Raw genomic sequence first — 72089 nt, forward strand, 5'->3', positions numbered from 1 at the left:
CCAGTTAGAAGCTTTGTTCATTAATGTTATTAGTCTTTTATGATGGTCATATTTGTACTGGTGTCGCTGAAACACCCAAATATGCAGATGTTTAAAAGTAACATATTATGCTATTTATGACAACAATCAGCATCAAATATGAGTACTGAGGACTCTGAATTACTGTCTTAACATTAAATGACATTACCTGTAAATATTCTCTGAGTCTCTTTCGAAACTTTACTCTGGGTCCAATTTTTGGGATCAAGGTGTCCATGCCGTCTGACTGCTCAAGGCCGAGAAACGACTCCTTGTCAATGCCATGTTCTGCAATATATTTTTCATAGAGAAATGATCAACCATTTCAAAATACTGTGCTGTTAAGTCTGTATCCATTTCTTAGTAAATGTATTATTTTTCATGGATGCAATGAGGGGTCAAACTTTACCTTTAAATGTCTGAATCAACTCGCTGAGGTCCCATTCTGTTAATTTATCCTGAACAAAATTGTGTGCCTCTCTCTAGTGTGACATATAAACATAAACAGGTTACTTCTAACATTGGAAATAATAAAGTTACTGATTAAGAATTAGTGATCGCTGTGGTGCAGCAGGAAGAGCAGTTATCTACTAACTGGAAAGTCCTTCACACATGGGGGCAAGAAGCCCCATGCGTGTCTTTTGAGGTTCAATCTTTAGAGCAGTTTAATGCTATCATTGGACTGGCAGCTGCCAGAGATACATTTAATAGGTTGAAACAAGAACATTACAAAATAAGTGTTAACAAAATAAAATAATTGTTCTGAAAAAATTGTTATGTTTCACATAAATAACTGGACACATAAAATTTGTGCTTGTACTTCATCAATTGATATATAAGTGTAAGAACTCCTACAAGCAAAGCACATTACCTGAATGTATTCTTTGAGTCTCCTTTTAAATTTAACTCTTGGTCCAATTTTAGAAATCAACCCATCAAGCCTGCTTGAATCTCCAAGACTGAGAAAAGTCTCCTTGTCTACACCTTCCTCTGAAACAGAAACAAAATGTTGCTTTTTAAAAACCTGGCACAGGGAAAAAATATAATTTATGAAAAAAGTTTGCCAAAAGTTACATAATATATAAATATTTAAACCCTGCCGTTTTTAACTGCAAATTTACACATTTCACAATCATTCATTAGCTGGGAAGGAGGGGTTGTCGATGGGGTCCTGCCACGCCCCTGTTTCCGGGGCTTTGCCGGAGGTTTTGGGTGGGGGAGTAGTGCTGTTCGGTGGACCTGGGTCTAGGCTGGCCTGGCAGGGGAGGGAGTGCTGCTGGCCCTGGGTGGTGCTGGATCGGCTGCATGTGTGGGGTGGTGGGGGGACATTGGGAGGGGTGGGTGGTAGTTGTGGGGCCCTGATCGGGGCCTTCCTGTCCCCTGCTCCCCTGGGGTATCTCACATGGGACACATTGAGAAGGAAAGATGAGGGCGCGCAGGAGAAAAGGAATGAAATTGCGAATGCAATGTAAGAGTAGAGGGGGGTAAGGGGAGGAATCGGAGGGAGGGAGGGGTGTTTGTGGGGGTATGTTGGTGGGAGGGGGAGTGATGGGGTGGGTGTGGGTATGTCAAAGTGTGCTTGTGTATAAGGAAGTCTGTGAATGTGGTTAAAGGGGTGTAGGGAGGTGTGTGTGTGTAGAGTGAGGTATGTGTGTAGGGAAGAATGGCATGATCACCTTTCTCTAAACACGTTCCACGCTGCATGTTCTGCATGTGACACAGTCACCGAGTCGTCACGCAGGTTTATTCACTAACAGCAGCTAGTTTTCTCTGTTTGTTTCTCATTTTTATTTAACTTTTTAGATTCATAGTTTAGTTACTATGAATCTAAAATTGACTTGTATGTGTATGTTATGTGTTGATACTGACGTGTGCGTATGTGTTTGTACGTTATGTGTGTACGTGTGTGTGTGTATGAGTATATATATATATATATATATATATATATATATATATATGTATATATATATATATGTGTGTGTGTGTGTGTGTGTGTGTATATATATATATATATATATATGTATGTATATATATAATATATATATATATATATATATATATATATATATATATATATATATATATATATATATATATATATATATATATATATACATATATATATATATATATATATATATATATATATATATATATATATATATATATATATATATATATATATATACACATCTGTAGGTTGTTTTTTTTGGGTTCTTATTTTTTCCCTCTCTATCTTTTTCACTTTTCCTGTAAAGTGTTTTCTCTTCTTTCTCTTTCTGTCTTTCTTCTGTCCTCTCCGGTCCGGTCCAACAGTACAAACTATACAATGCAAACAATAACGCAAAATAAATATAGAAATAAAATAAAAATTCAGAAAGTCAAGGGGATCATTATATCTATAAAGCTTCCTTTGGCAAAGTAAATTTGCTCAGCAGAACACAGCATCCAGATGATCATTCTGCTTGCCTAAATGCTGGACAAGACAAAAAATAAACAAAAACAAAAAAAACCCTGCCGTTAGCTACTATAGATACTCTACAAAGTATCCAAGTTCACATACAAATGTGAACTCATTTAGAAATACACACATGAATACTCACAAAAGGTAAAGAGTTGAAGATGGAAATAAATAAAGGAACCTTTCTGAGCATGAAAAGATCACATCTGTGAGGTCTCATGGAAAAATATCTTTGTGCAAAATATAAATTTTAGAGCAGTTTTATGTGTGCATGTGTAAAGTTATTTTACATTCAAAATTGTTTGATATTTAGAGGTGGATTTAAACATGCATTTACAAGTACTCAAAGTTGGTTGCAAAATCTCTCACACATTTGTGTTTTTTTTCTTGTTTGTTTACTCTCCATAATTATCTGTCAACTTTTCTCATGCATGCAGTCAAATCAGATTTAAATGTTTGAGATCAGGATGCTCACATCGTACCTTTAAATTTCTGAACGTACTCACTGAAGCCCCATTCTGTTAATTTGTCACAGATGAAGTCGCTTGTCTCCATGACAGTTAAATCTGAAAATAGTAACCATCTGTTTATTACCAAAGTTTACCAATTTCAGCTTGCAAGTGTCATACATCAGACATACTCAGACATCTTAGAAATGTTCTACTGAGATTTTCAGAACCACAACATGAAAATAAACTTACCACTTAAAATCAGAGGTCTCACTGAACACAGGAATGTCAAGTAACAGAGTAAATACACACACTGCTCAAAGCAAGGAAACTGAAAGTATGATTGAGGCAAAGAGGCTGGGAAGAAACGTTAAACTACCAACCAAAGGGAGGGGCAGAACTACAACACAGAATTGCAATAAAAGATGAAAGTAAAACAAGTCAAAGCACATGAACAGATTTCTTTTGACATTAGAAACAAGAATAAATAAAAGCATCATCGCAAAGAAAAACAAAGAAATAAGGAAAACAACCAGACCACATACCAGGAAAATACTATTACAAACCATAATAAGGTACAGCTAAGTGTGAAATATTAAAAGCAGGAAAAACAATTATATTCTCACATGAATTTAACTTTGACTGAAACGTTTTCTTTTCCAAGATGCTACTTTGAGCTCGGTTGTAATTGGTACAATTCTCGACTTGTTTCATGCCCTGGGCATGTCCCGTTTTGGTTACCCCACCTATGTTTACGATAACAAATAGCAAGAATGCATGTGTGGGCAAATTTCCGACACACCGTATGAGTCTTGCATGCCAGGACTGGAATAGCTACCCACTCCCCTACTTTGACTACAAAGTAAGTTGTATTTAGTTTATACGAATCATACCCTGCAGCATTTTTACATACCTATACGTTAACACACAAGAATCAAATAAAAAGGCTCATTATAAGTTCTTTCCAACAAACTTTATGGTATTAAGTCTTTGTATTATAACATAGATGGTATTATGGGGTGGGAAGGGACTAAACAAACAAAAAAAAAACGACAAAAAAAAAAACAAAAAAAAAAAAAAACCAAGCCTGTAGCACTTCATGGAAGGACCTGACAGTCCACTACCACCTTCCTACGATGTCCTCTACTGTTTGATTTTGTGCTTGCGTTGTTCTCACACATATGTGAGTCGCTTTGGATAAAAGCGTCTGCTAAATGACTGTAGAATAGAATAGAATATAAAGTGTGCAAATAACTTGAGGAAATGTATTCATTTGAATGAGGTGTGTGGGAATGCATCTGACACATGCAAACCAGTGGATTCTGAGGACATGCAGTACAAAACACTGTTGTAGGGCATATCTAATTACAATACATTTCCTATTCAAATTTGCAGAATGGGTGCTCCCATTGCAAGTCACACACAGAGGTTGTGTTTGAAATTTCTCCTACTCAAGTTTTGAGAACCACAACATGCATTTAAACTTTCTAATTCAAATTTGAAGTGCTTTAGGACCCAGACATGTAGTGTAAAACAGTCTTAAGTACACACTGCCCATAGCCAGCGAAAAAGTACAATTGAGACAAAGTGGCTGGAAGAAATGATAAACTTACAACATAAGAGGGGGACAGAAATAACACAGAAAATTTAATAAAAAGAGGTCAAAGCACCTGGACAGATTTATCTTCATGTTCAAAACAAAAACACTATGGAAGCCGAGAGTGATCATGTGTGACTATTGTTCAGTTTTTGATTGTTATCTTGAGGGAACAAGGTAATTTTCTTATTATCGTGAGATAAGTAGGTTTGCTTTCTCATGATATGTGTATGTATGTGCCCACAAGCTCATATCAAAAACTGCCTCTGAACTGATTTTTCGTGAGAAAAGTTTGCTGCTAAGAGGTGGGCATAAATAAGTATGAACACATGTCGAGGAAAATTCCAATGTGGGACTTCATGTAACCACTCCCATCTGTTCTGCTCTTATTTAGGCTGCTCTTTGTCTTCCCATTAAAGCTTCATGCCTCTCAGCTGACTTCAAACCTCCCGAACCAAATTTCTTCTTTGACAAGAAAATCACTTTCATTCATTCTTTAAGTAAATACACTGCACAATATTTGTACAGTCCTCCTGGAAGGCATCATGTGACTTCACATTACATCTTCAAGTAAACACTATCAAATGTGTCATTGTTCTGCTTTGCAACTCTGACCTTTGTTACGGTGCTTAGTTTTGAGATAAAAACTACCGACCTATCCCTGCTGTTCCTGCATGTTTTCATTTAATTTGTTAAGCAACAGAAGTCAGTATGTGTGCCTGGAGTTTTGCCACTTTTATCTGATGGATATCAGGTGACATTAAAGCAAGTCAAAACTCAAACATTTTTTTAAATGTAATTTCAGAAAAAAATATCATAAAGATATTCTTTATGATCTTGAAGATGAAGATATCAAATCTTTAATCCCAATAGTAGGACCAAGAGCCAGATTCAAGAAGAACATGAAACTGTTGAAGGTAATAACGTGAAACATTAAATTATTTATGCATATTTTACATTTGACTTATAAATCTCATATGTGTAGATTCCTGCAACTTCTGGAAAATTTCTGGTTGAATTTTGATGGCATTAAATATGACAATATCTGACTGGCAAACAGAATATAGTGCATAGAAGTTTCTTCTTCACTGTTTTCTTTTACTATTTTCCTGAGAGCAGGGAGAACAAAACGCAAATGAGGACACAGGGGATTTTTCTGTTCCAGTAAGTTTAACATCTTTTCACAATAATGAAACATATTTGATTTATAATATGATATAATTACAAAATTCTTCATTATAATTCAAGTGTTTGTTAAAAATATATCATGGGCTAAGAAAGTATTTTATCTCCAGCATCCTCAGGTTCATGATGAAGCAACTGACATGGCTGAGGTAAAGATTGATTAATAGATATTAAATGAATAAACAGGCCTCATTTTTCAAACACATATTCACAACATATACACATATTTTGCTGAGGAACAATCTTACTCGACTGTTGTTGATAGAGCAACAAGGATGGTGAATATGGTCACTTTTAAGTTAGTCCCCCCCATCCGGTCCACATTAACTGGATTAACTTAGATATGTAAATAGGATCAGAACATAAACTCAACTGTGTAGGTAGCATGTTGTGCATATTAAAACAAAAAAAAAAAAAGATTGAATGATGAAATATTCAAGAGTCAGATATTTATGTTGATCTATAGGCTGGACCATCCACGAGGAATAATGGTAAGATCCCAAATATATGATTTCTTATACATAATCTTATTTCACTCATAACCTTAAAATTGATAATACAACTGTTTATCTTTGGACAAGAAAAAAGAAAGCGGGATTGTCAGGAAGACACCAGCAGATGGCAATCGCCAATGAAGTGACAGTGTGAGGCATCAGGTATTTCTTTGACTTTTTTTTAAGATTTAAATTTATAAATAGTAGAGACTTCAGTCTCTTCAACTTGACCACAGAAGAAAGAAGAAGAGAAAAAGCTGTTTGGATGACAATGTCTTATTCCAGCATCAGTCAACAGCTTGCATGTTTGTTACACCTAACATTCCAATGGAACCTCTTTGAAAAGCTGGATTATGTCGATACACAAAATTATCTTGTCTACAAATGTGGTTTTTTAATTTTACTTTTATATTCACAGATGCACTGATACTGTCTAATGTAAAGACTATAATGGAGGATGTTTACATAAGACTATATGAAAAGAACACAAAGCTCAACAGTTTCCTGCTGCATTTCTGTCCAAACGGCCCGGTTCCACACATGTTTAACAGAGTAGATCACTTTGTTTTTTTTAAAAAAAAAAAAAAAAAAAAAAACCCACAAACAGTGAGAGATTTAATTTATACTCATTTCAGCAGGACTGTGCAGAAGCCTGTTGGTGTGTTCAGACTCAAAACGCTGAACGGTCGATGCTGGTCACTAAACTGCCACTTTTGTGTCTGACACCCATAACGCTCCCAACGCTCCTGCCACGTCTGTCTCTTGTCTGGAGCGAGCGGCAAACATGGCGGAAAAGAGGGGGAAAGGCTGAGCTTTTCTTCCGGTCAGTTTGACTGATGGCGGATTCAGTAGAGAGATGGCATGGTTTTATTTATTAAATAAAGCTAGAGAACGTTGTCGTGGGGCAGTAATAGTGTTAATGCAACAAGAGCCGCACTCAGAGACCCCCCCCCCCCCCAAACAAAGCATTGCTAGGTGTTACAAACCCCAGCTCGCCAGTGAAAAGGGGAAAAGGTTTGTAAACATTAAACCCACAAATAAGTTCCTTTCAGAGTAAAAAAGGTTTTTATTTGCAGGCAACACTTTTGATGCCCATGACAAACAGGCAGGAAGAAGAAACAAAGGATGTAACAGGCTTTGGGTCACACCCTGAACAACACTAAGGGTGACAAACCAACCACAACTAAACCACTGCTTTTAAAACAGCTTACAAATCACCCCTACTGGGCTCACAAATACAAAGATCCATACTACAGCACAAAACCACAGTCCCAGGCTGACAACCTAGCCAAAGTGAGGCAAACTGAGCCATCCACACTCAGCTGCCCTGAATGATTGCCAGCCTGCTCCTTAAATAGGGCTGACGAGCTGGCCCAGCTGAAGGTGATGATGATGAGGAGGATCCTGGAAGGAGCAGTGCAGCCAGGTGTTGGTTGGAAACAAAGCCGTCAGCCAAGTCTAGTGGAGATCACAGTCAGATATGCACAAGCACTGGGACATAACACTCCCCCCCTTAAGACACAAACCCCTTGTAAGGGTTTGTGGAATACCACAAATATGTCACAGAGAAAACATGCAAAAATGTACAAATACTCACTGAATCCACCTTTTCCCCATGGTTTTATGATCTGGAGAGGGCATCGGCTACGAAGTTGGCAGCACCCTTTGTGTTTTATCTCCAGCTGGAATTCCTGAACAACTAGAGCCCACCTTATGAGTCTTTGATTGTACATACGGTGGAGAAGCACAAGAGGATTGTGATCGGTGTACACAGTAATTGGCAAAGAGGCAGATCCAAGGTACACCTCAAAGTGCTGCAGAGCAAGTAACAAAGCCAGTGTTTCTTTCTCAATGGTTGAGTAGTTGAGTTGGTGCTTGTTGAACTTGCACAAAAAATAGCAAACGGGGTGATCAAATCCATTGTCATCTTCCTGTATGAGAACAGCACCAGCACCGACAGCACTAGCATCAACTTCGAGTTTGAAGGGTTTTGCCAGATCAGGAGCGGTGAGAACAGGTGCACTACATAACAGTGACTTCACATTTTCAAATGCACGCTGACACTGATGACCAAGAAAAGGTTGCCTTTGGACTAAGCAAACGGGTTAAAGGTTCTACAACGGTGGAGAAGTTACGACAAAAGTTTCTGTAGTAACCAGCCATACCGAGAAATCGCCGTAGCTCTTTTCTGGTCAATGGGACTGGAAAAGCAGCGATAGCAGCAATTTTTGCATCCACGGGTCGAATCTGTCGAACTCAGCCGGACTAAATCCTAAGGATTCCTGAGTAGCTTCACGAGCTGCGACCACCACAAAAGGGATGCCTTCATCCCAATCCTTTTCGTTCTCCACACAGTACTTCCGAAGCATAGACTTTAATGTCTGATGCCAGCGTTCTAAGGCACCTTGTGACTCAGGGTGATAAGCACTTGATACTGCATGTTGAATGTGCAACTCAGGCAACACCTGTTTAAACAGTTTGGAAGTGAAATTTGAACCTCAATCAGACTGGAGAACACGTGGTAAGTCAAATGTAGAAAAAAAAAAACTTAGTTAAAGCTTTTGTTATGGTGCTTGCAGTGATTCTACGCAACGGAATTGCTTCTGGGTACCTGGTAGCGGCACACAATGTGAGTAAGAACTGGTTACCAGCTTTAGTTCGAGGCAAAGGGCCAACACAGTCTATTATCATCCGTTCAAATGGCTCTCCCAGCACAAGGATGGGTTGAAGTGGAGCATGGGGAATAGACTGGGTTTACCAGTTATTTGGCAAGTATGGCAGCCACGGCAATATCTAGCTACATCAGATTTTAAACCAGGCCAGTAAAAATGCTTCAGAATGAGGTTGTATGTTTTGGTTACACCCAAATGTCCTGACCACTGACTTTCATGTGCTAATGATATAATATGTTGTCAAAATGGTTTTGGTATTACAATTTGTTCAACAACATTCCAGTCAGCATGAGGAATTACCTTTGGACACCACCTGCGCATCAACATTCCATCAGCTAGATAGAAAGCTATGGTTTCTAGCTTGGCTTTTTCAGTACTTACCACACTGGAGTAACACTTCCTTTTGCTCTGCACACACACGATCACGAGACACAGGAAGAGCAATGGAGGGCTGCAGTGTATCCTGAGCTTTTCCATCAGGCACTGCAGCTTTCTCCACCCCTACCTCTGTCTCTCCTCCACCTGCTAGAATGGGCACAAACAAACTGTCAGATAAGTTGGAATCAAAGATCTCATTCTGTTGTTTACGTTTCTGAGCACGAGTGAGAACACAGGAAGGTGAAGACTTAGCTTTAGTTGGATTCTTTCCTGGTTGGATGCTCTTGGGACTGTTCAAGATTTCCAAGGCTGGAGTGACTTTCCCACTGGCTATATCATTTCCCAACAGGGTAACCCCTTTTATTGGCAATGCAGAACATACAGCAATCGGAAAGACCCCAGACACAAGCGTCGACTGCAAGTGAACAAGATGGACAGGTCTTGGAGCATAGCCCATCTCAACACCTTGCAGTATAGCACTATACCCACAAGAGGATTCCTCAGAAAATGGTAGTGTGTCAGCCAGGATGACAGATTGTGACCCCCCCCCCCCCCAGTATCCCTCAGAATACGGATCAACTGTTGATCCTCCATCTTACCAGTAAGTGAAACCATTCCCTCAAATACAAACAGTTCAAAACATGGTTCAGGGGTGCAACCAACTTCGGTGACCGAACCCAAGTCTACTTTATTCTTAACGAGTCCAACACCTTTAGTCTGGACTTGTGAGGAACGCTGAGTCTTTTGCTTTAATGCTAAACAGTTAGCAATAATATGACCAGGTTTGTGACAGTAGAAACATTCTTTACGACCAGTTTCTCCTTTTATTAGTGACTTTTGAGCTGAACTACAACCAGGGTAAAAAGGTTTTGTTGTCCCACCATGGTAAGTAGTTTTGTGCGTGAGTATATACTCATCAGCTAGTACAGCAGCAGCAGAGACAGTGTCTACTTTCTGCTCATTGGTGTACACAACAATGCGCTCAGGTAGACAATTCTTAAATTCTTCTAACAGGATCAACTCTCGTAGAGACTTAAAATTGTTCAGATTACATGATGCACACCATCTGTCAAACAAAGTCCCCTTTTCTCTAGCAAACTGTAGGTTTGCGTGGAGCTCTTTTTATAAGACCTGAACTTCTGGCGATAGGCCTCAGGAACTAGTTCATAGGCCTTCAAAATGGTTGCTTTAACCACATCATAATTCAAGCTGTCCTGAAGAGGGAGCGCTGCTACAACCTCTTGTGCTTTGCCTTGGATTTTGCATTGTAGCAGTAGGGACCAAACATCCGGAGGCCATTTTAACGCTTGCGCTATGCGTTCAAAAGCTGAGAAATAACAGTCCACTTCCATCTCCCTGAATTCTGGAACCAAAGCAACAAACTTGGTAATATCAAAAGTCTGTTCTGGTGAGGGGCTAGAAAGAACAGAGCCAACAGAACCACCCTGGTCTGGGAATCAAGCTCCAACTGGCAGAGTCTAACAGCTTTTTCAGCTTCAATTTCCAACTTCCTGATTTCAAGTTGAAACTGTCTTACCTGTGCTTTTTCTTGCGCCTCCAACTGCAACCGAGCCAGTCGAAGTTTCAACTGGGCAGCGATTCTTGACCCACCAGAGCCACCATCCGAGAGAGGATCGAACCGAGGAAGCGTGAAAGGAGTCCTACTCCCACCAGCAACCTCATCATCCACCTCAGATGCCACCAATTCAGGCTTATACTCAGCCTTAGAGGACTCAGCCACATGGCTATCCATCTGCACAACAGTGGGGCTAGCAACAGGTAGCACATCAGACAAACCAGCAGCTTCACCCTTAGACAGGGAAGGCAACACGAGCAGTTCCAGCTCAACCAACTTCCCCACAACCAGAGCCTTAAGATCCTTTTTCAGGATCGGCTTTGGACAGGAGAGTGATAAGTGGGCAGCTATTTGAGCCAACTCATCTTTGCAGCACTGATCTAGCTGTTCCAGTGAGGGCTGTGCCATAAAGTGAGCCACATCAAAGAATTTAGCCATTTTCACAATGTAACTGGTACAACCATAATCCAACACAATCAATCCTTACCTTTTATGTCACAGGATCGGGTTACATGATCCCGGACGAGCCCCCACTTAATGTTACAAACCCCAGCTCACCAGTGAAAAGGGGAAAAGGTTTGTAAACATTAAACCCACAAATAAGTTCCTTTCAGAGTAAAAAAGGTTTTTATTTGCAGGCAACACTTTTGATGCCCATGACAAACAAGCAGGAAGAAGAAACAAAGGTTGTAACAGGCTTTGGGTCACACCCTGAACAACACTAAGGGTGACAAACCAACCACAACTAAACCACTGCTTTTAAAACAGCTTACAAATCACCCCTACTGGGCTCACAAATACAAAGATCCATACTACAGCACAAAACCACAGTCCCAGGCTGACAACCTAGCCAAAGTGAGGCAAACTGAGCCATCCACACTCAGCTGCCCTGAATGATTGCCAGCCTGCTCCTTAAATAGGGCTGACGAGCTGGCCCAGCTGAAGGTGATGATGATGATGAGGATCCTGGAAGGAGCAGTGCAGCCAGGTGTTGGTTGGAAACAAAGCCGTCAGCCAAGTCTAGTGGAGATCACAGTCAGATATGCACAAGGGACTTTACGACCAAAGAAAGACCGGTGAGATGAAAATGGCTAAAGAGCAGGTGTTGTGTTTATAAACCACAACTGCCTCTGACAGAAAGCAGCAATGAGCTCTTTGTAAAGAATATTTGAACATGTTTAGAGTCACTTGGTAGCACAAAAAATGCTGAAAAGAGCTAAAGAAGACACTTTGAGATATGCTATAGTTAATGCTCAGTCTGCACAAATAGACACCCTCCCAGAGTCTTTTGCACAGAATCTAAATACAAAAGGCTAGTACATGGATTAAAAATGTAGTTGTCTGGAGTTAAATAGACTAGATATGAGTAGAATACTACATCTAATGTTGCATGTGAGAAACTACAAAAACACATTTCATTAATAAAATGAAAAGTTTTCTTTTTCATTTTGAATGAAAAGAAAAATTGAAAGAAAACTTTTTGGTGGATGTGTCCACTACTTTTAATAAGAAATGCACACTTATCATATACATAAGATAATAGAAACCAGATATTGACAAACCAAATAAGATATTCACTGAACTATTTGAACTAAATCATTTATCTGCATAAAACACTGTGCATAATTCAACGTATTTGAAGCGATGTCAGAGCGACCAGGATGCTATTCTGAACTGAGCCAGAGGGGGACTGAAAGCAGCTCTTTTCTTGGAGTCATGCTTATTGAAGGCAAATCCAGTGACAAAGTACTAATTGTTCAACTTTTTTTTCCACAAGTTTGACCAAAAACTTAGAGAAACACTTGCTGTCTCATGGTAGGCACCTTTCCCAGAAAAGGGACAATGATCAGTTTATTAAGGAGCTACAGGTTTTTTATCCACAGTACTGGTGCAAAGATATGGGTGTGCTCTATAGTCAGACTAAAGTCAAGTCGCTCTGTCTTCATTTCCACTTAAAATGTCCCTGCGCAGTAATCTTCACCCACAGAAAGTATCTGCAATCAGGAGGAAAAGACATTTGTGATGAACTTGGGAGCTTCTTTGTCCCCTTTTAGTTTGTATATTCATAGACATGTTTGGTTAATACTGCAGTTTTGTGCTGAGTGTGTAAAAAAATTTTTTGAATTTTTTTTTTTTTGCTTTATTGCACATACTTATGAAGACAAACTATACTGATTTTGTTACTGTTTTGCACATGACTTGATTTGTGCAACAGCTTGAACCCTATCGATGAAGTTGATTTGAAATATTCAATTCAATTCAATTCAACTTTATTTATATAGCGTCAAATCACGGCAATGCCATCTCAAGACGCTTTACAGACAGAGGGGAAAACATAATGAAGGCCAATTCATAATAGCCTATATAAGGAAACCAACAGATTGAGTTGAGTCCAACTCAATCTCCCATCCTGAGCAAGCACACTGGCAACAGTGGGAAGGAAAAAACTCCCTTTTAACAGGAAGGAAACCTCCAGCAGAACCCGGCTCAGGACAGGCAGCCATCTGCCTCTGCTGTGTGGGGGGAAGAGGACAGAAAGACAACAGACAACAGGAACTGCTACTCCCGGCCAGGGAGACCTGCTGAGACAGGAGACATACATGTTAATGATGCAACACTGTTATGGGGGGGGGGGGTAAAAGAAAGAGATAAAGAGAAAAAGAAAGAAGCTCAGTGTATCAGGAAATGTCCCTCAGCAGTCTAAACCTATAGCAGCATAACTAAGGGATGCTAACCATCCCTAGCTATAGGACTTATCAAACAGATAAGTCTTCAGCCTAGTCTTAAAGGTGGGGAGGGTGTCTGCTTCCCTAACACTAACTGGGAGCTTATTCCATAAGAGAGGGGCCTGATAACCAAAGGCTCTGCCTCCTGCTCGGCTCTTTGAGACTCTAGGAACCACAAGTAAGCCTGCAGTCTGCGAACGAAGTACTCTGCTTGGTATATAAGGAACAATGAGGTCTTTGATATATATTGGTGCCTGGTTGTGGAGGGCTTTATATGTAAGGAGAAGGATTTTAAATTCTATTCTAGATTCAACAGGCAGCCAATGAAGAGAGGCTAAAACTGGAGAAATATGATCTCTCATGCTGGTTCTGGTCAGGACTCTGGCTGCAGAATTCTGGATCAGCTGAAGGGTTTTCAGGGCATATTTAGGACAGCCCAGTAATAGAGAGTTACAGTAATCTAGTCTCGAAGTAACAAAAGCGTGAACCAGTTTTTCTGCATCACTCTGAGACAGAATGTCCCTAATTTTGGCTATATTACGTAAATGAAAGAAGGCTGTTTTAGTAACCTGCTTAATATGTGAACCAAAGGACAGGTCAGGGTCAAATATTACTCCAAGGTTTCTCACTGTAGCACTGGAAGCTAAAGTAATGCCATCCAGGTTCATTACAAAACCGGAAAATTTAGCTCTGAGTTTTTCAGGTCCAACGAGAATTACTTCAGTCTTATCTGAGTTTAAGAGGAGAAAATTTCTAGACATCCAAGTCTTTATGTCTATGAGACAATTTTGTAGCCTATTGGGCTGATTTGTTTCATCTGGTTTAAAGGATAAGTATAGTTGAGTATCATCTGCATAACAATGAAAGTTTATTCCATGCTGTCTAATAATTTTGCCTAAAGGGAGCATATATAGCGTGAAGTGTATTGGTCCAAGTACAGAACCTTGAGGAACTCCATGACTTACTGTAGTTTGGGAGGAGGACTTGTCATTTACATGAACGAACTGAAGTCTATCAGATAAATATGATTTAAACCAGCTTAACGCTGTACCTGTAATTCCAATCACCTGTTCTAGTCTTTGTAACAGAATGTTATGATCGACTGTATCAAATGCAGCACTAAGATCAAGCAAGATAAGTACGGACAGAAGTCCTTTGTCTGAGGCCATAAGAAGGTCATTAGTAACTTTCACCAATGCTGTCTCAGTGCTATGATGAGCTCTAAATCCTGACTGAAACTCCTCGCATAAATTATTTCTGCTCAGGTGGGCATGTAGCTGAGCGGAAACTATTTTCTCCAGAATTTTGGACATAAACGGGAGGTTAGATATAGGTCTATAATTTGCTATCACCTCTGGATCCAGAGATTGCTTTTTAAGTAAAGGCTTGATGACAGCAGTTTTAAATGATTGTGGTACATATCCTGTCACTAAAGACATATTGATAAGATTTAGTAGTGATGTATTAATTAAAGGGAAAATGTCCTTAAAAAGGCTCGTTGGGAGAGGGTCTAAGATACAGGTGGATGGTTTAGATGAAGCTATTATTTTAGTTAATTCAGAGGGTTGGACAGGACAGAAACTATTTAGACACAAGTCAGATCCTGGTTCTAAGGATGCTTCGGAGACCACAACAGGCTCAACATTATAGGTAGAAGGAAGAGTATTGTGAATTTGATCTCTAATAGTGTCAATTTTATTCCTGAAAAAATACATGAAATCATCACAGCGCAGTGAGAAAGGAATACATGGCTCCACAGCGCTCCGGCTCCTAGTAAGCCTAGCTACAGTGCTGAAAAGAAACCGAGGGTTGTTTTTGTTTTCCTCTATCAATGATGAATAATAAGCTGTTCTTGCCGTACGTAAGGCTTTTTTGTATACGATTAAACTTTCTTTCCAGGTTAAGTGAGACTCCTCTAGTCCTGATGAACGCCATCTGTTTTCCAAAAGCTTTGATGCCTGTTTTAGAGCTCGAAGCTGGGAATTAAACCAGGGAGCCTTCATAATCTTACCTAATTTCTTCTTCTTTAGGGGAGCAACATTATCCAAGGTTGTACGCATTGAAGCTGTTATAGTATCAGCATGTTGATCAATCTGAGCAGGAGTAAGGCTTAAAGGGGGACTCTCAGTCATGCTAACACATGGTAGATGTGAAAAAATTGATTCAATTGATTGTTTAAATTTTGTAATATTATTGTCTGATAAACATCTACTATAGTAGAATTTATTTTTGGTCAGTGAGTAATCAAATAAAGTGAATTCAAAGGTTAATAAGAAGTGATCGGACAAGACAGGGTTTTGAGGAAATACTTTGAGCTTATCAGTCTCAATACCATATGTTAGAACAAGATCAAGAGTATGACCATGAGAGTGAGTGGCTCCATTGACATTTTGTGAAAACCCAATTGAGTTTAGAATAGAGCTAAAGGAAATGTTTAAACTATCATTTTCATCGTCAACATGAATATTAAGATCACCTAGTACAATGACCTTATCAGTAGTCAGCACTAACTCAGACAAGAGATCAGAGAATTCGGTCAGAAACTCGGAGTAAGGTCCAGGTGGGCGATACACTAATGCTAAAAGGAGCGGTTTCTCTGAATTCCATTTTGGATGAGATAAATTTAATGTCAGGAATTCAAAGGATTTATAGTTAGTTTTGTGCTTAGGATTAATTAAAAATTCTGACTTAAGAATAGCTGCAACACCTCCTCCTCTGCCTGTAGTTCTAGGAATGTGAAAGTTTAAATAGTTAGCTGGCGTAGCTTCATTAATACTAACATAATCCTCTTGCTGTAACCAGGTTTCCATAAGAGAGAATAAATCAATGTGGTGGTCACCTATCAACTCATTGACTAATAAAGACTTATTTGGGAGGGATCTAATATTCAGTAGGCCACACTTTATTGTCTTATTTTCAGATTTTATTAGATCCATTGTTTTTATTTTTATGAGGTTTTCACGATTAACCCCAGAAGTGTTTTTGTGTTGTTTAATTCTTACTGCTGGGAAGTTGTATAAGGTCGGAATGGGGTTTTGGGTGGGCGGCGGCAGGTGGGAAGCTGCAGAAAAGTGTGTAGGACTACAATTCTGCCTCCTGGTCCCAACCCTGAGTTGTCAATTTAGCTGACTAATAAAAGAGTCCATATTGCTAGATAAGAGAGCGGCTCCATCCAACGTGGGATGGATGCCATCTCTCCTAATAAGACCAGGCTTTCCCCAAAAAGCGCTCCAATTATCTATAAAACCCACGTTGTTATCGGGACACCACCTAGACAACCAGCGGTTGAAGGATGACATGCAGCTAAACATGTCATCGCTGATTAAATTTGGCAAGGGACCAGAGAAAACTACGGAGTCCGACATGCTCTTGGCAAAGTTACACACCGAAGCAACATTAATTTTAGTGACCTCCGATTGGCGTAACCAGGTGTCGTTACCGCCGACGTGAATTACAATCTTACGGTATTTACGTTTAGCCTTTGCCAGCAGTTTCAAATACGATTCGACGTCGCCCGCTCTGGCCCCAGGAATGCATTTGACTATGGTCCCCGGTGTCTCTAGAGCCACGTTTCTGACTATGGAACTACCTATAATCAGGGTTTCTGCCTCAGCGGGTGTGTCGCCGAGCGGGGAAAATCTGTTAGAAACGTGAACAGGTCGGTGGTGGCCAGTGGGTTTTGGTTTGGGGCTACGCTTCCGCCTGACCGTCGTCCAGCCCGCCTCGGCTCCCGGCTGCGCGGGAACTGCTGAGGGACGGCTCGGGATGGCTGCCCTGGCTGGTAGCTCCGCACTGGCTAATGGGGGCTTGCTGACTAACTGCTTACCTAACTGAGTGCGGAGCTGGGCTTCTAACTCACAGAGCCTCGCCTCCAAAGCTGCCAAGCTGCTACACTTAATACACCTACCGTTATCACTAAAGGAGGCGGAGGAGTAGCTAAACATCATACACACCGAGCAAGAAAAGGCAGGGACCGGGGTGTGGGAAGAGAGCTAGCAGCCATCCTAAAACCGAGTGCTTGAGCTGTTTAAGTCAGTAAACAGAAAGCCAAAGATCCCAAAAATAAATGCAATATATAGAACAGTGGTTTGGGAAGATATTGTGCGCTAAAGTGAGTGGTTGGTTAACAATAGATAGAAGTTAGAAAGAAGTTAAAGGAGCCAACGGCTCGAAGCAATCCGCAGTGACACACACTAGGGAAACAGGAAATGACACAATACGTTACCGCAACGTCAGCGCGTCCGGGAGTCAATACAGCTGTCAATAGCTTTTCACCAACTGTTTTTCCAGGCTCAAGAGTTATCTGCAAAATTTGTCAAGTACACAAGAAATGACACAAATCAAGGGGAAGGCAGAGAAGTTAAGAGGTGGTACTGGCCTTTGGTAAAGTGTGTGACAATCAGGGTACCAAAGAATGATCTTCTCCAGCACGTCACAATTATAGATCTGTATATATATATATATACAGATCTATAATTATATATAATATATATATATATATATATATATATATATATATATATATATATATATATATATATATATACACATACATATTCTATATGAATATATGCATGCACATATATATATATATATATATATTTTTTATTACATTTAGCATTATTGTTTTACAGTCATAATTTTTATATACGCAAACAATATAATGCCATGTTATGTAATGTAAATAATATGAAAAAATAAAAGACACCATAACACAAAACAATTTACATATTTACAGTAGTGGATCTTTGTGTTTTGAACTATTATCTGATGTTTGTAAAGTTAGTGTTTGTTTAGTGTTTGTAAGAAAAAAAAAAAAAAAGTGAAAAAGCTGGAGAGCAGAATATGTAGCTGTTAAAATTAGCAATGGTCTTGGTGGTCTGAAGGGCTGGAATGTAGGCTGTGGTGGTGTTATATCTACCTCATCAACATATGGCACCTTCCAAACTTGGAGTTCATGACTCTTCCCTGCTACTGCTGCTTCTTCCCCTCACTGTTGTCTTCTTCTTCCTCTTCTTCCTCTGGAAGGAGTTGGTTCTTCTTCATCTGAAGAGCTGGTGGTTTTCCCCTCAGAATCAAATTACAGATTAATAAAGGCAAAAGTTTTTATTCCACGTTCGTACTGTGACTGTAATAGGTGTATGTTCTAACAGAAACGCTTCGCTGCACACATGCGCACACAGAGTATGAAAGCGACCCACACACACGCAGATAAATCAGCAGCAGCTTATTTTTTTTCTATCCATGATTTTGTCTTTATGAACAAATGTTTACAACTGGAGGGAAATGTAGGGGTTGAACCATTGCGTCTCTTCGGTAACTGGTCCTTTTGCTTTCCTGCATACTTAGACCGAACAACACCCGCATGAACCGGGGGTCTTACGTTTTAGAGCCGAGACTGCAAATTTTCTAACAAACCAGGTCCCACGTCTTTAGCAGACCAAACAGAACCACTGTAAATATGCTAACAGTAACAACGTAAACAAAGGAAACAACGCGGATGCCTTCCCCTATAAAAATCACTGTCCCTCCATGTAAACGACTCGAATTCCTCCTCGTGGGTGTATTTCTGTTTTTTGGCGTGTTTTGCGATTGTTCATACAGAGAAAAAGTGGACAAAAAAGGCGTCCTCTGCTTTTGCGCACGGACCCACAGAAGTATGCATGTATTCGGAAATGTTTACGCAAAGACTTTCTGAAGATATTTTACATCCCACACATAGAAGCTGCACATCACCACGACAGGAATGTCTTTACGACAGTAGGGTCAAAACTGGCGTCAGAGCTGGTGGCGAGGTCTGGAAGCGGAAACAAATGTGATTGTCAGACCACCTAGGTTGACACTCAGTGGGTATTATTGGCTAAGGTAGGACCATAGATCAATCCAGTTGGTCAAAAATGGGATCAATCAGCAGGGGAGAGCCTACCGGTGCGTCAGGCGCAGTTTTATTGAAATAGGAAACGTCTAAGATATCGTATGAGCGTGACTCAAAAAAAAAAAAAGGAAAACGACCCCAGGTGGGCTGCCGCTGGTTAAGGGGTTAATAGATGTTTTTTTTAGCAAATGGTTGAGATGCTTAAAAAAAAAGCAGTTAATAACATTAAAACAAGGAAATGATTGAAATTGGAATCATTAGAGGTATAGCAAACACTTAGTTTGGGTGTTATATACCAAAACCAATTATGGATGGATGGCTCAGGCACGTTTATTTCCACAGCTTTTCACTGCAAATTTACTTTTACCAAATGGTAGACCAGGACCTTAAAGTGTTAAAGGCTTGTATAAAAGTTCCATGTTTTTGACCATATATATGCATAAATCAAGAAAACTGTAAAACTGCTATTTTTGAAGCATTACTGCATGTATTCTTAAAGCCCAGCAGATGGTGTTCGTGCTTGCATTTTAAAGAGAAACAAACAAGCCAAAGAGGAAGTGTTGAAGGAGTTCAACAAGCGCCAAAGAGTGAAGGTGAGGTTTTAAATCACTGTATTAAAAGGGAAAATAAGACAAAAGGTTGCACAGCTTTTATGAGTAAATGTAATTATGGGCCCAAGAGAAGCTAAATGATAAAATATCAGTCAAAATGCAAATGATTTATGTGTCCCCCATGGTTGAAGTTGCTGAACATACCACTACTGCTTTGTTTTGATTTTACTAGGTAGGATTTCCTACCTAGAATTTTGAAGAAAAACCAAATCAGCAAACTGAAGTCAGCCCTCACTAGCACAGCTGCACTAAAGACAAAAGCTGTTCAAGTTAAATCCATACGATGTGAAGAAATTACACAAAACTGAAAGGGACTTGCAGGAAAGCATAGGGAAAATTGGGGACTGGGGCAATTAATATTTATTGTAAAGTCTACAATAAAGCAGCAACAGGCACAATGACTCATTTTGACATTTACATTCTGTTAGACGGAAACTGACAGTTTTTGTCCACACAAAATGGGGATTGTAGTGTAGATAAGCGTGAGCATGATCACATGGGTGATTCTAGATGACTTGTAATTTTCACCAAAATGGGTTTCTTTTTTATGATGCACTATATGTTGTTTTGTGTGTGAAAAGTGCTTTATAATTAAAAATGGATTTTATTAGGAAAAAAATATATATATGTGTAACTAGTTGTCTGACCTGTTCAAGATCCCTTGATTTTTCTTTTTTACATTGTACCAACACAATGTCACTTCAGCTTGTACACACTTTTTTTTTTTTTTTTTTTTAAATAGAAACACTTTGGTGACGACAGTTTCAAAGTGTTCACAGTGAGCTCCAAAGAGTTTCTGAAGGGAAAATGTCTTAGGAAAGAGGACACTGGTGAGTGAAATCTTAAATTTCTGCATTCTGCTTTCCATTTGTGTCACACAGTATGACATTCCTCATGTACCAGCAGCAAAAGCAGTTTCCACTGTTAAGTGAGGTTGTAATACAATTTTACCAATTTATTAAAAAACAGTTGAACACTAAATAAAATGCCAAAAAATAATAAAAATCTATCCAGTCAGAATAAAACCAGTTCAAAAGGGGAGGCACTATGGCTGGAAAGGGGACAGAGGAGGGCCCTTGTCAACTTAGTTTCTTGCACCGGCCCTGTAGCTCTTTGCTGGTTCCTCCTTGGGCAGCTGCTGTAGGAGACAGAGAGGAAGCACTTGACAGCAGATTCTGGTAATCGACAGGCCGCACATGCATGCAATGAGATGCTGCTTGATTCTTTTCTTTACTTATCATTCAGTCAGCATTGAACCAAAGCCTTCCCAGCTGCATGACTTGTCCTCGGGCCTTCCGCTAATGCTGTCTGAGTCCGCTTACCGTCTGTTTCTCCTCCAACTGGCTGTCCTGGCTGCCTCTGTTCTGCTGTACCATTTGCTGCCACCCCATGCTCTTCACCCCAGTGCACTTAGATATCCCAACCTTCATCTGCTGCACCAACCACACACACTGGGCATGTTCCACAGTAATCAGTCTTTAGGTGTTTCTTATTAGTCCAATTTGATCCAATTAGTAATCTTAAAACCAATAAAACCACTTAAAAACAGTCCATGCAGAAATGTAACAATCATTAAAAACATACAATAAAAAGCAAAAAACACAAACCTGGGATCAGATCAGCGAGAAAGTTAATTGTATAACAATGACATTTGCAAAAGATGTTTAACAGTCATCACCTCTTTGTTGCTTGCTAAAATTTGAACATTTAATCATTTCAGTCTGACTTTTGTATTTGTGCTGTATTTTTACAGAAATACCCAAACTTCAGGACTTTTTAAAAAAAATCTCAATGATTGCTACTCAGAGACATTAAACTACGTGTCTGGAGCGCATGGGATTCTCTCCCTGATTCATGGGACCCACTGTGGAGGAGCAGTAAGATAGTTCTTCTTAGAAATTGCAGAAATTTCTGGATTATTAAGAAAATAATGATGTGGAGGAAAAATAAATTATTTGAAATAAATTATATTCACATTCACTGAATCCTGATGAACTGGTGATGTTTACAAACTTTTAGTCACAATAATAGTAGATATCTGGAACACTGACTTAAATTTTTGGTTCTTCTCGGGTTTTTTAGGCTGGTCAAAAAAGTATTGTTTGTGAAGAACTTGAACACAAGATAAATGATCAGCTTTTAAAGAATGCCTCACCAAAGGAGTGGAAACCTCAAAAGACTCATGTGAACAGATCCTGAAGTCCTTCTTACGTCCAGCAGTATGTATTTTACTCATCAACACAGGGACAACTTTGGCTTATCATGTGTTAAACATTTTTTTTTTCTTCAGAGGAAGAGTGGCAGAGGACTCCATAAAATCCTGAAGTGTGTTGTCAACTCAAAGTTGGTTCCAAAATCTCTCACACATTTGTTGTTTTTTCTTGTTTGTTCACTCTCCATAATTATCTGTCAACTTTTCTCATGCATGCAGTCAAATCAGATTTAAATGTTTGAGATCAGGATGCTCACATCGTACCTTTAAATTTCTGAACGTACTCACTGAAGCCCCATTCTGTTAATTTGTCACAGATGAAGTCGCTTGTCTCCATGACAGTTAAATCTGAAAATAGTAACCATCTGTTTATTACCAAAGTTAACCAATTTCAGCTTGCAAGTGTCATACATCAGACATACTCAGACATCTTAGAAATGTTCTACTGAGATTTTCAGAACCACAACATGAAAATAAACTTACCACTTAAAATCAGAGGTCTCACTGAACACAGGAATGTCAAGTAACAGAGTAAATACACACACTGCTCAAAGCAAGGAAACTGAAAGTATGATTGAGGCAAAGAGGCTGGGAAGAAACGTTAAACTACCAACCAAAGGGAGGGGCAGAACTACAACACAGAATTGCAATAAAAGATGAAAGTAAAACAAGTCAAAGCACATGAACAGATTTCTTTTGACATTAGAAACAAGAATAAATAAAAGCATCATCACAAAGAAAAACAAAGAAATAAGGAAAACAACCAGACCACATACCAGGAAAATACTATTACAAACCATAATAAGGTACAGCTAAGTGTGAAATATTAAAAGCAAGAAAAACAATTATATTCTCACATGAATTTAACTTTGACTGAAACTTTTTCTTTTCCAAGATGCTACTTTGAGCTCGGTTGTAATTGGTACAATTCTCGACTTGTTTTATGCCCTGGGCATGTCCCGTTTTGGTTACCCCACCTATGTTTACGATAACAAATAGCAAGAATGCATGTGTGGGCAAATTTCCAACACACCGCATGAGTCTGGCATGCCAGGACTGGAATAGCTACCCACTCCCCTACTTTGACTACAAAATAAGTTGTATTTAGTTGATACGAATCATACCCTGCAGCATTTTTACATACCAATACGTTAACACACAAGAATCAAATAAAAAGGCTCATTATAAGTTCTTTCCAACAAACTTTATGGTATTAAGTCTTTGTATTATAACATAGATGGTATTATGGGCTGGGAAGGGAGTAAACAAAACAAACAAAAAAAAAAAACAGACAAAAAGAACAAAACAAAAACAAACAACAACAAAAAAAAACCAGACAAAAAAAAAAAACAAAAAACAAAAAACAAGCCTGTAGCACTTCATGGAAAGACCTGCGTCCAACTGGACAGTCCACTAGCACCTTCCTACAATGTCCTCTACTGTTTGATTTTGTGCTTGTGTTGTTCTCACTCATATGTGAGTTGCTTTGAATAAAAGCGTCTGCTAAATGACTGGAGAATAGAATAGAATATAAAGTGTGCAAATAACTTGATGAGGAAATGTATTCATTTGAATGAGGTGTGTGGGAATGCATCTGACACATGCAAACCAGTGGATCCTGAGGACATGCAGTACAAAACACTGTTGTAGGGCATATCTGCATATCTAATTACAATACATTTCCTTTTCAAATTTGCAGAATGGGTGCTCCCATTGCAAGTCACGCACAGAGGTTGTGTTTGAAATTTCTCCTACTCAAGTTTTGAGAACCACAACATGCATTTAAACTTTCTAATTCAAATTTGAAGTGCTTTAGGACCCAGACATGTAGTGTAAAACAGTCTTAAGTACACACTGCCCATAGCCAGCAAAAAAGTACAATTGAGACAAAGAGGCTGGAAGAAAAGATAAACTTACAACAAAAGAGGAGGACAGAAATAACACAGAAAATTTAATAAAAAGAGGTCAGAGGGGCTACAATAATTGTATATACATACAATTTCTTTGAATGAGCAATTGTTTAAACTTAATGGTGAAACAACTTTAAAAAAGCATCTAATAAATACACTGGAAAGTTTTAGATTTCTGTAAATAGTTGACAAGAAGCAGTTCAGTTAATTCTTTAACGAGTTTGTCTCTTTTTTTTTTTTTTTAAATCTTTTCTCTGTTTTGTTAATGGTGCATGTCTGTAGTGATCCATCCATCCATTTTTTCCACACACTTATTCCAATTCAGGGTTGCAGGACGCTGGAGCCCATCCCAGCAATCATTGGGTGAGAGGCAGGGTACACCCTGGACAGGTCACCAGTCCATCACAGGGCCAACGCAGAGACAAAACAACCATATACGCTCGCCTGTAGTCAGTGATATGCTGCAATTATATCCTTTAATGTGGAGTTAAATACAAGTTTAGTCTGTGTTAAATCTTTTTTTTCAGCCCTATGGCATCTGTTTTAGTTTACATCGATTGATGCAGCTACTGTAGTTTTCTCTCCTTTAACTGTTCTTTATCTCGTAACATCAGTGTTCATCCTGACTTTCTTTGTGTCCCGGAAAATGTCCCATTTCAATTTAGTCTTTTTTATCACCTCAATGTATTCCTGATGTATGTTTGATGGTTTTGGTGGATGGTATTATGTTGACTTTTATGATAAGTTCAAATAAACACAGATGAAAATCGTGGGCCATGTCACAGATGTTACTTTCTCCACTTCTGAGCCCTTAAACAGGTTATACCGGGGGCGCCGCTTGCCCACAAGCTCATATCAAAAACTGCCTCTGAACTGATTTTTCATGAGAAAAGTTTGCTGCTAAGAGGTGGGCATAAATAAGTATGAACACATGTCGAGGAAAATTCCAATGTGGGACTTCATGTAACCACTCCCATCTGTTCTGCTCTTATTTAGGCTGCTCTTTGTCTTCCCATTAAAGCTTCATGCCTCCCAGCTGACTTCAAACCTCCCGAACCAAATTTCTTCTTTGACAAGAAAATCACTTCAAATAGGTGAGTCATTTCAAATTTTAATTTGCAATTCAGAAATATAAAGTTGTTCAGATAATATGACTACACTGAGAGTGAACAGAGCTCATCTCAAATGTTAAACTGTCGTAATTATTTGCATTTTAATTTATCTTTCAGTTCTTAACAATGGATGATTTTGTTCGTGACAAACTAAACCAGTGGGGTTTACGTGATTTGATTGAAACATTTAAAGGTAAATTATAATAATTCATTCTTTAAGTAAATACACTACACAATATTTGTACAGTCCTCCTGGAAGGCATCATGTGACCTCACATTACATCTTCAAGTAAACACTATCAAATGTGTCATTGTTCTGCTTTGCAACTCTGACCTTTGTTGTGGTGCTTAGTTTTGAGATAAAAACTACCGACCTATCCCTGCTGTTCCTGCATGTTTTCATTTATTTGTTAAGCAACAGAAGTCAGTATGTGTGCCTGGAGTTTTGCCACTCTTATCTGATGAATATCAGGTTATATTACCGCAAGTCAAAACTCAATAACATTTTTAAAAAAATATAATTTCAGAACAAGGCATTGACAAGGATAGTCTTTATGATCTTGAAGATGAAGATATCAAATCTTTAATCCCAATAGTAGGACCAAGAGCCAGATTCAAGAAGAACATGAAACTGTTGAAGGTAATAACGTGAAACATTAAATTATTTATGCATATTTTACATTTGACTTATAAATCTCATATGTGTAGATTCCTGCAACTTCTGGAGAATTTCTGGTTGAATTTTGATGGCATTAAATATGACAATATCTGACTGGCAAACAGAATATAGTACATAGAAGTTTCTTCTTCACTGTTTTCTTTTACTATTTTCCTGAGAGCAGGGAGAACAAAACGCAAATGAGGACACAGGGGATTTTTCTGTTCCAGTAAGTTTAACATCTTTTCACAATAATAAAACATGATATTTGATTTATAATATAATGATATAATTACAAAATTCTTCATTATAATTCAAGTGTTTGCTAAAAATATATCATGGGCTAAGAAAGTATTTTATCTCCAGCATCCTCAGGTTCGTGACGAAGCAACTGACATGGCTGAGGTAAAGATTGATTAATAGATATTAAATGAATAAACAGGCCTCATTTTTCAAACACATATTCACAACATATACACGTATTTTGCTGAGGAACAATCTTACTCGACTGTTGTTGATAGAGCAACAAGGATGGTGAATATGGTCACTTTTAAGTTTGTTCCCCCCCCATCCGGTCCACATTAACTGGATTAACTTAGATATGTAAATAGGATCAGAACATAAACTCAACTAACTGTGTAGACATCATGTTGTGAATATTAAAACAAACAAAAAAAAAAAGACTGGATGATGAAATATTCTTCAAGAGTCAGATATTTATGTTGATCTTTAGGCTGGGCCATCCACGAGGAATAATGGTAAGATACCAAATATATGATTTCTTATACATAATCTTATTTCACTCATAACTTTAAAATTGTGAGATAAAAATACAACTGTGTTATTTCTCTTTGGACAAGAAAAAAGAAAGCGGGATTGTCAGGAAGACACCAGCAGATGGCAATCGCCAATGAAACGACAGTGTGAGGCATCAGGTACTCCTTTGAATTTTTTTTTTTTTTAGATTTAAATTAATAAACAATAGTAGAGACTTCAGTCTCTTCAACTTGACCACAGAAGAAAGAAGAAGAGAAAAAGCTGTTTGGATGACAATGTCTTATTCCAGCATCAGTCAACAGCTTGCATGTTTGTTACACCTAACATTCCAATGGAACCTCTTTGAAAAGCTGGATTATGTCAATACACAAAATTATCTTGTCTACAAATGTGTTTTTTTTTTAATTTTACTTTTATATTCACAGATGCACTGATACTGTCTAATGTAAAGACTATAATGGAGGCAGTTTACATAAGACTACGTGAAAAGGACAACACAAAGCTCAACAGTTTCCTGAAGTAAGTGCTGCATTTCCTGTCCAAACGGCCCGGTTCCACACATGTTTAACAGAGTAATCACTTTTTATTTTTTATAAATAGTTATCTATTTACAGTCATATTCTAAAATTAGCAAAGCACATTGTGGTTGTTTAAAAAGCCTGTAAGGGACCAACATAAAAAAAATGTATATAACACAATTTACTATCATCTACTGAGATACAGATACATTTTATTTTGACATGAACATCACAATTACAAACCAGATGCAAACTGAAGAGAGGGGAAAATGAGTAAAAGAAAAAACTATACTAACAAGCCCAATATTGAACTGTTTTGACATAAAATTCTCTTCTAACAAATGAAGCAGCTTGGATACTCTGGTTTGCAGAGCACCATCCACAACACCACTGCAGCTGCAAACTACAATAATAGTGACATTCAACGGAACAAGGAACAATATCACATTCGTATAATATGTCCACATGGCAACATGCAAAACCTGCTAACAGTTCCAGGAGATGACATGACAGGAGATACTATGGATACTACATGAGGATTCATACTGTGTTTGTGTATATTTTGCTAGCACCTATTAAACAGCTTTTAACAATCTACTTCACACAGATCTTTCTATTTTTGCTTAATGTGCTTCTCTTAGCAGGGCATCTTTGCACTAAAGAGTAAAATATGTCTAATAATATAAAATGAAAAAATAAAATGCAATAAACTAGTGTTAGGCACATTACCCAAAAAGCAATTAATTATAGTTACTCATCCCCAAAAGTTGCAGAAGTGAAGTCTACATAAATAAAAATTTCTCATTTAATCATTCTGTTTCTGTTATTTTCTGTAAATGTATCTGCATGTTTATTTATTAATAATAAAACTAAATTTGATATCTGACTTATGAATGAAATGTAAACTCAGTCGTATAAATTATTAACATAATCTATACTGCCTTTTGTCTGCTAATTGCTGAGATTGGCTCCAGCCCACCGTAACTCTGAAATGGATTAAGCAGTGATTTAGAGAATGACTAAATTAATAAAATAAAAATCTAAGTTAATCTCAGGCTGCTTGAATGTCATGGCTCTGTCTTCCCGTTTCCACCTCTGAAAAGCTTCACGTGATTTTATTTGCTTGAAGCCACCATGAGCTTGCTTGAAGCCACCGTTTTTGGTTCTTAACTTTTATTTCTGTGAGGGAACGTGATGTATTTGATTGCAGTTTAATTAGATCCATTGTTTTTTGTTGACTCACTGTTGCTATATGCATCTCGTGGCCGTTTGGCTGTTTGCATGTGTGTTCATCTGAGCACACTGACCTTAAATTTACTGTAACATTTGAAACTTTATGACCTTCATCAGTCAATCATCACTTGGGACCCTAAAAACACCCTAAAAATGTCATTCATTCATGCACTTATAAGCACTTGTTTACTTCATGACATACCACGATCATGAGCTCTCTGGTAACTACACTTAAGTCAGAGGAGTAAATAAAACATAGTTTTTTTTACCTCATTATCAGGTTCTGACCTAAACATACCTTTATCCTGTTGAAAAAAAAAACAGCAAAAAAGGTACACTTTGTTTTTGTCACTTATTTACCGACTTTTTAACTTTAACTCATAAAGACACCACATACACTGATGCGCACACACACACCTGTACCTACCGGGCTGTTGTCACAAGGACCAGTACGCCACCAGCAACACACGCGCAGTATGGGGTAGCAGCTGCATTCCCGACATTCAAGCTGCAGTCAGCATGTTATTATGGGTGCACACCTGATATTTATGCTAAAGCTATCGTGAATGGGCAGTTTACTGACTGTCGGTCACCATGGTTTTTTTTTTTTTTTTTGATTGATAAATTTTCAATACAAACTGTTAGGCACATAACAGTTAAAAAAAAAAAAAAAACTAACAAAAAAAAAAAACACATTGCGTCCATTCGATTGAGTAGAAAAGTAAACATACAATTTGAGTCAATAAGAGAAATAAAAATAAAATAAATAAAAGGAAAACAAAGTAAAATACATCTCATACTTCCAGGTCAAGGGTCAGTTAAATTGTAATTTTGTATTTGATTTAGGAGCTCTATTGCATTCTTTGATTTAATAAGTTTTACAGATTTATAATATATTTTAAACTGATTAATAAAACCTTTAAATGCAGGTGGGGATTTGAAAATTGTTGAGTTATGTATGTAATGTTTTGCTAATATAAGGATAACATTCACCAGCAAGTTGACAGATTTGTTTTCCAAAACCATTCCATATAAAATATCTACATGTGATTCTAATTTAATTGGTATATCCTTTCTCTCCAACCACAGCTGTATCTGGGACCAAAAGCTTCGAACACATTGACAATCATTAAAAATATGACATGTGGTTTCCACTCCTTCATTTTTACAAAAACTACATTCATTTCTATCGAAATTAAATCTTAGCCTTAAAAATTCACTTGAAGGATATATGTTGTTTATAATTTTAAAATGAATTTCCCTGGATTTTGGAAGTATAGGATACTTTAAATATTCTGTTTTTAACTTTTTAACCTTTAAGATCTTGGGTTCTACTGTACTGTTTTGAATAAAGCTCATCTGTTAGTGTTCGTCTAATGAACTTGTTATTACATTTTTTGTCAAAAAAAGTATATCACCTATATAAAAATTTGGAAATCTGCTTATTGAGTTGGAGTGAATAACCACTTCTTTAGCTAATAGCAAGAAAGGTTTTGGAATAGCATTAACCAGACAAAAAAACTGTTTTGGGTGACAGAAAAAGTTCCACTTCATGCTAAAGTCATTATATGAAAGCATGTTACCACTTGAGTCCAACAAGTCCATAATACACCAAATATTTCTGTCCATCCAGTCCTTGTAGTATAAAGACTTTTTTTATATAAAGAATGTATCTGTTGTTCCAAAGCGAAGTGGTATGCGGGGTGAAGTTATGTTTGTACAGCATCTTCCAGTAAATAAGTACTTGCTGGTGAAAACTAGACAGTTTAATATTTAATTTTTGTACCTCAAAATCACATTTTAATAAAAAACTGTAAACCTCCACAAGATGCAAAAATATTGTTGGGAAATATATGCCAAAAGTTTTCTGGATTTTTTAAAAATGATTTTAACCAATTATTTTTTATTGTGCCATTCATACATTCATAATCAATAGCTTTAAGTCCACCATGTTCATAATCTTGAAGCAAGTCCGCTTTTTTTAAATAGTGAGTTTTGTTATTCCAAATAAAATTAAAATTTAGTTGATTTACAGCTTTAGTAAATGATGGCTCTAAAGCTAAAGAGTATGTAGGATGAAGAATTCTAGAGATACCATCATCTTTGGTGAGTAAAATACGACCAAAAATTGTAAGATCTCTTTGCAACCAAAGATTATATATGTTCTTACATTTGACCAGTTTATTTTCTAAGTTTTCTAAATGTCTGTCTTTAGAGTTTTTAGTTATATAAATTCCTAAATATTTGACATTTTGTTTGACTGCAATATTTTGTATGGATTTATGGGGACAATGTTTAATTGGTAAAAGTTCACATTTATCTAAATTAAGAAATAAACCAGAGGCTCTGGAGAAAGTGTCAATTGCCTGCAGAGCTATAGTAATTTGCTTGTCATCTTTAAGAAAAAGAGTAGTGTCATCTGCATACTGACTTATTATTATGAGTTCTTGACCAAAAATTTCAATTCCTTTCAGAGTCTGGATATTTTTAAGGTGAATAGCCAGCAGTTCAGCAGCTAAAATGAAAAGCCCTGGACTGCAAGGGCAGCCTTGAATTACACCTTTGTTTAAGTTAAATCGACTCGTGTTACCATGGGATAATGACACAGAACTATTTCTGTCCTTGTAAAATACCTGCATTGCATTGATAAACTTTGACCCAAACCCAAAAATTTGCAAAGCTTTTGTTAAGAAAGAGTGTTCTAAGTTGTCAAATGCCTTTTTAAAATCTAAGAAAAGCATAAAGCCATTATCACGTGTAAAACCTTCATAGTCTAGTAAATCAAGCACTAGGCGGATGTTGTCATGTATAGATCTGTTTTGCATGAATCCCGTCTGAGTCGTATTAATGACATCAGGGAGCGTAGCTTTAAGCTTTGAAGCATATACATGGGATAAAATTTTATAATCATTATTCAAGAGTGTAATAGGTCTAAGATTGTCTATAAGTTTTTTATCCTTTCCCGGTTTTGGGATAAGAACTATTACTCCCTGCTTCATTGTCGGTGGGAGGTTTTGGTTTTCAATTGCTTCCCTCAATACTTCAAGTAACATTTCTCTTAATTCTGTCCAAAAATGCTTATAGAAATTTGAAGTCAGGCCGTCAGAACCTGGGGATTTGTTTAGTTTTAATTTTTGAACAGCTTTATCCAATTCATTCAGAGTAATATTAGAGTCACAAAGCTCGACTGCTTCATTTCTTATTTTTGGGATGTTATGATTTTTTATTTTATTAAAAAATAATTCAGAATCGGTTGATGAGAAACTAGATCTATAGAGAGAGGTGTAGAATAAGGTGATTTCTTTAGCTATCAATTTAGAGTCTGAGCATTCATTACCATTAATCAGTAGTGACTTAATTTCATTTTTCATTTGCCTGCCCTTTTCTAATTTATAAAAGTATGAGGAATTCTTTTCTTCGAGCTTCTTCGATCCATTTGGCTTTAGATCTAATAAATGCTCCCTTTGCTTTATTTTGGTAAAACGTATCTAACTGACTTTGAAATTCTAAAAGTAATCGATTTTGGTCATTTGATGGATTAGTAAGACTACATAGGCTGTTTATTTGGATGATTAACTCTTTTTCTCTTTTTTTCTTTATTTCAGCAAGCTTTTTACTGTAACTAATTGCATATTGCCTTATTTTATATTTCAAAAACTCCCATTTTTTACAATTAGTTTCAAGGTCTATGTCATTTTTAGCTTTTTTAATCATTGCGCTCACTGTTTGGCAGAAATCATCCTCTAACAGTAGCGATGAATTCAATTTCCAGAATCCTTTATTTCTTTTAACAGAGGTTATAGGTTTAATTTCTAGTGTAATAAGAGAATGATCTGTCAATGGAGCTGAATCCATTGCTACTTTTGAGATGATATTGCATAAACTGTTATTGACCAACCATAAATCAATTCTAGATTTAGCAGCTCCATTGGGTTTAAACCATGAGAATTGCTGTGTATCCCCATAGGTTTCCCTCCAAATATCACTTAGATTTAGATCAATGCAGAATGTTTGAATTAGTGTATTATAGTGATTTTGACTATATTTACTTGGCCACCGATCTAACCACTCATCAGGCACGCAATTAAAATCACCTCCTGTAATTATGAGCTCTGTGGGGTATTTGTTTTTTAGCTCTAAAATAGTTTCAGCCACTTTAGAGAGCAGTTCTTTATTTTGTGGAGGATTATTGTAACCATAGATGTTAGCAATAATCATGAGAGAATTATCAATGCTCATAACTATAACAATCCAGTGTCCAAATTCATCTTTTTTGATAGATGTAACTGATCCAGTACAATTATTCAGTAAAATTGCTACTCCAGCAGATTTTGAGGTGCCGTGACTATAGTAGATTTTGTCCCCCCCATTGATTATTCCAAAATTTTTCATCATTGGAAGTTGAGTGTGTTTCTTGCAAAAAGTTAATTTGAGCTTTCTGACTTTTACAGAAGAGAAAAATACCCTTTCTCTTGACCCTGTCTTGTAAACCTCTAGTATTTAAAGAAGAAAATAAAACATCACTTTTAAAGAACATAAATTAAATAATATAAAAATAATATACATAAAATATAAAAATAGAAATATGTATTTGTACACGGAATTAGCTTTGTAACTGTGCTAATACCACCAAAAACATCTTTTAACAGTTAGCTGAACAACAAACTTTTAGAACAATAGGCATTTATCTGGTTTTACCCGAGTGTACTGAACAGTTCATATCATTCTATATTTTTCATCCAGCCGCGGTGACCCGCTTTCCTTCCACATAAGCGTAGGGACCCTTGAATGCCGTCTTCTTCCCCTCCTTCCGCGCCTTAGCGATGATGGGCCACACAGCATCCCGTGCCAGCTTGTCCTCCTTGGTCATGTCCTCCACAAAGCGAATCTTCAGATCATCACACACCTTATGCTTGTATGATGCTCTCCATATCGCGTCCCGGTCGACCCTTTTCACGAACTGCATTATGACTTGCTGTGGCTTGCCGTCGAGTTTTCTCCCGAGCCTATGAACCGTATCAACTGTCTTCTCCATCTCCGATTCAAGTTGAGGTGAAATACGGCACAACAGGTTGATGACATCCTGCCTTATGTTTTCACCTTCTCGCTCTTTGAGCCCGTTGATCCGAAGGTTCCACCGTCTTTTATATCTTTCAACATCTTTGACTCTCTCACGCAGCTCGTTGTTTTCCAGGGTTAACTCGGCCAGCGCACTTTTCATGTCGGCCATTTCTTTTTTTACAATCATCAATCTCTGCCATGTTGAAAGCAATGCTCTCACTGTGCTCTTTAATAATAGTGGTCATTTCATCAAGCTTCCTGTCTTGCTTGTCAAAACGCTCAATAGAGATTGTAGAGATGTTTGAATAGCTACCAGCAGCGTAGTGTTGGAAAGTTCTGCCTCATCAGTCATCTCACCGATTTTCTGTTTCTTCAACGTCTCACCTTTACTCGGAGTTGTTGGCGGGCGTTTGGTGATAGTTTCTTTTCCTCCTTTTCTCGGGGATTTGGAGGCCATCACAACATTAAAATTAGTGTCCGTTGATTGATAATGCAGTTAGAGTTTATATGATTTGGTATATCAGGTAAGTCGAATAAAATTTGCTAAAGTCTGTGCCCGCTAACTGTAGAGCGTCTACTCAGTCCGCCATCTTGCCGCTCTCCAGTTCAGATAAAATCTGTCGGTCACCATGTTGGTGAATCATGTGGGTAAACCGATGCAACGTCCGCATGGCGCTTAAGAAGCGGACATGTGTTGCAATCCGGCAGTGACGTCGTCGTCACACGCAGCACTGAAACGCTGCATCGCAGCATATTATTGTGTTTATTTTCTCTGTGTCAGGATGATTATTGTGATGTTGGGGTTTGTTGAATGTATATTTGTTATGGATTGTGTCAGTACATTTAGTTGTGAAGCAAAACAACTGTTATTTAAGAAAAACCTAATTTCCACTGATAATTGGGAAGCTTCATGTTGTGCAAGGAGCTTTGGGTATAAAAGGAGCTCACTCTGACTTGTTCAGTGTGGCGAGTAGGTTGGCTTGTGTTGCAGAGCTTGAGTTTAGAGATTGTATGGTGAGAAACCTGTGCAAATACTGTAAATATTTTGTAAATATTGTACATATTGTTGCACTTGGAAGGAGTTGGAAATAAACCAACTCAAATGAAACCACGACCTTGCCATCATCAATGGGAACAGCAGGGAACCCTGTGACAATTATTAATAACAATAATTATTTTTGTGAATGAATACAAAATCAACATGCAACAACAAGTATATGCTTCATGGACCATTCCATTCCTGATTTTCTTGCCTATTGTGAGTGTTTGTGTGTTGTCCAAATTGATCAATATTGTTTGAATTGTTGACAGGACTAAAATCAGTGATTTGGAGACCGATAAGAGGGAGCTGGTTGGTGTGTTTGGCAGAACTGGATCTGGGAAGAGTTCGTTGATCAGTGCTGTCATTGGGGAGGACACACTTTTGCCCACTGGCAGTGTCAATGCATGTACCTCAGTCATGATTAAAGTACAGGCCAACACACACAACCTGAAGTATGAAGCTGACATTAAATTCATTACAAATGAGGTGAAGTTAACTCTTAATATGGTTATTCTGTTTTACAGCTAATCTAATCTGGAAAATGTCCGATTCTGTTTACCATTATAGTCAGGACACTGATAACCATTTTTTCTTTTCTTTTTTTTTTAATAGGAGTGGAAAGATGAAATTTCGTCAATAAAGCTCAGTATGGATGATCCCGATGAGGACAAGGAAACTGATCCTGATGATGATTATTCTGACACCATTGACAAGCTCTCAGCCCTTTATGGAGATGAATGGAAAGATAAAACTCCTAAGAACCTCATGAACAAAAAATACTTCAAAGAAATTCCAGAATTCCTCCAGAACAAGAAGAAAACTCTGACATGCGATTCAGTAAGACATCCAAATATAGATTTGTATTTTCTTTTGTACTTAGCTAACACCTAACTTAAGTAACTCATGGACTCATCATATACATGTAGGGCAGTTGCCTAAGAAGGCCGGTAGATGGCGCGCTGATACTGTCTAGTCATTTGCCCTGACTGTTTAGTATGCTTCCGTAGCAGCGCCATCTTGAGTTAATGTGTATTGTGTACCATCATAAGGTGAGCAGCAGAAATAATGCTCTCTTAAAATGTGGATGTTTTGTGATGGGTAGCCTATCCTCCTGGCAGCCTGTTTGGCTGGGGTGTTTAAACACGCATATGCGATGTTCAGCAAGATGTTCAGGGTTAAAAATGTTAATTTTATTTGTGTTCGCATAAATGTGTTGGCTGTGGCTCTCGCTAGCTTCATGTCGGCTACATTAGCTCTTGTAGGTTGCTGGGCTGCCGGCCCACTGTGAGTCTTTGTTATGATTACATTTTGATCGTGAGTTAATGTGTATTGTGTCCCGTCATAAGGGTGAAGCCGCCGATACGACGCGACGAATAAACGGCCCGGTCCGAGCCACAAATAGACAGCCGGCTGTGTCTGACTCGTCTCTCCGCCTTACACCGCAACGCAGAGTAACCGCGCGTGGAGAGGCGCGATCCCCACGCAGGCGGGGTTACATACATAATGCAGCAACCAGATATGGGCAAAGCAAATAATATATTTACTAAAGTAGTTAAACTAGATCATTTATATGCAGAAAACATTGTGCATAATTTATTATAAGCACCAGAGCACATGTGTTTGATGATTGGCTTGACATGTGATGGCGTGTCTGTTATGTCAGGTCTTCACATTACTGTTTGGTCCTGATCAATCCACAGACTTTAGCTTCCTGTAAATGATGAGGTTAAAAATGAGCATGGTGAATATTTGTAAAACAGTGATGAAAAGGCTGTATGGAACAGATGGAGTGTGCGTCCAGTTTGGACATACAGCTATGCAAAATAGGTTGGATACTAGACACAAGGTCAGTGGCCTCCAGTTTTAGGGGAATGGAAGCAATTTGAAATGACTATTCAGCACTTTATAGATTTTTTTAAGTCTCAGAAGATCCAATGTCAGAGAGAAAGAAAAAGAAAGAAAGAAAGAGAACGAGCAAAGTAGAGTAAGATTCTTGTCGGTCAATTTTAACATAAAAAAATCCTTACAATCAAGACTATGATTCTCAAAATCAATCATTCTCATTAATCAGATTTTTAAAAAGCTGTGTAGCTGAAGACAAGTAGCCTAAATGTTACCAATAAGAGATTTAAAAAAAAAAAAAAAGACTATTAATAAGTTTAAAAAAAAAAAAAGAATATTTATGATATAGTTTCTATAAAAAAAAAACAGTCATGAAGGCTTTCACAAAGAATTACAAAAACACAAAAACTTAACACCGCAACAAAGGCTAATCAAATTGAAATTATCCTTGCATTTTGCAATGGATCCTTTTTGTCCTTGATGATTGTTCTTCTAACAAACTTTTTGTCTTTTTGTCTCCCTGGTAGTTGGTATAATAATAGACACGTTTAGTAAATATTGAAGTTTTGTGCTGAAGAGTGAGTAAAAATTTATAAGTTTTGTGAGTTTGATTGTACATATTTATGATATAACTGATTTTGTTATTGTTTTGCACATGACTTGTTTTTTTTGCAAAAGTTTGAACACTATCAATGAAGTTGATATAAAATTGACTTTTACTTCATTTTACACACTATTTTTGCAGGCTCTGGAGTTATCTGCAAAATTGGTCAAGTACACAAAAAATGACGCAAAAGGAAGAGAAGTTAAGAGGTGGTACTGGCCTTTGGTAAAGTGTATGACCATCAGGGTGCCAAAGAATGATCTTCTCCAGCACGTCACAATTGTAGACCTGCCTGGAAATGGGGACCGCAACAAGAGCAGGAATGAAATGTGGAAAGAGGTACCTTTTATTCATCTACTGCAGTTTATAGATTCATTCAGAATTTGTAATGTTTTTAACTTTTTATGCAAAACGTAACACATCATTACAGATTGTCGGCAGCTGTTCTGCTGTGTGGATTGTGGCTGGCATTGATCGCGCTGCATCAGAAAGTGAATCTTGGGAGATCCTTAAAAATGTCAGCAATCTCCATCTCCTTGGAAATGGTGGGGCATGTCAGCACCTTCACTTTATCTGTACCAAGTCTGATGTCATTGGAAATATTCGGTAAGTAAATTGCTGTGTTGAAAGTACATAGTGAAATGTAACATCTAAGCTATAAAAATGAATAGATGTATATACAACAAAGGTTTTCTAAAAATGGAAATTCTATGAAAATTTTTCATCTACATTTTATAAATAGCTGTAATTTTCCAAGTTTCCATCAGGCCTCCCTCCTATCTATCAATTTATAAAAGACATCCACAGTTTCATAAGTAACCTCCCTCTTTAACTACCACAAAGGCAAGATGTGAAGTGTTCACAATGACAGTGGCCGAACACTACAGAACTCCCTAAAGCAGGGATGGGCAACTCCGGTCCTCGAAGGCCGCAGTCCTGCAACTGTTTGGAGTTTCTCTGCTGCAACACACCTGACTCGCATCAATGGGTAATTGGCAAACTTTTGCAGAGTTTGAGATCAAGCTCTGCACAAGTCTGCAAATTAAATCTGATCTACCGTTTATGCCCAAAATTCTGGAGAAAATAGTTTCAGCTCAGCTATATGCCCACCTGAGCAGAAATAATTCATTTGAAGAGTTCCTGTCAGGATTTAGAGCTCATCATAGCACTGAGACGGAATTGGTGAAAGTTACCAATGGCCTTCTTATGACCTCAGACAAAGGACTTGTGTCCATGGATTCTGTCACGTATCTTGCTTGATCTTAGCGCTGCATTTGATACAGTCGATCATAACATTCTGTTACAGAGACTAGAACAGGTGGTTGGAATTAAAGGAACAGCCATAAGATGGTATTTATTTGCTAGACTTCAGTTTGTTCATGTAAATGACAAGTCCTCCTCTCAAACTACAGTAAGTCATGGAGTTCCTCAAGGTTCTGTACTTGGACCAATACTCTTCACACTATATATACTTCTTTAGGCAAAGTTATTAGACAACATGGAATAGACTTTCATTGTTATGCAGACGATACTCAGATATACTTTCATTCATTCATTCATTCATTTTCTAAAACGCTTAATCTAATTCCGGGTTGCAGGGAAGCTGGAGTCTTTCCCAGCTGTCTTTTGGGTGAAGGCAGGGTACACCCTGGACAGCTCGCCAGTCCATCGTATCCATCAGATATACTTATCCTTTAAAACAAATTAAACAAATCGGCCTGATAGGCTACAAAATTGTCTCATAGACATAAACACCTGGATAACTAGAAATTTTCTTCTCCTAAACTCAAACAAGACTGAAGTAATTCTCTTTGGATCTAAAAAACTCACAGCTAAATTTTCCAGTTTTGTAATGAACCTGGATGGCATTACTTTAGCTTCCAGTGCTACATTGAGAAACCTTGGAGTTATATTTGACTCTGACCTGTCCTTTGGCCCACATATTAAGCAGGTTACTAAAACAGCCTTCCTTTATTTACGTAATATAGCCTAAATTAGAGACATTCTGTGTCAGAGTGATGCAGAAAAACTGGTTCATGCTTTTGTTACTTCAAGACTAGGTTACTATAACTGTCTATTACTGGGCTGTTCTAAATATGCCCTAAAAAAGCCTTCAGCAGATCCAGAATTCTGCAGCCAGAGTCCTGACCAGAACCAGCAGGAGAGATCATATTTCTCCAGTTTTAGCCTCTCTTCATTGGCTGCCTGTTGAATCTAGAATAGAATTTAAAATCTTTCTCCTCACATATAAAGCCCTCCACAACCAAGCACCACTATATATCAAAGACCTCATAGTTCCTTATATACCAAGCAGAGTACTTCGTTCCCAGACTGCAGGCTTATTTGTGATTCCTAGAGTCTCAAAGAGCCGAGCAGGAGGCAGAGCCTTTGGTTATCAAGCTCCTCTCTTACGGCGTGTTCAGACCAAACGTGTTTTGAGTGTCAAGAGTGTCAAAAGCGGCAGTTTTACATGTAGTCTATGTGGAGACGCGGCCAGGGGGCGTCAAGCTTTCTCGCGTCGCGTTTTGAGCGTTGTGAGCATCAAAAGCCAGAGATGGAAAATCTGAACTTTGGCCGCTTGACGCAGGGCGTCAACCAATCAGCGATGAGCTCGCAGCTCCTGGAGGATTTCTGTTGTGAACCCAGACACGGGGCTGGGACGTCCTACGACAGTGTTCCTCATCGAATGCGGCTCACTTGCGACTTGTGAAGCAGCCACTGGCTTTCTGAAAATGCTATCTAAACAAGTCATTATGATCCTCAAGGGTGCGGTTCTCTCCACAAAAAAGAGCTGCAGGCTACTTGCAGAAACTTTGTTGTCGTAACAGCCCTAACGGACCCTGTCAGAGTTGCCAGTTTTGGTGGATTTCAGCTGCTCCAAACTCTGCCAAAGAGCTGCTCTGTCGGTAGCTCCGTATGTATAATGAAAAAGACCCCACCCACATTCCGGAGGCATGATTGTATTTTCACCAATACAATGCATAAGAATACCATTACTCCGTGCAATATTTAGGATAACAATTCCTTGCTAAAAAGCTGAATGTTACTGATTTGGCAACGTAGCAGGATACATAGCGTGGCAACGCTTTGTTTGCGGTGATGGTTGCTAGCTCTCTGCTGAGTTGTTGCATTAACAGCGACTATCAATGCCCTACGACGATGTTCTCTAGCTTTATTTATTAAATAAAACCATGCCATCTTGCTACTGCACCACCATCATTCAAACTGACCGGAAGGAAAGCTCCGCCTTTCCCTCCTCTCTTTTCCACAGCGTTTTTGCCGCTCGCTCCAGACAAGCGGCAAACGTGTCAGGAGCGTCAGGAGCATTTTGGGCGTTGGACACAAAACTGGCTGTTTAGTGACCAACGTCGAGCGATCAGCGTCAAAAACGCTCAAAACATGTTTGGTCTGAACACACCGTTGTGGAATAAGCTCCCAGTTAGTGTTAGGGAAGCAGACACCCTCCCCACCTTTAAGACAAGGCTGAAGACTTATCGTATTGATAAGTCCTATAGCTAGGGATGGTTAGCATCCCTTAGTTATGCTGCTATAGGTTTAGACTACTGAGGGACATTTCCTGATACACTGAGCTTCTTTCTCTCTCTCTTTATCTCTCTTTTGTCACCCCCCCTCCCCAAGAACACTGATGGCTGCCTGTCCTTGAGCCGGTTCTGCCGGAGGTTTCCTTCCTGTTAAAAGGGAGTTTTTTTTCCTTCCCACTGTCGCCAGTGTGCTTGCTCAGGATGGGAGACTGAGTTGGACCTCCAACTCAATCTGTTGGTTTCCTTGCAGAGTTTGAGATCAAGCTTTTCACAAGTCTGCTAATTAAGTCTGATGTGTCAACACTTACAGGACTGCACTGGAGTTGCCCACTCCTGCCCTACATCACTTGGTTTTACGTAGCGAGTAGCGAGTAGTGGTGCATCTGATGTAAAGAAACAGGAGAGAGCAGGCTTATAAAAATATGAAGTTTACTCTCAAGCAGCTCCTAAAGAAACAACAGTATGAGTAAAAAAAATTTGTAACACTTTATAGGGGCCACAAAATTTGCTTAGCTACTCAGAAACTACTGGGGAATGAATACGGGACTTATGATTCATTTGCTGTAACAAACTTCCAATTCACGCTTACATCTTCAGAGTTTTGTCCAGACAGCTGCCAGGTTGCGATCATATGATTTTTGTCAGCATTCTCCTGCTGCTTTGGTTTCAAACTCAAACTCACTGTGAAAACCTAGAAAAAGAAGTCTCTGAATATTATGGTTTAAGAATCCAGAACCCAAAACTCAGCCAACAAGGGAGGTTAAACAGATTTATTGAAATAAAGATGGTGTTGAAGGCAGTCCTGCTTAGTCTGATTGTCAGGAGGTCTGGAACACAAAAGACAGAGGTGAGCCAAAAACCAGGGGTGAGAAAAATGGAGAGACAAAAAAAAAAAAAAAAGAATGTTTACCAGGAGATGGGGGAATAGGCAGTCTCAGAGTGGTCCTCTTTACTTTAAAAGGTTTGCAAATTTTGAAGCATCACTATGTATTCCTACAGTTCAGAAGATGCTCGTACTCACATTCTGGAGAGAAACGAAGACGCCAAGAAGGAAGTGAGGAAGGAGTTTAACAAGCTCGAAAAACCAAAGGTGAAGTTTTAAACCATACTATTAAAAGGAAAAATAAGACAAAAGTCTGCACAGCTTTTATGAGTCAATGTAACTATAGGTCCAAGTCAAGCTACATTAAAAAGATCAGTCAAAATGCAAAGGACTTATGTGTCCCATGTTGAAGTGGTTGAATAGATCAGTAATCAGTATTACTCAGCAGGGGGTCCCACCTGAAGAAATTAAATCAGCAGACTGAAATCAGCCAGCATTGGCACAGCTCCACTAAAGACAAAAGCTGGAGGAGTTAAATCCATATGACTGGAGAAATGAGTACACAAAACAAGTGAAAAGGATTTATAGGAAAGCAACAGGGGAAAAAGACCATTTACATTGCAATAATATATCAACAGATCAAACACTACAATAAAGCAGTAACACAGTCAGTAACCCTCATATGTTCACATTTGCATTCTGTTAGATAAGGAAACTGACTGGGAGTTTCTGGGGAATGGGGCGTTGTAGTGTGTATGTGTCTGAGAGCATCATCACGTGGGTGTTTCTAAATTACTTTGACATGAAAAGACTTGTGGTATTAATTTGTAAAATGGATATCTTTTTATATAGACTGTGTTGGTTTTATGTCTAAAAAGGTTTATTTTAGTTAAGTCTTAATTTATATTGATTTGAAAAAAAATGTGCAGCTGGTTACTTGACTTCTTCAAGATCTTGTGATTTTTTTCATTTACATTGTTCTAACAAAATGTCTTGTAAAGATTATTACTTCAGCTTGTTTGTAAACATTTCCTTTCCTGTAGAAAGACTTTGGTGATGACAGTTTCAAAGTGTTCACAGTGAGCTCCAAAGAATTTCTACAGGAAGTAGTTCTACAGAAAAAGGACACCGGTGAGTGAAATCTTTCAGTTCTGTCTGGAAACTTTGCATTTGCACAAAATGTTTTTACAGGCATGATTGCTTGCCTAAATTTGTACTGTTAACAGTGTGGCTCCACTTCGGGCTGGCAAAACTTTTCTTTTTGTTTCCTCTCCTCATAATGGATAAAAGAGGGGGTGACCCTTCCTGGATCCCCAGTTGACCAGGGGAATTGTTTCTAAACCCCTATAAAATGAGCAATGACACATAACTGTACATAATGTGCTCTCAGAATTTCTTCTTATAGTTATTGTAACAACATCCTACTGACCCATTTTTGTGATATCACTATGACACAGCATTTCACCTGCATCATACCGCTGAACTGTACCATTGCAGGACACTTTCTGCATAAAGCAGAGGAAATTAATTGAGCTACACCAATTCCAACCTGCTCAATTACTCTGGATTTGGACCCCAGGCCTAAAGCCTCATTCCAGTGTTTATTTTTCTCTCCTTCTCAACTAGATTCCCCATGAAAACCACTATGATGGTCTTTTCTAGACTCATATTTCAGATTATACAGTTTTATTTGTCTTTTTTGTCCATGTAGAAAACTTATCGATTACTGCGTCCCCAATACAAAAGACTTTTGGTTTATCAGATACAGTTAAAGTAAAAGCTACGACAGAGTTAAAAGTCACCTCTTTGTTTGAAGGCTAGAAATTAGAAATAAAGTAAAAATGAAAAGATATTTAAATATGGTAAAATAAAGCTGGATTACATGGTACTCATGCAAATGTTGTGTTTAAGTATTACAAAAATTTAAAAAAGGTTAAAAAAAAAAGAAAAAAAGGCCAAATTCAAAATAAATGGTGTCATTCAAATAATGTCAAATAAAACTAATTTCTAGTTCAACCAACTGAGTTGATCCTTTTCAGGTATCTCAAGTAACTCATGCATTTAAAAAAAAAAAATTCTTAGCTTAATGAAGGGACATCTGTCGTCTTGCGCGACACTTCTTCCTCTGTTGTTTGTAGTTTGTACCTCAACAATGCATACAGGGTGGTTTGTCTTTTCCACAGGTGCACAAACACTTTGGTCTAACCTCTCCATGCACCTCACACCCATCGTTTGGCCTACTCATGTGTCTTGTTAGAAGTAAAATGAACGGGTGTCACTTCCTTTTCTTCTTCATGGTTCTACTCTGTTCAGGGTCATTTCCCACCTTCTGACACGTTGCAAATATCCTGCAAACACTCTGTTCAGCATTAGAAACTTTTTAACTCATTTTAATAGCAAATTCTTGAAGCTGTTTTGACCTTCTATAATGTCTCAACAATATTATAAGCAAACAAGATGATAGAAATAAAAGCTCACTAAGGTAACAGAACAAGGAGGATTATGATTAAGGATTTGATAATGTAGTAACCTAAGTTGAAAATGATAAGCATTTCATAAGGTAATAAAAACAGAAAGATTCAAATTATAAGCTTTCTATCAGGTAGCAAAATAATGACTGGGATTTTCAAAGTTAGTTCACTCAACAGAACAACATTTAATAATTTGAGTCTGACTTTTATAATTGTGCTGTATACTTACAGAAATACCCGAACTTCAGGACTTTCTGAAACATCTCAATGACTGTCACTCAGAGACATTAAACTATGTGTCTGGAGCTCATGGGATTCTCTCCCTGATTCAAGGGGCACGCAGTGGAGAAGCAGTAAGATAACAATCTTGATAATTATGGAAAAGGAGGATGAGAAGGAAAATTAATTATTTGAGCTTAATTATATATATATATAATTAAGCTAATTATATATATATATATATATATATATATATATATATATATATATATAATGAATATATATATTTATTAATACTGCTGGTTTCTTACATGCATTATTTCATTGTTTGTTAGATAACTTGAAGATATTCACAAACTTTAGCCACAATAATAGTAGATATCTGGAATTGGTTTTAACAATTTCTTTTTCTTTTGTTTTTCCAGACTGGTCAAAACAGTCTTGTTTGTAAAGAACTTGAAAAAAAGATTAATGATCATCATGGCTCGATTTCAAAAGGAAAAATGAGAAAAGTTTATGGAACTTTTGAAAAATGCCTCAGTGAAGGAGTGAAAAACTCAAAAAAGTCATGTGAAAATAAATTGAAAGCCGTCTTGAATCCAGCAGTACGTATTTTACTCATACACACTATTCCAAGTTTGATTTTCTGCATTTGTGTAAAATTTTGTTTTTTCTTCAGAGACAGTCTGGCAGAGGATTCCATAAAACACTGAAGTGTGTTGTCAACAATGGTGGCATTCATCAGCCCAAAAAAGGAAAACAAATTAATCTCAACATGAAGTTAGCGTCATTTCTGACTGACAGCATCGATGAGGAATTCAGGAAGACTTTCCCGTAAGATCTTATCAAGGGAAAAAAAAAAAAAAAAGACTTATTTTCAAATTATAGATATAATTGGATTAGTAAAGAAAAAAAACAAACAAACCATGAACTGAGGTGTATTGACTCCAGGGCTTTTGTACCACCCAGTCCACTTGCAATATGGTGTCTTAAGCTTGTCACATACTGCACAATAAGTAAAAAGTTTGTTCTTACTCGCAACGCAGCAAGAACAAAAAAATAAAAATAAATCAATAAAAAAATATGGTCATGTCCATGAATACTCCAGAAGAAGCCTCATGATGGGATGTCTGACCCAGTTATTAAGATAATTTGTCCATGGCAGCTTGTGCAGTGTAAATGTCATGTGTTGTAAATGTTAAAGTGCTTTCTCAAAAAGTTGATCAGCCCTTTTATTAAAACTATCTGTTAAAGATATGAATCTAACAGTGCCTCACGATTCAATTCAATTCCGTTTGGGGTGACATTTGATTCAGAATTGATTCTCTATGCAAACAGATTTTCAATTCATAATCATTACACTTTAGGAACAAAAGGTGCTAATTTCCCAAGTAGCTTAATTGTGATGTAAACATAAAAGCTTATGCTTAGGGAAGTCATGGTGCTCACATATCAGATTTTATAATAAGTTTATTTAATGTCTCTTGCATTGATGCTTTTCCTGAATTTTCAGTTGATACATAGTTCTCCAATAATTGAGGATAAAGATGTTCTAAACACACATACACATTGGACTAAATGTTTAAGAAATGAATGTGTGTGTGTGTGTGTGTGTGTGTGTGTGTGTGTATGTGTGTGTATATGTATAAATATATTTTTTTCCTGTTTATTTTAGAAATAAAGGAAACACTGGGCCATTCTTTGATTTCATCAACGAGTTTTCACTGGACACAGAGAGATTGATTAAACAGTACAGAGATGTCGAACTGCAACTGATATTTCTTAAAACAGAGGTAATGAATGAGAAAAGTTTTACTTGGTGTTAAAACTGTTATTTGATAAACCTGCTGAGGCACGGCTTTTCCACAGTATAGATGTAAATAGAAAGGAGGCAGAATACAAAAATGTTTGATTTGTTGATTTAAGGAAGGATCTGAAATAATGCTAATTCTAAGTATTAAACCATTCTTTTAATGATCTCTTTTCAGGAGGAAAGAATGAAGATAAAACTAATAAAGGAAATCCGCGACCGCAAGAAAGCAATCTACAACATTCTGACAGAGACCATTGAAAACAAAATGCAAGATTGCTACGATGGTAAGATATGAACTCTCCTCATAGAGCCAGTCATAACAACTCATGTTTACATCTTTTGTAACTCTGCATATAAATGTGTTCTAACCTTTCTCTTAGGAGCAGCAGAGTTCAAAGGAAAGCATTCATTGCAGAGCATGAGGAGCACGATTGAGAAACACGTGTTCGAGTTAAAGAACGTCATGTTTGACCAGGCTAAGGAAGATATGTTGACCCTGCTGAAGAACTTGATGGTATGTTACTTTTGTAAATTTAACTTAAAATTCAAAATAGTTCACACTTCATACACCTTTGTTTTTGTGTAGGTCTGAGTGGCTACTGAGCTCGGATTAAACATTGATTTTATGTGTGAAATGTATTTTGTTTTTGTGTTTTTCACATGATCACTTAAACAAATGTTAAAGATGTATCCCTCAATTAGGATTATATCTCAACAACTCTGGAGGATACCATGAAGGAATCAGTTGAGCTCTCACTGAAGACCGATGACTTGATCCCAGGTAAAACAAGTGTGGTCTGATGGTAACTGGCATTAAACTGGCATCCCAAATTATTAATTGGTACAGATGGAGAAATGTTCCTTAAAGCCTACAGATAATAATAATAATAATGATAATGATAATAATAATAGTAATAATGATGATGATAATAATAATAATAATAATAATATTATTATTATTATTATTATTATTATTATTATTATTATTATTAACTAGAAAAGGACACAAGAGCTCGCAAACCTCATCCAAAGTTCCTGGATCCAAACAGTTATCTGGATACCACCAAAATTATAATAGTTCTTCTTTTTTATATTTCCAACAACTCCTGAAATTTTCATGACTATTAGAGTTATCTTGAACACAAACACAAACAAACACCGGCACAAACATAACCTCTTTGACAGAGGTAATGAAAAACTTCCACAGAAACATAAACAACTCAGTTGTCTCTCTATTTGTGATGATGCAAAGAATGTGAATAATGGAACACTTCATCTCCTGTTCTAATATCGTAAAATGTATAACAACTGAATACACATAAAGAACACACCAGTGATATCTCATGTGTAGCACTAGCAATGCGGAAAAAAAGGAAGTGAAAAACACTAGAACTCCTGTGGTTACATCTTAATACATGTAATAAACAATAATTTCTAAATAAACTATATATAATTTTCAACATAGTGATTTAAGGGGGGTTCTAACCTGCAATACACTCTTAAAAGGGTTAATGAGAGACAGCATAAAGACTGTGCGTAAAGATTAAAATGAATTTAAACTTTAGGTTACTTTTATGTCACAATACCATTTAATTTTATAATTTTATAATTTTATCACAATACCATTAAATACCTGCGATGGACTGGCGACCTGACAAGGGTGTACCCCGTCTCTTGCCCGAAGACTGCTGGCATAGGCTCTGGTTCCCCCGCGACTCTTGGTCGGATAATAAATGAATGAATATAATTAAATACATCTTTAAATATGAACTTTCTTCCTCATTACAACTAGTAAAGATAAGTTTTAATTTTAGCATGTTCCAGCATTCCTTTATGTACCTATAATATTTTTATTTTTTCATATACACTCCTAATATAAAACAATTTTTTCACTTTCCAGAGTTTCGTTAAGTACTGTGAGATGAAGTTGAAAGAGAAAAATTGTGTAAAATAATTTATGTAAATTATTTAACACTGTGTATTGACACAAATAATTGTTTTATAGATGTTTCAGCGGAGCTTACGATGGTTCAGAAATTCTTTGATGAACTGAAAAGCATGCCAGAGGAAGAAAACTCATAAAATGGGTAAAACTTTTCTTAAGTGTAAATGACTTATGTTCTTTTATTTACTGATTTTAACCAGATTTATGTGAACAATGTTTTTAATTAGACTGATGTTCTTCTGTCAAACAGTTGCAGTGAAGTCAATACACAGCGATCCACAAATAAAAGGACCTGACAGTTTTTAGATAAATGAATGACTTTTGAATATTCAGATCTGAGTTTTTTTTTTCTCCAGTTTCTACATACACATTGATATGTGCTTAAAGATAACAGGAGTCATTTGCATGTTATTTCATTATTTTCATGTTATACTTACCTTTACAATTGATGCAAAATGGAAAAAAAATGATGAATCAAATGAGAGGCACTGGTTGTATGAAAACTTAGAATGTACTAGTCTCATATTTATTATAATCATGAGAAGGGAGTAGACATATGTTTTTCATGAACTGAAAAGAAAAATACAGGGCAGTTGAGAGAAGATGGGAAAATAAATAAAATAGCAATTACTAAATTCTTTTTGACCTGCTGAGAATAGAGAACAACACCATTGGAAAGAATGAATGAATGAATGAATTTCTATTTCACCAAATTCATCAATAATAATAAGCACAACTTAAAAGCTCTCTTTTCCACAATTGACCATTTATTTAATGCCAATTCTAACAAACTGCAAATAACTCCATCTGATCCACTCTGCATAGAGTTTGCTGACCACTTCAGAGGTAAAATAGACACTATCAGATGCAACTTTTTATCCTCCAATAATACTGTTTTTAGTCCATTGGAGTGTTTTTGCTTTCACCTGAGGAAACACTGGGTTTGCCCTGGTTAATGCTGTGATGCTTCACAAAGTTTTCTTCACTATCAAACCTGCCTCATGCATTTTAGATCCCATTGCAATTTCACTTTTTAAAACATTGTATGGATCTTTCAGAGAAAAGCTCTTGAACATCATGAATCGCTTTCTTCAGACAGGGGTCTTTCCTGCTGCCTTCAAAACAGCTGTCATGAGGCCCCCTGCTAAAGAAGAGCAATCTGCATTTTAGATTATAACAATTACTGATCTGTATCCAACCTACCATTTTTAAAGAAATTCTAGAAAAGCATATTCAACTTAAATTTTTAGATAGTCATATATTTTAGAGAAGTTTTGGTCTGGATTTAGGGTCCAACACGGCACAGAAGCACCACTTGTAAAGATCTTAAATGATATTAGGTGCAATGCAGATTCACAGAAACTAATAGTCTTGGTGCTGCTGAACCTTAATGCAGCGTTTGACACAGTGGAACACACTATTCTTTTAAGAAGACTTGAACATCTGGCCGGTCTTTCTGGTGCTGTTCACAAATGTTTAATGTCTCATGTACTAAAAATTTCTGGTTAGTCTGAATACATGCTCCTCAAAGATTTATAAAATAACCTTAGGTGTGCCTCAGGGATCAGTGCTAGGTCCAGTTCTTTTGAATCTGTATAAACTCATTCTTGGTGGTGTCATCAGGAGACATGGAATCATCTTTCATATTTATGTTCATGACACACAGCTTTATATCTCCATGACCTAAGTTTCATCCAACATATTAAGAATACCACAAAAATCATTATCATGTCAAAAACATGGCCAGATTGGCTCCTTGTGTGTTTCAGGGTTAATTCATAAAGGTTCTTTTACTAGTCTGTAAATGTCTTATTGGTTTTGGGCCTTCTTATCTTTTAGATCTGCTTTTCCTTTACAAGCTTTCACAGACCCTGGCATCCCCTGGCACTGGTCCTCTAATTCTTCCTAAAGTCAGGAATGTACCCATGGGGAGGCCTCCTTTCAATATTCTGGCCCCTCTGGAACAGCCTGCCAGAGGACCTCAGGGCTGCAGAAAACATTCATGTTTTTAAGAACAGGCTTAAACCTCACCTCTTTAGTTTGGCTTTTACTTAGTAATTATTGTCTTATTGGGGATATGTTATTTGTTTGTTTTAACTTGGTTTCTTTTAAGGACGTTTTACTTGATTTTAATATGAGTGATACTTTATAATTGATATTACTGATTATTTTTCCTTTTTAAAAAATTGTTTTAGTCTTCACTGTTTTAGTATTTTTATGTATTTGATCACTTTTGTGTATTTTCCGATGTTCCTCAGTGGGAGCCCTCTGGTCCTGGTGTCACGTGGGCCATGGCTGCAGCCTGCAGGGGCACCATTCACAGCGTTGATCTTTTGACTAGTGCCTCTGTTGGTCTTGGTGGTTTGACTCCTGGTGCAGACGGCTCCTGTGATAATGTTTCCTTGCTGGGATTTTGTTGCTCAGCAACATATTACTCCAGGTGTATGTGTCATGATTAAAATGGGGTGTTGGAAATGGATGTTGGGTGTGTTTGTGTGAGTGTGTGGGGAGGGAATGATGGGTTATTCTTTTTAGTGCCATCAAAATCTGTAAAGCACTTTGTGCTTCATGTTATTGTATGAACAGTACTTTCTAAGTAAAGTTTGATTTGATGGTTGTAGAGATTTATTATTGGAAAAACAGTTGCTTTTCTTACCTGTTGGTGACAGTAAAATATGGATTAATATGTGAAACCTCTTCATTCGTTTGCTGGTACTTCTTGGTTTGATTTAGTTTCAGTCTGTGATGTTTCGACATGTTTGTAATTGAATTTAGATTGTTTCCAGAAAAAATAAAGACGTGCTCAGCTTCTGTATTTGTGTTCTTTAATAACAGGATGCATTTAATTTTTTAGGGTGAGCCAGGTCAGCCAGCTGAGTTTACATTTATTCCAGATATGACTATTTATTTAGGATGTGACGACTGCAGAACAATGCAGTACAAAGTGGAGTAACACATGAACAGAACTACAGTCATGCAAAACAACTTGTTACAATGACGACACTATTTAACAAGGTGGTCACACTTTACAATACGGGCCACAAAATTTGCTTTGTTACTCAGAAACTACCAATAAGAGACTAATTCAATAATGATTACCGAAGCTTTGTATTTCTGTCACATTGGATTGATTAGCTATTGATTAGTGAATGATTACATAATGATCAGTAAATCATAAAAAAGACAAAAACCCGACAAGGGACGAATGATTGATTATTGATTAGCTTTGTACTCCCATCACATCTGATTGAGTGATTATTACTGAAAATGATATTAGTTTGTCATGACTTTTTTCTTTAGCCTAAAAAGTACTATAAAACACAGTCAGAGGCAACTGAGTCATTGGGGTGGGATTACATATAACCTTATGCTTCTACCCACTCCTGAACATTTTTGTCATCTTTCATTTCTATTTTTTTCTTGTTTTTGTTTTTAGATTTCAATATGTTCAGATAAACTTTATAAACCAAAAATAATCATTCAATTCTTCATGTATTCATATTTGATGAGTACCTTACCTTTTTTCTGGTCCCAGGTTCAGATGTATCAAGTGAACAACAGAACCAAAATCTGTACCAGTTTCTTTTAAAATATTTTTTTCTCCTGATCAGCAAACACTCAAGTAGAAAGAGGATTTACAATGAGTAGTTAATCATTACTTTACCATTAACCAATCAGTACCGGTGCCTTTTGTGGCCCCTGAAGTAAGTTAAAGCTCATAGGGTAAATGAGCAAATTCTTGTTCTCAAAAAATGTGTCAGGATTAAACAATGTGGACCTCTGCATCATACAGTTTCAATGCACAACGTGGAGTCTAGAACATCATGACACACGGCTATGGTGATACCTATAACATAGTGGTATGATGGGCTGAACTTGCCGAACTACATCTGTGTATATTTGAAAATAATGCATGCTAGTTGATTTTTCAGTGACCATGGTATATGATTACTTAATCACCTAATTAAATACAGTTCTACTTTCATAATTAATAAGCTAAGAAATTATGATTGCATCGCACCACCAAATTTTTATATTTTTATTTGCCCAAACAAAGATGAACACACTAACATTTTTCATCAATAAAAGAGTCATTGTAAAATAACTAATTGCAACAATGCACAACTCTGATAATGATATTAGTTAGTCATGACTATTTTTTTTTTAGCTTTAAAAGTACTATAAAACACAATCAGAGACAACTGATTAATTGGAGTAGGATTGATGATTATTTATTTATTTATTTTTGGTTTAGAAAGTTTATTTGAACATAATGAAATCTAAAAACAAAAACATGTCATGGTTTGCTGTTTGAGTCTGTGCAGGTTGCCATGGGGACTCGAGGCGGAGTCTGGAGCTTCAATTGCAACCACCTGGAGCTCATCTTCCTGATTGATTATCCTGCTATTTAAGGACAAGCTGGAGCTCCAGTCTTTGCCAGATTGTCTCTCTTTACTGTGTGATAATCAGGCCTGTTCTAGCGCTTGTCATTTGACTCATAGCTCAAGATTTCATTTTTGTTTTTCTTTGCCTCCTCAGCCAAACTTCACCAACCTCTTTTGCCTGCCTGCTTGCCCTGCCTCAAACCAGGACCACCCCCCACAACCAGAGATCACACCCCGGTAACCTGCACTCTCATCAGAACTCCAGTTATCTGAGAAGTTCATCCCTGGCCCTGGACCAGACCAACAGGAACTGGTTACTAAATAAATACTTCATTTACCTCTCCATCTGTGCGTTCTGCTTTTGGGTCCACCCCTCCACCCCGGTGTATGACCGTGACAAAACAAGAAAAAAACAAAACAAATGAAAGATGACAAAAATGTTCAAAAGGAGTGGGTAGAAGCATAAGCCCACCCCAATGAATCAGTTGTCTCTGATTATGTTTTACAGTACTTTTAAAGCTGAAGAAAAAATAGTTATGACTAATATTATCAGTAATATTTAATCAGATGTGACAGGAATAGGTAATCATTAATGAATCATTAGTCCCTGATTGGGTTTTTGTCTTTTTTATGATTAACTGATGATTATGTAATCATTCACTTATCAATAGCTAATCAATCCAATGTGACGGGAATATGAAACCTTGTTAATCATTATTGAATCATTCGTCCCTTATTCGTCCCTCAGTGGTTCCTGAGTAACGAAGCAAATTTTGTGGCCCGCATTGTAAAGTGTTACCAGACAATTCTGCTTCCATTATTCTTTAAATATTCTTAAGAATTTGTCAGATGCACTTTTTATGTCATCGCTGTTCCCAACAGGATCTGTTTGTTGCCATTAAATAATATTTGAGTTGATATGTTGTCATTTTTCTAAATATAGTTTTATTTTCCAGCCTATTATTTTTTGAGTCATTGTTTGATATGTCATTCATTTTACATCTATTAGGATTAAGCAAATCAATGCTAAAGTCTCCATTAATAACAATTTTTTATGACTCATTTGCATACATTTCCTCCATCCGGTTTATAAATAATTAAATATGTAAAGCTGGTGTCCTATAGATTACCGGATGGCTATTTCCTTTATACAGTTCAACCAATATACATCTGAGCATGTCATCCACAACTACTGTCATGCTGTCCATCTGCCTGAAGTTCATTTTTTTGTCCCCATATATTGTTACTCCACCACCAACTTTATTTTGTTGACCCATATGTAAATACTCAGGTCAAATTCCACCCCTTCCTCTGTGTTAATCCATGTATCTGAAATTGCAGTGATTTTTAGTGGTTGTGTAAACTGTGTTTACAGCTCCCCCCCCTCTCCCTCCCATCCAACACACCTCCCCTGCTCCAATCATCCCCCCGTCCCCTCAACTCTCCCTCCCTCTTCTGGCAAAGTAGCAAAATATTAGGGAGAGGATCAGAAATAATGTCGAGACTTTTGACAGATCAGCGTCACAAACATTTTAAACCAGTTTTCTCTTTCATTTGATTCGGGCATGAATAAAAACAGCCTGGAGTTGCAGATCATTATTGCAGATGAAACCATGAAGAGCTGCAGATATTTTTCTTTTTTAAATAAATATCTGATCATATGGGAATTTAGCTCACTGAATATCACAAATAGTATATTAGGGGGGGATGCATTAGAACTTCAATTTATTTAACTTAAAATGTATTTGAGACGACTTCTAAGTAGATGGATGTTAGAATGCATAACTGTCCCTTTATTTCAGGAGCTGATACAGAAAGACCCCAGAGGGGAGACTGAAGCGCTCTGATAGCCTGAAGAAGCAACATTGTCTGGGTTAACACATGACACACTTTTTCCTGAACTGTGAACCTGAATTTTTAGTCTTTTATTGAAAAGCTTTGACCACTTTCACTCTTGCAAGCGCTGCTAACTTCATGATTGTGTTCAGTCTACTGAAATTCAAGTGATTGTATTTAGTACCACACTTCAGCCCATCACAGTGCTTCTGTTTTGACAGTCGCCACCTGCTGAAATTATTCCGTGTTAAATATTGATTGTTTTACCAGGACTTACCATGTGAGCCAAGTATTCAGTAGCAAGGAAGGTGTTTTAAATAAAATAGCTGTAGCTTTGCTGAAGAAAGTAGCTGTATTTAATCCAAGCTTGTAGAAAGTCAGAACTAAGTGGAGACAAGAATGGTTGTACCTGAGAACTATGCCTTTTCTGTCTCTTATCTTCAGCATGCTTATATTTATCAGCTGTATTCATTAACATAAAGTGCTTATAGTAGTTAATAAACTTACAAATATCTGTTTTATGTTGACTATCACAGCTGTCATTAAGACTATTGAAGTGTGTTGAATTTATTTATATATATTTTTTCAAGGGCTTTGAGTACTTTTGGGTACTTTCCCGAGTTTTTGGTGCTAAGTTTACATTCATTCAGCGTGCTTCACCATTTGGCCTAAAACCACAGGCAAATGAAGAAAAACCTTAAATACAGTATATTTGTTTACACTCAGCAGTGCTGTTACATGATGAGATGCACAGCGGGTATTCAGGATAAGTTTCCTTTAAAAACATACTGAGTAAAGGTAAATAATGATAAAGTAATAGACTGTTGGTTCTGAAAATATTGTCTAAGTTCATGTTGGTATAGAACCTGTTCAGTACAGTGCCACACTGACGTAATACTACTGTGTTGATGTTTTCCTCTGATATTGCTTTGTCTTTTTTAACAAAGGGCTTATTTATGAAAGTGCCACATTGTTTTGTTTTATATGGTCAGAATAAAATAAAAATTTAGGCACATTTGAAAATTCTGTGAATGAAAATAATTTATGGTGAAGCTGTTTGGAATGAACAAACTACACAAGATAATGATAATTTTAATTTAATTTTGGTTTGTGCTAAGATCATCATATACACAATTCTGAGTTGCAGTGAACTTTGTCAGTTCTACATTTCATGGATGATACAGATAATCTAGATTATTTTTTTTCACCCTCTTCTTTACAGTACAGAGGAATGAAAGGAAGAGAGGAACATAACTCACAAATCACAAGAGTGTAGCGTATATAAACTTGCAAACATCTTTGTATCACATGGAGCAGGTTTTTATCAGTATCACTACTGTAATGGGGTGGCGGTGAGGACGGTGAAGGTGTGGACCCAAACGCAGATAAAGGGAAACAGGGATGTAGATTCCAGAAGGTTTAATTAACAGAGGTACTCAGGAAGACTAACAACAAGTACAATAAAGTAGTGCAACAAAATGATCCAGCAACCAAAGAATGAAACTGAGGGGTATAAATACACTGGGGAACCAAACAAGAAACAGGTGTACGGAATGAACTGAAACAAGACCAGGTGAACTCAATGAACAGGAAATCAATAAAGCTTAACAACAAACAAGGGAACCAAACAGGAAACACTACAAAATAAAACAGGAAACCTGAAACTAAGGCACAGCACAAACCACCACATCATAACAACTACACTGAGCAACAAGCTTTTAAAAACATATAAAACATTTACAAAAACACAATCAATTAAAAATACAGACACAACCAACACCAATAATTAATAAATGATAATAATCTGGATGCAAGAATATTTGACTGGATTACCCAGCACTGAACACTGCATCAGTCTTTAATTTAGTCTTTTTTATCAACATAAAACGCCGGTAACTAAGTTGCACTGTGTGTTTTGCAACAAGTCATTTAAAAAAGCCTAAAAGGCTCAAGACTACATACATGAGAAACAAAATGACCTACAGCAAGAAATGAATACAGTGTTGGCGTGTTTTTGCTGACATGAACTTTAAGTACCATCATTTCTACTGTGCAGTAAACTCAAGACGCCGTGCCAAGCTGCGAGCATCTCAGCTGTGCAGAGACTCTTAATATCCCTCCCACAAATTCGGCAGAGGTATAAGCCAACCATCCACATTCAAACATTTACACCTGATATCGTCCAAGTAGAACGCTTTTGGTTGTTCTGTCCTTTTAACTCGCACAAAGATCATCTTTGATGCGTCGTCATGATTCATGTATTTGAACCGTTCTTCGGGTTCAATGTCATACATGTGAGCCACAATGACTGGTACAGCCTGGCACAAACACCCGGCTGTGCAGGAGCAATTCTCTTTAACCAGTAACATTAAATGTATTTCACCACAGAAGCCATTCTTGAGTTTAACAGAACTGTCTGCTCTGTCTGACTCGTTGCAGGTTGCTGAACTGTACACAATGTCTCCTTTTTTGAAGCCATCAAAAGCTTCGACCCTTTTGGCAAGGACTGGTCGATTTAAGAGTTCCTCTATAGCTAGTTTTACGGCACCTGTGACTTCAAAAGGGCGTGAGTTTCCCAGGGGTTTGCAAGATCTGCCGCCGTCATTTTCTGGCAAGAGCTTCGTCAATAACTCCCCAAATTCTTGATGATGGTTAAACGTCAAAGAATGGAGGTGACTGGGGATGTGCTGCCAAAACAGAAACCTCTGGTAAATGTGTCCTGGATTATAATCAATATTTGTCAGCAGCCACCTCAAATAGCTATTGTTTCTCTCAAAGGGGAAGGCAGATGTTGCCCAGAGAGGTCCCCAGTGCCGAACACTATCAACAAGGTGGATCAGCTGATGACAGTTAAAAGACACATTTTCTTTACCATAGAGTGTCTCCATGTCTTTCACAAAACAATTTAGGTACTGACGTGCGAGCTGCAGGTCGTATTCTGATATTGCTTCTTGTAGCAGAATGTGAATACTGAAGGACAGATACAGAAAATGTGTCAGATATCTTGGATCTAGGGTACCTGGCAACACACTGATGGCATAAAATAAGAGGAATGCCCGCCACTCGGATGCTTTCCAAGTGGCCCAACTCTTCACAGATTGTGGGGTTTGACTCATTTCCGTTGGTCTCTTTAGGTGGAGCAGATGTAAGTCCATTTGCTCAGTCTTGTCACCTACATACCACGCTTTCATTGAGTTGACTGGGTCCAACCACAGAGACATGAGCTGTTTGGACACACCGAGTAGAACTGAGTGTAAATACTCGGGTACAAATCCATGAACAATATCAAAGAAGGGAAGAGAGGACAGCAAGGACCTTCCTTTTACCCCCTTCACTAGAGAGGCAGCGTTTTCTGCTTCTCTTGCATTTTCCTGAAACATTGTGTTAGATCTCGCAGCTTGTTCCATTTCATCATATGGGTACACCCTCGCATACCCAGAGCCCTTTTTCACCGCCATGCCTGGGTGTAAGCACCAGTCGCAACCGTAAGCTCCATTGAACTGTGTGCAGTTCCTGAGAAGTGGCCTTGCCACTGCATCTGAGGAGCAAATCAAAGCAAAGACTTTTGACGAGTGAACTTTGCCGCTGCTGTCGATCCACTCAAATGGGTTCTGGGCCAAATCACAACATTCATCAATGAAAGGCTTCAGCAACACGTCCATGTTAGGTCTCTGCTGGCCAAACCAAAGTCCTGCTACTATCACATTTTCAGCTCTCTGTTTGTAAGGAAGTTCATTTATCATAAACTGGATTGGCCAAACTGAAAATCTGGGTTCATAAATTGGGACGCCATCACAGTTCCATGTCAGCGTTAGATCATCTGCACCCAGAATGCCTTGTTTCAGGAGATTCTGGTACATCGTCCCATCCTTCACATCTCGAATGTCATTGCCATGTTTATTTACTGTTTTTGGTAACAAATCACTACCATGGTTTTTAAGAATGTCTTTCAGAAGATCTTTTAGGGATGAAAACAAAAAAAAGTTTCCTCTTTGAAAACTATTTGTGTTCATACATGTTGTGTTACAGTGAAAACAGCAAGTGGGATTTTTTCCTAAGTAGTTTTGACAGCGTTCACAGTAAAACACAGCAATGATGTTGCGAGAATCATGCTGAGGTTCAACAAGCAGGTTTGGGATGAGAAAGTTCAGTAAAGCAATGAAACCACTCTGCACTGCTGAGGTTAGCTGATGACGCAGAATGAAGACAATGGTTGCAAGCAGGCCTTGCTCCTGAGGTACTGGTGCACTGGTGGGGTAAATCAGCTCCTCATTCTTAAGAGATGAAACAAATATTTAATCATGGATGCTATTTTGACTTACAGTTCTATTCTATGTGTAGTAAAAGTTGCATCTGTATTAGTTTTTACCATCTCCACGTCTGCATCTCTGTCAGATCCTGAAGTAGACTCCAAATGTGGTGGAAAACTCGATGGGTCCTGCATAAAAAGAAGTACCATATCATGTAAGCAGGCAGGTTGCTGTCCTGCACATGGTCTTTACACAGGCTTAATACACTTTTAATACACAAAACCTGCAGGATACCGGCCCTCGAGGACTTGAGTTTGACACCTGTGCCTTAACCCATTAGAACCCAGTGGGACATATATCATACATAAAGTTTCTGAGATATTTAGCATCACTTTATGGTAAAAACTTTGCCCAAACATTTTGTGTAACACAATCAGACTTTTGTGCTCCGTCTTCTGGCCCTTAATGAAAACCAGAAAGCAGAAGATTACACAATTAAACTTTTGAACTATCACATGGTAATAAAATAAAAAATATTCCAAACATTTTGTAACTTTTTTATTTTACATTTTGTTAAAGCTAGAAATGAAGACTTCGTATTAAAAAAAAAAAACTTGGACTTCTCTGATTATGTTTTATGGGTTAGGTTTTTATGGACTAAGCAAGTAAATGATGACAGCTTTTCATTTTTGTTTTGTTTCTATTTCCACTGTAACACAAGCCCAAAGCATGACCATTCTGCTGCCAGGTTTAACATTTCCTCACCCTGTTTCCTCCCATTAGCAGCTGTCCAGTTAGAAGCTTTGTTCATTAATGTTATTAGTCTTTTATGATGGTCATATTTGTACTGGTGTCGCTGAAACACCCAAATATGCAGATGTTTAAAAGTAACATATTATGCTATTTATGACAACAATCAGCATCAAATATGAGTACTGAGGACTCTGAATTACTGTCTTAACATTAAATGACATTACCTGTAAATATTCTCTGAGTCTCTTTCGAAACTTTACTCTGGGTCCAATTTTTGGGATCAAGGTGTCCATGCCGTCTGACTGCTCAAGGCCGAGAAACGACTCCTTGTCAATGCCATGTTCTGCAATATATTTTTCATAGAGAAATGATCAACCATTTCAAAATACTGTGCTGTTAAGTCTGTATCCATTTCTTAGTAAATGTATTATTTTTCATGGATGCAATGAGGGGTCAAACTTTACCTTTAAATGTCTGAATCAACTCGCTGAGGTCCCATTCTGTTAATTTATCCTGAACAAAATTGTGTGCCTCTCTCTAGTGTGACAGATAAACATAAACAGGTTACTTCTAACATTGGACATAATAAAGTTACTGATTAAGAATTAGTGATCGCTGTGGTGCAGCAGGAAGAGCAGTTATCTACTAACTGGAAAGTCCTTCACACATGGGGGCAAGAAGCCCCATGTGTGTCTTTTGAGGTTCAATCTTTAGAGCAGTTTAATGCTATCATTGGACTGGCAGCTGCCAGAGATACATTTAATAGGTTGAAACAAGAACATTACAAAATAAGTGTTAACAAAATAAAATAATTGTTCTGAAAAAATTGTTATGTTTCACATAAATAACTGGACACATAAAATTTGTGCTTGTACTTCATCAATTGATATATAAGTGTAAGAACTCCTACAAGCAAAGCACATTACCTGAATGTATTCTTTGAGTCTCCTTTTAAATTTAACTCTTGGTCCAATTTTAGAAATCAACCCATCAAGCCTGCTTGAATCTCCAAGACTGAGAAAAGTCTCCTTGTCTACACCTTCCTCTGAAACAGAAACAAAATGTTGCTTTTTAAAAACCTGACACTGGGAAAAAATATAATTTATGAAAAAAGTTTGCCAAAAGTCACATAATATATAAATATTTAAACCCTGCCATTTTTAACTGCAAATAACACACATTTCACAATCATTCATTAGCTGGGAAGGAGGGGGTGTCGATGGGGTCCTGCCACGCCCCTGTTTCCGGGGCTTTGCCGGAGGTTTTGGGTGGGGGAGTAGTGCTGTTCGGTGGACCTGGGTCTAGGCTGGCCTGGCAGGGGAGGGAGTGCTGCTGGCCCTGGGTGGTGCTGGATCGGCTGCATGTGTGGGGTGGTGGGGGGACATTGGGAGGGGTGGGTGGTAGTTGTGGGGCCCTGATCGGGGCCTTCCTGTCCCCTGCTCCCCTGGGGTATCTCACATGGGACACATTGAGAAGGAAAGATGAGGGCGTGCAGGAGCAAAGGAATGAAATTGCGAATGCAATGTAAGAGTAGAGGGGGGTAAGGGGAGGAATCGGAGGGAGGGAGGGGTGTTTGTGGGGGTATGTTGGTGGGAGAGGGAGTGATGGGGTGGGTGTGGGTATGTCAAAGTGTGCTTGTGTAAAAGGAAGACTGTGAATGTGGTTAGAGGGGTGTAGGGAGGTGTGTGTAGAGTGAGGTATGTGTGTAGGGAAGAATGGCATGATCACCTTTCTCTAAACACGTTCCACTCTGCATGTTCTGCATGTGACACAGTCACCGAGTCGTCACGCAGGTTTATTCACTAACAGCAGCTAGTTTTCTCTGTTTGTTTCTCATTTTTATTTAACTTTTTAGATTCATAGTTTAGTTACTATGAATCTAAAATTGACTTGTATGTGTATGTTATGTGTTGATACTGACGTGTGCGTAGGTGTTTGTACGTTATGCGTGTATGTGTATGTGTGTTTAATATATACATATATATATATATATATATATATATATATATATATATATATATATATATATATATATATATATATATACACATATGTGTGTGTGTGTGTATATGTGTATATATATATATATATATATATATATGTATATGTATGTATGTATATATGTGTATGTATGTGTATATATAAATGTATATATATATGTATACATCTGTAGGTTGTTTTTTTCGGGTTCTATTTTTTCCCTGTCTATCTTTTTCACTTTTCCCGTGAGGTGTTTTCAATTCCTTCTCTTTCTGTCTTTCTTCTGTCCTCTCCGGTCCAACAGTACAAACTATACAATGCAAACAATCACGCAAAATAAATATAGAAATCAAATAAAAGTCAAGGGGATCATTATATCTAGAAAGCTTCCTTTGGCAAAGTAAAATTGCTCAGCAGAACACAGCATCCAGACCATCATTCTGTTTGCCTAAATGCTGGACAAGACAAAAAAATAAACAAAAACAAAAAAAACCCTGCCATTAGCTACTATAGATACTCTACAAAGTATCCAAGTTCACATACAAATGTGAACTCATTTAGAAATACACACATGAATACTCACAAAAGGTGAAGAGTTGAAGATGGAAATAAATAAAGGAACCTTTCTGAGCATGAAAAGATCACATCTGTGAGGTCTCATGGAAAAATATCTTTGTGCAAAATATAAATGTTGGAGCAGTTTTTATGTGTGCATGTGTAAAGTTATTTTACATTCAAAATTGTTTGATATTTAGAGGTGGATTTAAACATGCATTTACAAGTACTCAAAGTTGGTTACAAAATCTCTCACACATTTTGTTTGTTTACTCTCCATAATTATCTGTCAGCTTTTCTCATGCATGCAGTTAAATCAGATTTAAATGTTTGAGATCAGGATGCTCACATCGTACCTTTAAATTTCTGAACGTACTCACTGAAGCCCCATTCTGTTAATTTGTCACAGATGAAGTCGCTTGTCTCCATGACAGTTAAATCTGAAAATAGTAACCATCACCAAAGTTTACCAATTTCAGCTTGCAAGTGTCATACATCAGACATACTCAGACATCTTAGAAATGTTCTACTGAGATTTTCAGAACCACAACATGAAAATAAACTTACCACTTAAAATCAGAGGTCTCACTGAACACAGGAATGTCAAGTAACAGAGTAAATACACACACTGCTCAAAGCAAGGAAACTGAAAGTATGATTGAGACAAAGAGGCTGGGAAGAAACGTTAAACTACCAACCAAAGGGAGGGGCAGAACTACAACACAGAATTGCAATAAAAGATGAAAGTAAAACAAGTCAAAGCACATGAACTGATTTCTTTTAACATTAGAAACAAGAATACATAAAAGCATCATCGCAAAGAAAAACAAAGAAATAAGGAAAACAAATAGACCACATACCAGGAAAATACTATTACAAACCATAATAAGGTACAGCTAAGTGTGAAATATTAAAAGCAAGAAAAACAATTATATTCTCACATGAATTTAACTTTGACCGAAACTTTTTCTTTTCCAAGATGCTACTTTGAGCTCGGTTGTAATTGGTACAATTCTCGACTTGTTTCATGCCCTGGGCATGTCCCGTTTTGGTTACCCCACCTATGTTTACGATAACAAATAGCAAGAATGCATGTGGGCAAATTTCCAACACACCGTATGAGTCTTGCATGCCAGGACTGGAATAGCTACCCACTCCCCTACTTTGACTACAAAATAAGTTGTATTTAGTTTATACGAATCATACCCTGCAGCATTTTTACATACCAATACGTTAACACACAAGAATCAAATAAAAAGGCTCATTATAAGTTCTTTCCAACAAACTTGATGGTATTAAGTCTTTGTATTATAACATAGATGGTATTATGGGGTGGGAAGGGAGTAAACAAAAAAAAACCCCAAAAAAAAAACCAGACAAAAAAAAAACAAAACAAAAAAACAAGCCTGTAGCACTTCATGGAAAGACCTGCGTCCAACTGGACAGTCCACTTGCACCTTCCTACGATGTCCTCTACTGTTTGATTTTGTGCTTGTGTTGTTCTCACTCATATGTTAGTCACTTTGAATAAAAGCGTCTGCTAAATGACTGGAGAATAGAATAGAATATAAAGCGTGCAAATAACTTGATGAGGAAATGTATTCATTTTAATGAGGTGTGTGGGAATGCATCTGACACATGCAAACCAGTGGATCCTGAGGACATGCAGTACAAAACACTGTTGTAGGGCATATCTGCATATCTAATTACAATACATTTCCTTTTCAAATTAGCAGATTGGGTGCTCCCATTGCAAGTCACGCACAGAGGCTGTGTTTGAAATTTCTCCTACTCAAGTTTTGAGAACCACAACATGCATTTAAACTGTCTAATTAAAATTTGAAGTGCTTTAGGACCCAGACATGTAGTGTAAAACAGTCTTAAGTACACACTGCCCATAGCCAGCAAAAAAGTACAACTGAGACAAGGAGGCTGAAAGAAATTATAAACTTACAACAAAAGAGGGGAACAAAAAAAAAAAACACAGAAAATTTAATAAAAAGAGGTCAAAGCACCTGGACAGATTTATCTTCATGTTAAAAAAAAAAAAAAACACTATGGAAGCCGAGAGCGATCATGTGTGACTATTGTTCAGTTTTTGATTGTTATCTTGAGGGAACAAGGTAATTTTCTTATTATCGTGAGATAAGTAGGTTTGCTTTCTCATGATAACAGGATGATTTAAAATCTCAAGAAAACAACCTTGATTTTCTCAACATAACGAGGTAAAAGATACGTTCGGTGAGTGGTTACTGTGTTACACCAGATTTCTTTGATCAAAGCAGACTCCATGACAGCTGGCGAGAGGGGCTACAATAATTGTATATACATACAATTTCTTTGAATGAGCAATTGTTTAAACTTAATGGTGAAACAACTTTAAAAAAGCATCTAATAAATACACTGGAAAGTTTTAGATTTCTGTAAATAGTTGACAAGAAGCAGTTCAGTTAATTCTGTTAATTAAGTTTCTCTTTTTTTTTTTTTTTTTTTTTTTTTAAATCTACACATATTCACAACATATACACGTATTTTGCTGAGGAACAATCTTACTCAACTGTTGATAGAGCAACAAGGGTGGTGAATATGGTCACTTTTTAGTCCCCCCCATCCGGTCCACATTAACTGGATTAACTTAGATATGTAAATAGGATCAGAACATAAACTCAACTGTGTAGGTATCATGTTGTGCATATTAAAACAAACAAACAAAAAAAGATTGAATGATGAAATATTCTTCAAGAGTCAGATATTTATGTTGATCTTTAGGCTGGGCCATCCACGAGGAATAATGGTAAGATACCAAATATATGATTTCTTATACATAATCTTATTTCACTCATCTATCTTTGGACAAGAAAAAACAAAGCGGGATTGTCAGGAAGACACCAGCAGATGGCAATCGCCAATGAAGCGACAGTGTGAGGCATCAGGTATTTCTTTGACTTTTTTTTTTTAGATTTAAATTTATAAACAATAGTAGAGACTTCAGTCTCTTCAACTTGACCACAGAAGAAAGAAGAGAAAAAGCTGTTTGGATGACAATGTCTTATTCCAGCATCAGTCAACAGCTTGCATGTTTGTTACACCTAACATTCCAATGGAACCTCTTTGAAAAGCTGGATTATGTCGATACACAAAATTATCTTGTCTACAAATGTGGTTTTTTATTTTACTTTTATATTCACAGATGGACTGATACTGTCTAATGTAAAGACTATAATGGAGGACGTTTACATAAGACTATATGAAAAGGACAACACAAAGCTCAACAGTTTCCTGCTGCATTTCCTGTCCAAACGGCCCGGTTCCACACATGTTTAACAGAGTAGATCACTTTGTGGTTGTTTTAAAAAAAAAAAAAAAATCACCAGTGAGAGATTTAATTTATACTCATTTCAGCAGGACTGTGCAGAAGCCTGTTGGTGTGTTCAGACTCAAAACGCTGAACGGTCGATGCTGGTCACTAAACTGCCACTTTTGTGTCCGACACCCAAAATGCTCCTGCCACGTCTGTCTCTTGTCTGGAGCGAGCGGCAAACATGGCGGAAAAGAGAGGGGGAAAGGCTGAGCTTTTCTTCCAGTCAGTTTGACTGATGGCGGATTCAGTAGAGAGATGGCATGGTTTTATTTATTAAATAAAGCTAGAGAACGTTGTCGTAGGGCAGTAATAGTCAGTGTTAATACAACAAGAGCCGCACTCAGCAGAGACCCGCCGCCCCCCCCAAACAAAGCATTGCTAGGCAATGTATCCTGCGACGTTGCCAAATCAGTAACATTCAGGTTTTTAGCAAGGAATTTGTTATCCTAAATATTGCACGGAGTAATGGCATCTCAGACCTGCGTCTGGGCTCACCACAGAAATCATCCAGGAGTTGCGATCTGATCGCTCTAATTGGTTGACACCCCGCGTCAAGCGGCCAAAGTTCAGCTTTGCCCATCTTTGGCTTTTGACGTGGATTCCGCGTGTAACCCACATAGTGCTACGAGTATGTGTCGCTATAGTGCCGGATTGTCCTTGAACGCACCGTTTGTTCACGTGACACTTTACGTATGCAGGCACGGTGACGTCTGAGCCCGTCCGGCCAATCCGAGTTGCGGCAATTCTTCTTACACGCTGCTGGCGTCTTTCCCAGTAGGTGTGTGAGAAACGTCAGAGGAGGCTGCAACAGGTTGGTCCCGAACAAACTCATTCAAACGCCATCAGGTGTTTCTTGTGACTTATGACAGTCGTCATATATTTTAGACACGTCTATGCCCGCCGTGGGCGCTGTGAACGTCATTGCAGGCGGACCCCTACCTTGGATTAGTGAGTCTGCCCCAAGTAATGTGTTTAGTTAGCGGTAGCATGTTGTGGCTGTGCCTACATTGGTGCATCCACTGCTGATGCTGTCAGTTGAATGGTTTGATTTTGTGTTTTATGAATTCAGCAACATACTGTAACTGCATAGAGTGTTGCATTGATATGTTTTCTATTATTGTATGTGTTGCTTAAGTAACCTGAACAGATTTTGAAGTGATTGAACTGTGTGCACCAAGTTAATGGAATTAGTGAAAATAACCAAGGGTTCATGAATCCTGATGATTAGTTTTGACTGATGATTGGCTTTGCTGTTTTGATGCAGGCCAGGTGTGCCCTGTGGGGTACAAGGAATTGGATGGTGAGCTAGAACAAGAGCCTGAACCGCTACCCGGATTGTCTCCTCTACAGTCTGGTAGGAGATTGTTGCAGCCAGCTGCTCCCACCGTTGTCCACTCAAACACACAATGCGCATTTGGACTTTCAGCACTCATGGACTCAAAAAGAACTGATATATATATATTTATACATATGGACAATTCTCACCTCTTTGAACCACAAACCTTGACTTGGATAACTGGGAGCGAAGACAGCGAAACTGGCTGGATTGAATGAGATCTTATTTGTTGCAACCTTTTGAATAATCTGAACAGCTGTAAATATTGTACATTGTGCCATGTCACTGTTAATAATAATCCACCTGTTATCCAAACTTATAACATTTGTCGCTGTTCACTGTATCCCCACCTCCTCCAGCAGTTACCTAGACTTCTGATTTAATTGCCCAGATCAATAGTCTCTACACTCTTACATATAAGGTTGGTTACAAAAGTGGTGAGCTAGCCAGGAGGTGGCTGTACAGTGATTCAGTTGTCCTTTGTGTTTTTTCTTCTCCCGTTGTTGTTTTTTTTGTTTGGTCAGTCTCACCAATCCAAAATCTCATTATGGACATGCTGGAGTCATTGGGTATTAAAATACCAAATGCCGTGTTGGTGAATGGTGTCCCAAAATGGGAGCTTGAGGAAGTGGAAGATTTTCTTCTTCAATATGGGGCTATAGAGCGTTCCATCCCATTAGATGCACCTGCGAGCGAATACCACAACATGCTCATTGTCGAGTTTAAAACCGGTGCACCTTTCGAATTGTTGGGACCTATTTTACCACACACATTCCAAACAGAGAACAATGAATATTGTATTAAAAGACTGTCCAGTATTTATGTTACGGATGTGGGTTGCTTTAAGACAAAGACTTATTTAGCTGACTTAAAACGGGTTGCTAGACTGTCTGGTCAGGACTTTGCAGAAGTGTTACAAGAACTGATGACTCAAATCAGTGATTCAGTGGCTGAGCTGCGACCTGCTAAGACTGAAGGCTCCATTGATGAACAGGCTGGTTCCCCAGAAATCAAGATGGCTGCACCTCCACCTTCCCACAACATGACTGCCTCTCCCTTGTCTGCTTCACATCTCCCACCCAATTACAACATGTCTGCTGCTGATCTAAACCCACCAGGGGTGCAGAAGTATGTCGTTGAGCATGTTGTTAGGGGAGATGATATTCGTTCATCTCATAGATTGCGTACGTTCTCTGGAAGAGCACTCCGGCCACAGCATGAAGTGGATTTTGACACCTGGCGTTCTGCTGCAGATCTCATCCTGAAGGACCCGTCCACAACTGGTCTCCAAAAGACAAGACAGATTCTGGATAGCTTGTTGCCACCTGCTGCAGATGTTGTGAAACACCTTGATCCAGATCTGCCTGCTGAACTGTTCATTCAACATCTTGACTCAGCTTATGGGACGGTACAGGATGGGGAGGAGCTATATGTGAAATTTATGGACACATTACAAGATGCAGGTGAAAAGCCATCTGCTTATTTGCAGAAACTCCAAGTAGCCCTCAGCCTGGCTGTAAGGCGGGGAGGTGTTAAACCCAGTGACGTAAATAGGCACCTGCTGAGCCAGTTCTGCAGAGGATGCTGGGACAATGGCTTAATTTCTGAGCTCCAGCTGAGGCAAAGGAAAACAAACCCTCCTTCATTTGCTGAACTGTTGCTGTTGTTAAGAACAGAGGAGGATCGGGAAGCCAACAAAACTCAACGGATGAAACGACATTTAGGACCATCCAAGCAACGAGTCTCGGCCCAGGCACAGTTTGCAGTTGAAGAGGAAAAAGGAGTGTGTGCTGCACTGTCCACTCTCACAAAGCAAATGGCGGAAATACAAAAACAACTGGCTGCTGTAACTGCTTTGCTCCATTCCCAGCCTCATCAGTCCTATGTTCCAAGAGGCTCTTCTACTCCAAAGCTGCATCCGAAATCAAAAGCTGTTTCACATGCTCCATCTTCTAGTCCAAAGCCTGGGTTCTGTTTCCGTTGCGGTGAAGATGGGCACATCAGGCCACAATGTGAGAACCCCCCGAACCAAGCACTTGTTGACAAAAAGCGTAAACAGTTCAATGAAAAGAAACAGAAATGGCAAAGGCACAATGCTTTGTCTCATGAACATTTAAACTAGATCCAGTTCCTGTCGTGGGACACACAGGAACTGTGCAGGACCTATCCTGTCCCGCAAAGAAGGAGAAGAAGACCACAGTGCATTGTGCGGACCTACATCAGACCAGCCCGGGACCAAAACCAAGGCTCCCCTCCGGGTTAGTGGGATCAAGATGCACAGCAGAGGTTGGCATTGCAGGTCACACCCATCAGTGCTTATTTGACACCGGATCCCAGGTGACCACAATACCAGTATCCTTTTATAATAAACACCTTCATGATCAGCCAATACATCCTCTTAATGATTTACTTCAGGTGGAAGGAGCTGCTGGTCAAAGTGTTCCTTACCTTGGTTATGTGGAACTGTCTGTTAAGTTCTCCAAGGATTTTGTGGGTAAAAGCTATGATATACCAACCCTCGCACTCGTAGTCCCCGATACACACTCTGACATCCCAGCAACTGTTCTCATTGGCATGAACACCTTAGAGCCATTCTATGAATATTATCTCGGTGAGAATTTCACATTCACACCTGGTGCTTATGGGTACCGAGCTGTCCTAAAGACTTTGCAACTGCTACACCAGCAGAGGGACCATGGCAACATCGGGGTTGTACGACTTCATAGCAGGACCCCCGTGCGTGTTCCGGCCGGCCGCACTGTTGTGATCGAGGGCTCTGCCAAAGTCTCTACTCCTCTGTCCAGCCAAAGTGTCCTTATGCGACATCCTGCATCCACCCTTCCTGGTGGTCTTTGTGTTAATAGTTGTCTTGTCACGCTTCCGACTCTTTCTCCATGTAAGATGCCCGTGGTCATTTCCAATGAGTCAGAACAAGACACATTTATTCCACCGTTTAGTGTCATTGCCGATTTAGAAACATATCACTGCATTCTCTCTGAACATCGAGTGAGACCACTTCCTGATGATAATCAGCCACCTATCCTAAATTTCAATTTTGGAGAATCACCATGTCCACCTGAGTGGAAAGAACGAGTCACCAAGAAGCTTAATGCGATACCAGGGGTCTTTTCACAACATGACCTGGATTTTGGATGCACATCTGCAGTACAACACAACATTCCACTCCACGATGGTACACCGTTCAAGCAACGTGCCCGGCCAATCCATCCACAAAATTATGAAGCTGTTCGCCGCCATCTACATGAGCTTCTGGAGGCTGGTGTGATTCGGGAATCTTCTTCCCCCTTTACATCGCCTGTGGTGGTGGTTCGGAAGAAAAATGGAGAAGTCAAGTTATGCATAGACTATCGTAAATTAAACCTTCAAACGATAAAGGATGCATATCCATTACCTAATCTGGAAGAATCCTTTTCAGCCCTATCTGGTTCCAAATGGTTCTCAGTACTCGATCTAAAGTCTGGTTATTACCAGATTGAAATGCATGAGGAAGATAAGTTAAAGACTGCTTTTGTCACTCCCCTTGGCTTTTGGGAGTTTAATCGGATGCCCCAAGGTGTCACCAATGCACCTAGTACATTCCAGCGGTTGATGGAACGGTGTATGGGTGATCTTCATCTACGGGAAGTGCTGGTATTCCTGGATGATTTAATTGTGTTTTCTGACACTTTGGAGGAGCATGAACGCAGACTTCTGAGGGTTTTGAACCGATTGCAAGAGTATGGGTTAAAGCTGTCCCCAGAGAAATGTAGATTCTTTCAGACCTCAGTTCGCTACTTGGGCCATATAGTGTCAGAGAATGGTGTCCACACTGATCCAGAGAAGATTGAAATCATAAAAACCTGGCCAATCCCAACAAACTTGAAACAGCTGAAATCCTTCCTGGGATTTGCAGGATACTATCGCCGCTTCATAAAGGATTATTCTGTCATAGCCAAGCCACTTAATGATCTGACTCGGGGATATGCACCCGTACGGAAATCAAAGAGCCTGGGAACTAGCAACCTGCCTTTCCATGATCCAAACCAACCGTTTGGAGAACGATGGGACACCAATTGTCAGTGTGCTTTTGAGACATTGATCAGGAAGTTAACTACTGCTCCAGTCCTTGGGTTTGCTAACCCTGGCCTTCCTTACATTCTGCATATCGATGCCAGTGTGACAGGGCTGGGAGCTGCACTGTACCAGGAGCAAGAGGGCAAGCTGCGAGTTATAGCTTTTGCTAGCCGTGGTCTATCGCAAAGTGAGAGCCATTACCCAGCCCACAAACTTGAATTTCTTGCTCTTAAATGGAGTGTCACAGAAAAATTCCATGATTACCTGTATGGAGCAGATTTCACAGTTGTCACAGACAGCAACCCGCTGACTTACATCTTGACCTCAGCTAAGTTGGATGCTACAGGACATCGATGGTTGGCTGCCTTGTCAACCTTTTCATTTAAGTTGCTGTACCGGGCTGGGAAGCAAAACATTGATGCAGATGCTCTTTCACGACGTCCACATCCGTGCACCAGTGATGAAACTATAAAAGACCATGACCTCATCCATCAGTTTGTCTCCCAGCATACAGCTGACTCTGAAACCATCTCTGAGGACATTGTGAGTGCAATCTGCCATAGTCATCTGGTACGTCTGACACAACCAGATGACCAGGGTCAGATTAATTTCACACTTGTCGAGTCCCTGTCAGTTGCCGCTGATACCCTCCCTGATGGTTGCAGTCCCGGGGATCTCTATCAGTTGCCAGTTGTTCCTGTGTTCGACATTAAAGAGAAACAGCATATCGATCCATGTATTGGAGAGCTTATACACTAGATTGAGACTGGAGAGAAGATTCCACCTACTGTTCGAGCGGAGCTTCCTGAACTCCCTTATCTGCTTAGGGAGTTGTCAAGGTTAGAGCTCGTGGATGGAGTTTTGTATCGAAGGAGACTGGAAAATGGGACCCTTTCATATCAATTGGTTCTTCCTGAGGAGCTGCGTCCATTGGTCTTGAGAAATCTTCATGATGACATGGGTCATATGGGAATCGAACGCACTCTTGATCTTGTTCGTTCAAGATTCTTCTGGCCCAAAATGGCAATGGATGTGGAGCAGAAGATTAAGACCTGTGGTCGATGTGTGCGCAGGAAGGCCTTGCCGGAGAAAGCTGTGCCACTTGTCAGCATAACTACGTCGCGACCGCTTGAGCTGCTATGTATGGATTTTTTAAGCCTTGAACCAGATTCCAGCAGCACACGGGACATTTTGGTGCTGACTGATCACTTCACTAAATTTGCGGTTGCCATTCCCACGCCCAATCAAAAAGCTAAAACTGTGGCAAAATGTTTATGGGAGAATTACATAGTCTATTATGGCATTCCAGAGCGTATTCATACTGATCAGGGTAGGGATTTTGAATCCAAACTGATAAAAGAACTATGTGACATTGCTGGAATACAGAAGAGTCGCACAACTCCATATCATCCGAGGGGGAACCCTGTAGAACGTTTCAACCAGACGCTATTGGCTATGCTGGGAACCTTGGACCAAAAGCAGAAAACGAGATGGAAAGAACATGTAAAGCCGTTGGTTCATGCCTATAACTGCACAAGGATTCAGCCCCTATGAACTTATGTTTGGAAGAACGCCACGCTTGCCTGTGGACCTTGCTTTTGGTCTTCCTGTGTGTGAAGCTAAAACAACTGAATATTCCAAGTATATTCAGTCATTAAGGTCCAGGCTGGAGGAAAGTTTTAAGATGGCGTCTAAAAATGCCATAAAAACAGCTGACTGGAACAAAGCCCGGTTT

General features: G+C 38.3%; 1 protein-coding gene across 1 annotated transcript; it reads left to right on the forward strand.

Annotated features, from left to right (window-relative positions):
• Positions 1 to 34192: 34192 nt before the first annotated feature.
• Positions 34193 to 52482, forward strand: LOC306765582 (nuclear GTPase SLIP-GC-like; the record flags this gene model as incomplete). Its single annotated transcript, XM_079253064.1, has 17 exons — positions 34193 to 34230; positions 34835 to 35051; positions 35178 to 35402; positions 35912 to 36016; positions 37153 to 37350; positions 37442 to 37617; positions 41553 to 41643; positions 42420 to 42507; positions 44079 to 44200; positions 44746 to 44900; positions 45742 to 45859; positions 46055 to 46163; positions 46260 to 46393; positions 46582 to 46660; positions 49664 to 49743; positions 50083 to 50212; positions 52364 to 52482. 17 exons carry the CDS (start codon positions 34193 to 34195, stop codon positions 52480 to 52482), a joined length of 2184 nt encoding a protein of 727 aa, XP_079109190.1.
• Positions 52483 to 72089: the final 19607 nt, after the last annotated feature.

The sequence above is a fragment of the Telmatherina bonti genome (assembly GCF_933228915.1).
Source record: "Telmatherina bonti genome assembly, chromosome: 14".
Taxonomy (NCBI): domain Eukaryota; kingdom Metazoa; phylum Chordata; class Actinopteri; order Atheriniformes; family Telmatherinidae; genus Telmatherina; species Telmatherina bonti.